Below are 65,257 nucleotides of genomic sequence, written 5' to 3'. Positions count from 1 at the left end.
TTGAGCTTTCGCTATGCAGGTGTTTTATCTTCATCTCAAAACTTGAACTCGTTTTGGATAGATTTATTTATGGTGACAAAGAGAGTATGGACTTTCTTTCACTTTTAAATGGCCGACCCTTCCCTTAGACGGAAGTGTGTTTAGGCTTTTAGTAATTATCTTATCACGTTATAGATTTTCCTCTATATATTTTATATCTCTCCACCTTTATTAGGCCTCTTCGATTAACTTTCCATTTTTTATAAACATATATAAATAAATTTTAATGCTTTGTTTATATAGACCTTTCCTGAGAGTAGGCGGTCCTAACTTGGAAACCGAAGTTAATCAACATTGAGCCCTTTATATCGTCTTTAGCTTTTAAAGGATTTAAAACTTTTTAAATGTAATATTTTATGAAAGAATTTCTTTGATAGTCTTCGTACTGTTTTCAAAGATGAACTAACGTTTAGTTTTTTATGCTACGCAGTTGTTGACGTTCAGGACGTTCAACATGCGCTCTATCGTTACGATAGAGAGAGAGTGTATCACGGTTTCACTTTGCAGTAAGAGTAAATCGATTCTGACGTTTTGTTCATTCTTTCTTAGCTTAAATGTTTTAAATTCTATTTTAAAGGAACTTTTTATTTGAAAAACCTTTCAGTTTTTTCCTTTAGTCAAATAACATGTTTTTTTGACGATATATAATTGGGCTCTTCTCTTAGGTGCGAAATCAAGAGAGAAAGAGAGAGAGAGATAGAGACGGAGGGAGAGAGAGGAGAGAAAACGTTCCGTTCAAGCGGGTAACGTTGTTCTCTTGTTACTCTCGTCCCTAGTCTCTGTACGGGGAGGAAGGATAAAACGTTTTTAGGTTTTTATTCTCGTCCCCAGGCTATGTGCGGTGAGAGATTGAAAACGTAGTTATATGAACTAGTGTTTAGTCTCTTTCCCAGCCACTGATTTTTCTTTTTATCTTAAAATATGTTTTCTGTTTTTTGCTGGTATTATGAGCTTGCATTATACGACTAATTTCGCAATTACTACCTTTTAATGAAGGGTAGAATTGCGTGTTTCAGGTAGAAATAAGTGCAAAACAGAAAATCGAAGTGATAAAGTGATATGCGCAAAGTGTTACAGTGTTGCGTCCGAGGCGCAAAGTGTTACAGTGTTGCGTCCGAGGGTTCGTCTGTTCGTGCCTGTCGTTCACCTAGTCCGGGACCTCTTGCAAGCTCCCAAGCCCAGGGGAGAAGTAATGTCAAAAGACTTATGGGTTCGAGAGGCCTTGACCAACGAACAGACGTTTTCCCTCTATGGTATCGGGTGTATCTTACCAAGATCTCCCCTACCATAAGACGAGAGAGACGTTGTTTCTCCTCGCCATCCGTAGGCTTTTCGCATAAGAAACCTGTCACAAGGTTTCGAAGCCCTTAAGCGAAAGTCAGTCCTTTCAGGACAGGTCCAGCGTCCTGTTTACAGCCATTAGGACAGCTCTGACCCTATGCAGTCATCGGATAACTGCTCGCCGCCTAACAAAAGCGTAACACAGACTCCGAAAGTCTTTTTTTTGTAGGCAAAGTGTTGCGGTCACAGACGTTACCCTCGTCTATTACCACAACCATTTCCGTTGATCCTTAAGGGGTTGTATGGCAAAACATGCAGTATATGCTTGCCTCCCTTATGGAAGACTATTCTGCCGATTAGTCCGTTGAGTCTAGCCGTTTATCTCATCGATATCCTGGCTTTCAGCCAACCTAACGTTCCTTTGTGCTTACTGTTGACGTTGGCGTAGCTTAGTCACGTCAGTCAGGTTGTTTAGAACCACACTCGATGCGGTCTCGTGTGGTTTTTCAGCCGCATTTGGACGTTAGGCCACTGGCTGATACTCCTGTTGACGTTCTAGACGTTCACTAACAATCGGAGTTGACTTGTTTTGACGCTGTGCGTCAACCTCCGCATTCTAGAGTTGTTTTGACTGCTCAGTCTAGGCAGTCAAAGCAGTCTCGAGTGGACGCTGTACGTCCTCACGCACCTGCTGTGGTTGACAGTTCAGTTGTTGACAGTTCACAGACTGTCAAGCAGTTACATGACGTTGCGTTCTGGTCCGCTACTAATGCACCAGTGAGAGACTCAGCTTTTATCGGACAAGGTTCCTGTAGATGAGGAAGTTGCTGTTCTCCCTCCTACTGATATTCCCTTGAGGACTCTGTCAGATGGAGAGGAGCCTTAAGCTGCTTAGCCTTCTATGGACTTTAATTAAATCATGATGATTTTTTTAAGGATCTTCGTCCGGATCTTGTAACTGCTGCTCCTCGTTCGCCTAAACGTCAGAGCTTACACTAGGCCTAGCTACTTCGAAGCCGTTGTTTTTAAGCTAGTGCTCTCTCGCTCTCCTAGAGAGCGTTACGTTGGCTAGGCGACTGGTTTTTCACCAGGAGGAGTTTGGGGGATACAGCCTTTGCTTTCCCTTCTTTTAAACTGGTTTATAGAGCGAGAGTCTGATATGACACGAGAGAAGTTCTCGGCTTGGGAGTTCATGCCTCTGCCCAGATAGACTTCTCAATTCTGGTAGACTCTCCCTGGCGCCTAGCCAGGAGACGCTCCAAGTTGTTTACAGGTCAACTTCTCAGCTGTTGTCGAGCCTTTGAAGTTTTGCTGTACTATTATGTCACGCATAACAAGGCTTTCAGGGTTGGTAAACGGTTCCGCCTCAGTCGCTAACCCCGTCTGTTGCCACACCTGCTCCCGTAGACCCTAAATGGGCTTTGCTGCAAGACATGCAGTCCAAGCTTGCGTCCTTGATAGAGGACTTAAATGCGGAGAAGAACCTTCTGGCCAACAACCTTCCAACCGGTCGGTTGTGCGCCCTGTTGACGCTGAGGTAACCTACTCGCGTCTGCCAGTTGAGGTGGTTCCTCCACCGATGCGACCCAGTGTGGGTTGCCAGCCGCACGTTGACGTTAAGCGACGCTCGGAGGTGGTTGTTGACGTTCAGGACGTTCAACAACCAGCAGAGGTGACTTGTTGTGACGCAGTGCGTCAACATCAGCAACTCGGTAGGGTGTTGACTGCACAACCCAGACGGTCTAGACAGTTTCGGGTTGACGCTGTGCTTTCTCGCGCACCCATGGTTGTTGACAGTTCACAGACTGTGCAGCAGTTCCATGACATTGCGTCCGGCTCCGTCACGCATCCACCAGTGCGACCGGATTCAGCGAGTCAGACGTTGCCCACTCCGTTGCCGTTTCCTCATCAGTTTCGGATGAGGAACCCTCTGATGAGGACGTTGCTGAACAAGACGATCAGCCCCCAGCCCTGCTATCCATCCAGAAGATGCTGAAGAAGGAACGCTGCTCAGTCAGGCTGTGGATGAGTCTGGTAGGGACGCTGTCATCCGTGGATCAATTTGTGTCACTAGGAAGACTACACCTCCGTCCTCTTCTATACCATCTAGCTTTTCACTGGAAAAAGGACAAGACCCTAGAAGCGGTCTCGATCCCGGTTTCCGAAAAGATAAAGTCTTGTCTGACTTGGTGAAAGGACTATATCAACCTAAGAGAGGGTCTTCCCCTGACTGTTCAGACTCCCAACCACGTTCTCTTCTCGGACGCATCGGACGTAGGCTGGGGTGCGACATTAGACGGTCGGGAATGCTCGGGAATAGGAACTCGAGTCAAAGGACAATGCATTTCAACTGCAAGGAGCTACTGGCAGTACGTCTGGCCTGGAAAAGCTTCAGGTCTCTCCTTCAAGGCAAAGTGGTGGAGGTGAACTCGGACAACACCACGGCTTTGGCGTACATCTCCAAGCAAGGAGGGACCTACTCTCTGACGTTGTACGAGATCGCAAGGGACCTCCTCACCTGGTCAAAAGGTCTAGACATATCACTAGTAACGAGGTTCATCCAAGGCAACTTGAATGTCATGGCAGATTGTCTCAGTCGGAAGGGACAAATAATTCCAACAGAATGGACCCTCCACAAGGATGTATGCAAGAGACTTTGGGCCACCTGGGGCCAGCCAACCATAGATCTCTTCGCAACCTCGATGACCAAGAGGCTCCCAATATTTTGCTCACCAATCCCGGACCCAGCAGCAGTTCATATAGATGCCTTTCTCCTAGATTGGTCACATCTAGATCTATATGCATTCCCTCCGTTCAAGATTGTCAACAAGGTACTGCAGAAGTTCGCCTCTCACGAAGGGACAAGGTTGACGCTAGTTGCTTCCCTCTGGCCCGCGAGAGAATGGTTCACCGAGGTACTTCGATGGCTAGTAGACGTTCCCAGAACACTTCCCCTAAGGGTGGACCTTCTACGTCAGCCACACGTAAAGAAGGTACACCAAGGCCTCCACGCTCTTCGTCTGACTGCCTTCAGACTATCGAAAGACTCTCGAGAGCTAGAGGCTTTTCGAAGGAGGCAGCCAGAGCGATTGCTAGAGCAAGGAGAACATCCACCCTTAGAGTCTACCAATCGAAGTGGGAAATCTTCCGAAACTGGTGCAAGTCAGTATCCGTATCCTCGACCAGTACCTCTGTAACTCAAATAGCTGACTTCCTCTTATATCTGAGGAAAGAACGATCTCTTTCAGCTCCCACTATCAAGGGTTACAGAAGCATGTTGGCATCAGTCTTCCGTCACAGAGGCTTAGATCTTTCCAACAATAAAGATCTACAGGACCTCCTTAAGTCTTTTGAGACCACGAAGGAGCGTCGTTTGGTTACACCTGGTTGGAATTTAGACGTGGTACTAAGATTCCTTATGTCAGACAGGTTCGAACCGCTACAATCAGCCTCCCTGAAAGATCTCACCTTAAAGACTCTTTTCCTGGTATGCTTAGCCACAGCTAAAAGAGTCAGTGAGATTCATAAAACATCGGATTCTCATCCGAAACGGCTACATGTTCTACAACTTGGTTTTCTAGCCAAAAACGAGCTGCCTTCTCGGCCTTGGCCAATATCGTTCGATATTCCAAACTTATCGTATGGTTGGAAATGAACTAGAAAGAGTCTTATGCCCTGTAAGAGCTCTTAAGTTCTATTTAAAACGAACTAAACCTTTACGAGGCCCGTCTGAAGCTTTATGGTGTTCAGTTAAGAAACCATCTTTGCCTATGTCAAAGAATGCTTTATCCTATTTTATCAGACTGTTAATACGAGAAGCTCATTCCCATCTGAATGAGGAAGACCAAGCTTTGCTGAAGGTAAGGACACACGAAGTTAGAGCTGTCGCAACTTCCGTGGCCTTTAAACAAAATAGATCTCTGCAAAGTATATTCGACGCAACCTATTGGGAAAGCAAATCAGTGTTCGCGTCTTTTTATCTCAAGAATGTCCAGTCTCTTTACGAGAACTGCTACACTCTGGGACCATTCGTAGCAACGAGTGCAGTAGTGGGTGAGGGCTCAACCACTACAATTCCCTAATTCCATAACCTTTTCAATCTTTCTCTTGAAATGTTTTATTATTGTTTTTGGGTTGTCCGGAAGGCTAAGAAGCCTTTCGCATCCTACTTGATTTGGCGGGTGGTCAAAGTCATTTCTTGAGAAGCGCCTAGATTAGAGGTTTTGATGAGGTCCTGTTGTATGGGTTGCAACCCTTGATACTTCAGCTCCTAGGGATCGCTCAGCATCCTAAGAGGATCGCGAGGCTCCGTAAGGAAGACGTACTTAAAAAGGCAGAGTAATTGTTCAAGTCGACTTCCTTACCAGGTACTTATTTATTTTAAGTTTGTTATTTTGATGACTGCTAAAATGAAATAAAAAATCCTTAGCTCATAATAATGTAAACATTTATTGCTGGTCTCTACCCACCCCCCTGGGTGTGAATCAGCTTATATAATCACCGGCTAAGTTAAATATTGAAAAATGTTATTTTTATAATAAAATAAATTTTTGAATATACTTACCCGGTGATTATATATTAAAGGACCCTCCCTTCCTCCCCAATAGAGACGCAGTGGACCGAGGAGAAAATTGAGTTCTTTGTTTACATTGAGTACTGAGTACCTGCACGACAGATGGCGCTGTTGAAGTACACCCCCTACCTGCATAGCGATCGCTGGCGGATTTTTAACGTAGAGTTTTCTGTCGAGCAACAGAGTTGCAGCTTATATAATCACCGGGTAAGTATATTCAAAAATTTATTATATTATAAAAATAACATTTTTCCAGTTTCATATGGGGGACATATATATTGAAGCGTGAAACCATAATTTGTACTGCATTTAGTGTTCCGACTTACAGTATGTCGAAATTTGACTAGCACCGCAATGTAGGAACGGATCTCCATTGTAAACCGAGGAATTACCGTTGTACTAGATAATTTTTAGAAATCTCTATAAGATTTCAAGTTATACAATATTTATTTTTTATAAAACATGTTATTTTCATTAGTAAAATAAATTTTTGAATATACTTACCCGGTGATCATATAGCTGTCAGCTCTGCTGCCCGACAGAAAAACCTAAGGACAAAATACGCCAGCGATCGCTATACAGGTGGGGGTGTACATCAACTGCGCCATCTGTCGAGCAGGTACTCAAGTACTCCATGTCAACACAGAACCAATTTTCTCCTCGGCCCACTGGGTCTCTATTGGGGAGGATGGGAGGGTCCTTTAATCTATGATCACCGGGTAAGTATATTCAAAAATTTATTTTACTAATGAAAATAACATTTTTCAATATTAAACTTAGCCGGTGATCATATAGCTGATTCACACCCAGGGGGGTGGGTAGAGACCAGCCTTACATGTTGACATTATTATGAGCTAAGTATTTTGTATTTCATTTTAGCAGTTATTCAAAATAACAAACATAAAATAAATAAGTACCTGGTAAGGAAGTCGACTTGAACAATTACTCTGCCTCTTTAAGTACGTCTTCCTTACTGAGCCTCGCGATCCTCATAGGATGCTGAGCGACTCCTAGGAGCTGAAGTATGAGGGGTTGCAACCCATACTAAAGGACCTCATCAAAACCTCTAATCTAGGCGCTTCTCAAGAAATGACTTTGACCACCCGCCAAATCAAGTAGGATGCGAAAGGCTTCTTAGCCTTCCGGACAACCCAAAAACAATAATAAGACATTTCAAGAGAAAGATTAAAAAAGGTTATGGAATTAGGGAATTGTAGTGGTTGAGCCCTCACCCACTACTGCACTCGTTGCTACGAATGGTCCCAGAGTGTAGCAGTTCTCGTAAAGAGACTGGACATTCTTAAGATAAAAAGACGCGAACACTGATTTGCTTTCCCAATAGGTTGCGTCGAATATACTTTGCAGAGATCTATCTTGTTTAAAGGCCAAGGAAGTTGCGACAGCTCTAACTTCGTGTGTCCTTACCTTCAGCAAAGCTTGGTCTTCCTCATTCAGATGGGAATGAGCTTCTCGTATTAACAGTCTGATAAAAAAGGATAAAGCATTCTTTGACATAGGCAAAGATGGATTCTTAACTGAACACCATAAAGCTTCAGACGGGCCTCGTAAAGGTTTTTAAATAGAACTTAAGAGCTCTTACAGGACATAAGACTCTTTCTAGTTCATTTCCAACCATACGATAAGTTTGGAATATCGAACGATATTGGTCAAGGCCGAGAAGGCAGCTCGTGTTTGGCTAGAAAACCAAGTTGTAGAACATGTAGCCGTTTCGGATGAGAATCCGATGTTCTTGCTGAAGGCATGAATCTCACTGACTCTTTTAGCTGTGGCTAAGCATATCAGGAAAAGAGTCTTAAAGGTGAGATCTTTCAGGGAGGCTGATTGTAGCGGTTCGAACCTGTCTGACATAAGGAATCTTAGTACCACGTCTAAATTCCAACCAGGTGTAACCAAACGACGCTCCTTCGTGGTCTCAAAAGACTTAAGGAGGTCCTGTAGATCTTTATTGTTGGAAAGATCTAAGCCTCTGTGACGGAAGACTGATGCCAACATGCTTCTGTAACTCTTGATAGTGGGAGCTGAAAGAGATCGTTCTTTCCTCAGATATAAGAGAAAGTCAGCTATTTGAGTTACAGAGGTACTGGTCGAGGATACGGATACTGACTTGCACCAGTTTCGGAAGATTTCCCACTTCGATTGGTAGACTCTAAGGGTGGATGTTCTCCTTGCTCTAGCAATCGCTCTGGTTGCCTCCTTCGAAAAGCCTCTAGCTCTCGAGAGTCTTTCGATAGTCTGAAGGCAGTCAGACGAAGAGCGTGGAGGCCTAGGTGTACCTTCTTTACGCATGGCTGACGTAGAAGGTCCACCCTTAGGGGAAGTGTTCTGGGAACGTCTACTAGCCATCGAAGTACCTCGGTGAGCCATTCTCTCGCGGGCCAGAGGGAAGCAACTAGCGTCAACCTTGTCCCTTCGTGAGAGGCGAACTTCTGCAGTACCTTGTTGACAATCTTGAACGGAGGGAATGCATATAGATCTAGATGTGACCAATCTAGTAGAAAGGCATCTATATGAACTGCTGCTGGGTCCGGGATTGGTGAGCAAAATATTGGGAGCCTCTTGGTCATCGAGGTTGCGAAGAGATCTATGGTTGGCTGGCCCCAGGTGGCTCAAAGTCTCTTGCATACATCCTTGTGGAGGGTCCATTCTGTTGGAATTATTTGTCCCTTCCGACTGAGACAATCTGCCATGACATTCAAGTTGCCTTGGATGAACCTCGTTACTAGTGAAATGTCTAGACCTTTTGACCAGGTGAGGAGGTCCCTTGCGATCTCGTACCATGTCAGAGAGTAGGTCCCTCCTTGCTTGGAGATGTACGCCAAAGCCGTGGTGTTGTCCGAGTTCACCTCCACCACTTTGCCTTGAAGGAGAGACCTGAAGCTTTTCCAGGTCAGACGTACTGCCAGTAGCTTCTTGCAGTTGAAATGCATTGTCCTTTGACTCGAGTTCCATAATCCCGAGCATTCCCTACCGTCTAATGTCCCACCCCAGCCTACGTCCAATGCGTCCGAGAAGAGAACGTGGTTGGGAGTCTGAACAGTCAGGGGAAGACCCTCTCTAAGGTTGATATAGTCCTTTCACCAAGTCAGACCAGACTTTATCTTTCCGGAAACCGGGATCGAGACCGCTTCTAGCGTCTTGTCCTTTTTCCAGTGAAAAGCTAGATGGTATAGAAGAGGACGGAGGTGTAGTCTTCCTAGTGACACAAATTGATCCACGGATGACAGTGTCCCTACCAGACTCATCCACAGCCTGACTGGGCACCATTCCTTCTTCAGCATCTTCTGGATGGATAGCAGGGCTGGGGGTTGATCGTCTAGTTCAGCAACGTCCTCATCAGAGGGTTCCTCATCCGAAACTGATGAGGAAACGGCAACGGAGTAGGCAACGTCTGACTCGCTGAATCCGGTCGCACTGGTGGATGCGTGACGGAGCCGGACGCAATATCATGGTACTGCTGCACAGTCTGTGAACTGTCAACAACCATGGGTGCGCGAGGAAGTACAGCGTCAACCCGAAACTGTCTAGACTGTCTGGGTTGTGCAGTCAACACCCTACCGGGTTGCTGAGGTTGACGCACTGCGTCACAACAAGTCACCTCTGCTGGTTGTTGAACGTCTTCCTAGTGACACACTGAACGTCAACAACCACCTCCGAGCGTCACTTAACGTCAACGTGCGACTGGCAACTCACACTGGGTCGCATCGGTGGAGGAACCACCTCAACTGGCAGACGCGAGTAGGATACCTCAGCGTCAACAGGGCGCACAACCAACCGGTTGGAAGGTTGTTGGCCAGAAGGTTCTTCTCCGTATTTAAGTCCTCTATCAAGGACACAAGCTTGGACTGCATGTCTTGCAGCAAAGCCCATTTAGGGTCTACGGGGGCAGGTGTGGCAACAGACGGGGTTAGCGACTGAGGCGGAACCATTTACCATCCCTGGAAGCCTTGTTATGTGTGACATAATAGTACAGCAAAACTTCAAAGGCTCGACAAAAGTTGAGAAGTTGACCTGTAAACAACTTGGAGCGTCTCCTGGCTAGGCGCCAGGGCGAGTCTACCAGAATTGAGAAGTCTACCTGGGCAGAGGCATGAACTCCCAAGCCGAGAACTTCTCTCGTGTCCTATCAGACTCTCGCTCTATAAGCCAGTTTAAAAGAAGGGAAATCAAAGGCTGTATCCCTAAAACTCCTCCTGGTGCAAAAACCAGTCGCCTAGCCAACGTAACGCTCTCTAGGAGAGCGAGAGAGCACTAGCTTAACAACAACGGCTTCGAAGTAGCTAGGCCTAGTGTAAGTTCTGACGTTAGGCGAACGAGGAGCAGCAGTTACAAGATCCGGACGAAGATCCTTAAAAAATCATCATGATTTAATTAAAGTCCATAGGAGGCTAAGCAGCTTAAGGCTCCTCTCCAAATGACAGAGTCCTCAAAGGAATATCAGTAGGAGGGAGAACAGCACTTTCTCATCTACAGGAACCTTGTCCGAGAAAAGCTAGGTTATCTCAGTGAGGGTCTCACTGGTGCATTAGCAGCAGACCAGAAGGCAACGTTATGTAACTGCTTGACAGTCTGTGAACTGTCAAAAACTGAACTGTCAACCACAACAGGTGCGTGAGGACATACAGCACTGGTGCATTAGTAGCAGACCAGAAGGCAACGTCATGTAACTGCTTGACAGTCTGTGAGCTGGCAACAACCATAGCTGTGTGGGGAAGCAAAGCCTCTACTCCTGACTGACTAGTCTGCTGCGGGCGAGTAGCGGTAACCACAGTGGGTTGCGGAGGTTGAAGCACAGCGTCAAAACAAAGCAACTTAACTCCACCCTCCTGTTGTTGTGGTAACTCGCGAACGTCAATGGAGGGTAGCGTGCGTCTGTGAACGTCAACGTGCGGCTGGCAGGGTACACTGCGCATGGGTGGTGGAACTCTCACAGGCGGAGTGCGGGAGCAGGTAGCGTCAGCGTCTACTGTACGCACAACCGTGGTTGGTTGTAGGCTAACGGGTGCAGCGTCAACCTTCTCCGCACGATACTCCTGCATAAAAGATGCTAACTGTGTCTGCATAGACTTTAGCAAAGACCACTTAGGGTCTACAGCAGCAGGTGCGGCAACAGACGGTGTTACTGCCTGTTGCGGTACCGCTTTGCCTCTCTTAGGAGGTATGCAGTCATCGGAAGACTGCAGCGAGTCCAAACTGACCCAGTGGCTACACCTGGGCCGTTGGACTTGCGCGGAAGGGACCGACTTGCGCTTAATAAGCTGCGAGACCTTGGTCCAAGGTTTCTTACGAGAAACCTCTTCCGCAGACGAGAAGTAAATGGGCTCTCTCGTCTTTGCGTGGGTGGGGCGATCTTGGGTAGATACGCCCGAAACCACGGAGGGAAAAAACGTCTGTTCGTTGATCAAGGCCTGACGAACCCATAAGTCGTTCGACATTACTTCTCCCCTGGGCTTGGGAGCTTGCAAGAGGTCCCGGACTAGGTGAACGACAGGCACGAACAGACGAACCCTCGGACGCAACACTGTAACACTTTGCGCATATCACTTTATCACTTCGATTTTCTGTTTTGCACTTATTTCACTGAAATCGAAACTTTTACTGATTTCTACCTGAAACACGCAATCCTACCCTTCATCAAAAGGTAGTAATTGCGAAAACAGTCGTATAATGCAACAGAAAACATATATAAAGATAAAGAATTCAGTGGCTGGGAAAGAGACTAAACACTAGTTCAAATAAACTACGTTTACAATCTCTCACCGCAAAGAATTCAGTGGCTGGGAAAGAGACTAAACACTAGTTCAAATAAACTACGTTTACAATCTCTCACCGCACACAGCCTGGGGACAAGAATAAAACCCTAGAAACGTTTTACCTTCTTCCCCGTACAGCGACTAGGGAGGAGAGCAACACGAGAACAACGTTACCCGCTTGAACGGAACGTTTTTCTCCTCTCTCCCCCTCCGTCTCTATCTCTCTCTCTCTTTCTCTCTTGATTCGCACCTGAGAGAAGAGCCCAATTATATATCGTCAAAACATGTTATTTGGCTAAAGGAAAAAACTGAAAGGTTTTCCAAATAAAAAGTTCCTTTAATTTAGAATTTAAACCATTTAAGCTAAGAAAGAATGAACGAAACGTCAGAATCGGTTTACTCTTACTGCAAAGTGAAACCGTGATACACTCTCTCTCTATCGTAACGATAGAGCGCATGTTGAACGTCCTGAACGTCAACAACTGCGTAGTCTAAAAAACTAAACGTTAGTTCATCTTTGAAAACAGTACGAGACTATCAAAGAAATTCTTTCATAAAACATTGAATTTAAAAAGTTTCTTTAAAGGCTAAATACGATATAACGGGCTCAACGTTGATTAACTTCGGTTCCAAGTTAGGACCGCCTACTATCAGGAAAGGTCGCATATAAACAAAACATTAAAATTTATTTTTATATGTTTATAATAAATGGAAAGTTAATCGAAGAGGCCTAATAAAGGCGGAGAGATATAAAATATATAGATCTATAACGTGTTAAGCAAAATTACTAAAAACCTAAACACACTTCGGTCTAAGGGAAGGGTCGGCCATTTAAAAGTGAAAGAGAGTCCATACTCTCTTTGTCACCATAATTAAATCTATCCAAAACGAGTTCAAGTTTTGAGATGAAGATAAAACCCCTGCATAGCGAAAGCTCAAAACTGGAATAGTGTACTTCACCAAATAGTTGCGAAAACAAATCCAGTTAGTAACAGCGTATTTAGTAGGTCTTGCCAGTGGCACGACAGAGAGAAAATTGGTTCTGTGTTGACATGGAGTACTTGAGTACCTGCTCGACAGATGGCGCAGTTGATGTACACCCCCACCTGTATAGCGATCGCTGGCGTATTTTGTCCTTAGGTTTTTCTGTCGGGCAGCAGAGCTGACAGCTATATGATCACCGGCTAAGTTTAATATTGAAAAATATGGTTTCCTACTTGAGCTCACTGAACGTCTACATCTCTCATAAGTTAAGATTTTAATTTTCCCCCCACTTCAATAGCCTCATCCCCAATAGCATATAGTTGTGCTTATATGGTGGCATGGGCCTAGCATTTCAGTCTACTTCTTGAATGCAAGCTAGTTGGTTGTCTATCGTAATGGCCCACAACTCCAGAATGTAATGTTTTGTTTACAAGTGTTGCTTAGCATTAGGTTGATCAAACAAGTCTTCTATTTTTGAAATGCAATTATGTAAATTGATCGAGTTGGTCGTTGCTAGAAGAAAGAGATTCTCATTCCCGTGTGTCATGTGCAGTATCATGAGTAACAGTGTGAATTAGATAGATGTTCTGACAGGGGAAGCTAATTCTGCTACTTTTGCATAATTCTGTATCTCTTGCCATTTCCACCGCCATTTGGCCCCAGTTGTGCCGGAGTGTTCATTGCGTTATTGGCTAAGTAATTCATCCACGTGTAACTCATAGCAAGGTGTTTAAAACCTCCATGCTTCTCGGCAATAAGACAAGAATTTCATACTGAGAGAAAGGTGTTAAAACCTCCCTATGCTTTTTGGACTTACTCCCACCAAAGGATAAATCTCCTACCAAGTACGAGGCTTTGTTTCTGTGAAGAAACAAATCACAAATTTTTAATGTACGGTATTTTGTATTTTTCCTAACTACAGTATACAAACCTGGTTTTTTCAAATTATACTCCCCGCCTCATCTACCCCACAAGCCCTATGGTCAAAGTGGTTACTCGGTGAACCCGCACGGGGGATGGGGCTTCTCTTAATACCCACCAGTAACTAACAGTAATAAATTTTAACAGCAGAGTTCCAGTTTTGCTGACACCATACACCAATTAAAGAACTGGTTCGTATAGTTAAGAAAAATACAATTTACTTTTTAAAAATTTTCAAACACAAATACTGTACTGATTTCCTTTGTTATTTAATTAAGGAGGTAAGACAAGTATTTTTACTTCACTGACCGCTCAAGTTTTAATAATCATCAACTAGACTTCAAACCTCCTCTTACTTAAATAATCATACACATCTATAGTCAATTCTTTTTAGTGAGGCAGATTTGTACCGACTCGTAGGGGTGCCCTTTTAGCTCAGAAAGTTTCCTGACCGCTGATTGGTTGGACAAGATAATTCTAACCAATCAGATAGCAGGAAACTTTTCCGAGCTAAAAGGGCACCGCTGCGAGTCGGTGCAAATGCGCCTCATTAAAAAAAATTGAGTATAGTTTATCCCTTCATCTTTTCTTCATGTGTCTTTGTTTCTACACCTTATTAATCAATTACATCAGAAATGGAACACCAATATTGGTATGATAAATCAAACAATGTTATTTGTTATTAAACTATAATGTTAAAAAAATAAACAATTCACCTTAAATGCAATAAAATAAGAGTATCCTTTAAACAAAACTCAAGCAATCATATTTTACAAAACATAAAGAAAAGTGTATTTATACAGTACCCTGTATATCTCTGTGATGCTACTTCATTATGAAATAAAAATAGTACTTATAATTTTAAGTTTTTTTTTTATAAAATATATATTGTATATATCTCAACTAAACTAGAAGCATTAAAATTCTCCCTATCATAATTATGTGTCATAATTTTCAATGTTATGACTCATAAAGAGCTTTGAATCACCTATTGTTTTCTAAATTTACCTGTCATGCACTACTTACACATCAAAAATTTTATTGACAACAAATCATATACTGTATCTTATTCATACACAAGTACAAGTGGAAATTTCTTAAAACTGTATTCCTAATTTTAAATAGAAAAATAACAGATTTACACTTATTGAAGATACAGTATTTCATCAGCATCTTAACTTCATTGATTTTTTTTATAACAAGCAGTCTTGTGTTATATATTCTATTTCACATCTTTGGCCATTCTAAAACTGCTGTGCCTTAAATGAAATCAATAATAATCCTAATCTTACCTCTGGTAATATTGTGAAAATAAACCTAGCACTGCATGAATGTAAGAGTCAATAGGGGACTGATGAATGCTTTCTCAAAACACTTTAAATGAACTTCAGTATTCGTAGGAAAACCTGCACTTTGTTTGCCTTTTTACAAAAGAACACCCTTTATATAGAACCATATATTGTGAACTTTTATCACAGTGACATTTGTTAACAGCTTTACAAGAGGTTGTAGATTTTGCATGTTTAACAAAGTATTTCCACTTCTCTAACAAGTTTTTTAGTCAGACTAACAGACATAATACAGTACACTTATTGAAAAAAGTAGGTTTGCATTTCATCCAGTAGTGCCTAACAACACCGTTACCCCATAAAACTTTATGAACTAATGACGAGCACGAACCAAACTATTTTACAAAGTATTTAATACTGAATGAAGTTTTAACCACCATTAAGTCAAATGCTAATTAAACAGGAAGAAGAAAGATTTATAAAATTTTCTTCATTACCAATTTATATTTTTTTTTTTAGATATTTCAACTAACAAGTTATATAACTTGGCCCGATGTCTAGATGTTATGAAAGAAAAATTCTTAATAATATACACAATTTTTAAAAGTGCCATATGGTATTACAATAAAGTATTTCTTGAAGTATATTTTCTTTTTACTATTTCGAAATATCAATTAAGTGAGATCAATAAATTCCACTTCATTTAACAATCCATCATGAAAGGAAGAATCATGGATATCCAGCAGAGACCAGTCAAGTGGTATATCAGGGAATTCCCACCGAAGTCTACTGGAATTATTTTTCCATAGAGGGTTTCTTGAACCTTCAGGTCGGAGGTCCTTCATCAGAACTAAACGAGTTGCTAACACAGCAAATGACTGTAAAAAGACATGATTCATTTTACCGTTACCAAACAAGAGTATCTCTTTATTAATAGAAATATCTACAAGAATCATGATTTCTAATTATGACAAAGAACAAAAATCTAAAAAAAAAAAATTATACTAAATGATTACCTCCTGATTTTTGGCAGACTTCCAACACCTAAGAAGAGGCAGGCACTGGCCACATGGAGTAAAGTACCCTTTACTAGTACATGGAGCATGTTGCACACATGTAGAATGTGGGTCTTCATCAAAGAGGGATTCTTTACAAGAAGAAACTTGACAGACTCTGTTGGTATGTCTGAAATTACATTCCCTTCATAAGTAATAGAATTTTGATAATGAAATTTAGCATTTCTTACTCGCCTAATATTAATAATGCTTGTCTTTTGAGGGTTGGATTAATACAGACGTTTATCTTAAAACTAAAATTTTCCCATTTTCTTTGCTTTCAATAAGTTTAGGTCTGTATAGTTGCTGCAGAGATTCCGGGCAAAATAAGCCCCACCCCTTGCTGACATCATAGCCAATCATGTTGTCTCCTGCGTTTGGTTTGAAATTTGTAAGGGGATGTATTGTGACCGCTGCTAACATGGGAGACAACGTGATTGGCTAAGATGACGTGGGGGGGGGGGGTTATTTTGGCTGGAATCCCCGCGACGACTAATGCAGTATAGTACAGCACTGAGACACTGGCAGTTAATGAGAATAACCTCGGTTTAGGTTCACTCCAGATCCTTTGTCTTTTTACTCTAAGTCGAAACTATTCCCTATCCTTTTAATATCACTAGTCAGTGGTTAAAAGGATGGGCAGGTAGAGTATATGAGCATCAGGCAAGTACAGTATAGAAATAACAGAATTTTATTAAAATAATAAATTTCTGTTTATTTCCATGAAAGTCCCCTGATGTTCATAATGCTGACTCCCACACTCTGATAGAGATGGGTCTGTTTAAGGAAGAGATAGGGAATGTAAAGTTCCAAGATAAAGAACTCGTCCAGTACCCGAGAATCCCCTCTTAGCCTAGTATCATTGTAATCACTCTGATGGGCATTAGGGCTGTGGGGTCATTTGTGTGTAAGGATAATGTAAACGATTAAACAAGGTGTTATAATTTAAGCCTCCAGATTGTGTTCCCAAATACAAACCTACAATTAAACTATGCACTTTTTATATATGGTATTATGAAACATCATGTATTATTTCTATGAATTTCCCTGGTGTTCATATTGCTGCTTCTCCAGAAGCCTGGTTTAATCGCCACTCGCCCGTAAATTTTTTTAATACAGTATCTTAAATTTTTCCATTTTTTTCTGCTTTAACCAATATATGCCATAAACAAAGAAATAGAGCCTTCTAATGATAAATAGAAGGAAGCCCAGGTTGTTGCATTAGGAAATATATTTTGTAGTTTACTCCGTCAACCGGCAGCGATCGAACACACACTCGTATAGTTTACATACTACTTTTTAAGATGTCTTCCCCTAGTTTAGTTTACAATTATTACCTGGAATGCACATAGGAATTATTTCTGGGAAATCATGTCCTGCATTCCCTTGTATCAGTTTAGGGGCAACTATAAGACTAGACTAGATTGTGAGGCAGAAGACTGAACGGGTTTTCTTTATCCTTTATCCTGCCATTCGTTGAAGTAAGGGCTTATCACCAGTCTCATGTTACTTACATGGATGTTGTGGCATATTGTATGATTCCCTTAAATTCTGAGGTGCACAAAGTTTCAATGAATTTGGATCATTTTCATCATGTTTCAGATGACAATATTTGCCGTTCACTTGTAAGTTCGGCCACCAGCTCGTCTCACATAGCGTTTACCAGACGCTAGTAAATCCAAATCTAATACCGTATAAGTCTGTGATCCTTTTGTTACTCCCTTTTCAAAGGGTGAACAACTGAGAAATCAGCTGATGTTCACTCTGATTCTCCTGCAGGAAAAGGAAACTCAAAAAGTCAGATGATAAAAGTGAGGAAGTACCAACTTCTCAATCTTGGTGTAACCTTATTACTGACATATACCCTAACAAAGGGTTTGATGTAAGTTCAGAAGTATCTTATCCTACCAAACCAAAGAATTGGTTCCTTCCAAGGCAAATTATACACCTCAACTCTCCAAGAATTTTGTCTCTCTTTCAGACAAAGACTGGAGATTCAGGTTCACATTTAGTGCTTAGACCTTCTTTAACACTGATACATGCTAATTGATATAAGGCTTCTTAAAGGACAATTTAGTAAACAGCTTTCATCCAATCATTGTGCCTCATAAAAGAACATCTCTAAATTTATGTTATGCATTAAATGTTCATCACTTTCAATTAAAATGACTATGTGCTTTATAATTTTATCATACTTTTCAATAAGATTTAACTGAACTCAATCGTTCGCATGTATAAGATAAATCAGTTACCTAACTTTGTTTTAGAATATTCTGTAATGCTGTCTTTAAACTTCACTTGTTACACTAATAAATGAAAATAGCTAATGAATAATCAGCCCGATAATTGAACAGTAAACTGGCAACTTTCTGGTGAGGCTTGTCACAAACACGTTTATTGTTGGGTATTCTACAAAATCAGGGGCTTTGTTGCTCCTTGGGGATGTAAAGACCATTCTGACCAACTATCTGACCCTTACGATTCACCTTATACGCTGTGATATTCCTTTTGCCGAGAATGAACCAGGCTGAGTATAGTATACTATTGCGTTGTGAACTGCCTATTCATGCACCTACACAGCTATTTGGCAGAAAGGCTGTGAGACTGTGCTGCCTTCTTTGTTGACATATACTGCCATGGTTGCATTTTCGTTCATCAATGCAACCGAGTAAATAAATAGAAGAGACTAGAAGTGTTGAAGTGCTAGGTAAGCTAAACTTCAACTCCAGAACATTGATATGAAGGAACTTGTCCTCTTGAGACCATTATCCTTATGCCACATGGTCCAGGAGATGGGCCTCCCACTCTCTTCTCTTTAATACCTCTGTAAATAGGAGGAGATCTGGAGGACACTCTAAGAGAGACCCCCGAAACAGATTCTCCATGTCTAGCCACAAGAGCAGGTCAGTTTGGTGTCATGCTTGATCGGTGCTAGGGTCAGAGGAGAATCTGTGGTTTATGACCAGTGTCTCTTTAGACACATTTGCAAGGATCATAGATGGAGACCTCTATGAGTAAGTTTCTCCAAAGACATCAAGTGACCTAATAGCTGTTACCAATGTTTCCTGAATGGTTTACTCTCTTCCGACACATAAACTTTCCTTGTTATCGTATCTATGTCCATGCCCAGATTTATCATTTTTGGCTTGGGAGAAAACCTGGACTTTTCTAGATATGCCATAATCCCAAGATCAGGATAAGACAAGAGAAATCCATCCCAATGATGAAAAAGTTGGGAATCTGAATCTACCAGTATTAGCCAGTCGTTTAGGTACCGGATCAAAAGAATCCTGTTGGTATGAGCCCATGCTGACACCAACGTAAACACTTCAAGTGAATACCTCATATGCCACGGACAGCCCAAAGCAAAAAGCCTTTGCTCCCTAAGACAAAGTGTAGATACTTTCTTGAAGAACATTTTATGGGAATTTGAAAGTGTGCATGTGGTGATACTTGAGTCATAATAAATCAATATTAAAAGTGTCAAGGCAACGGTCTAAACCGAGACATCTTATGTAGTGTAGCGTTTGTTACTATATTTTTTTTTTATTATGCATTACAATCATACTAAGAGCTATACTGCTCTTGCTTCTATGGATGCCATGTTTTATTGGCTTAATGTGAGTTTGAATACAATGGCTCAACAAACTGCAATATTTGGGCAAAGTTAACAGAGATTAGGTATTATGCCCATCCTGCCTTAATTATGCCCTTTTCAAAACTTAAACCACCCTTTTGGCTACACTGCCCTTTTCTCAAGTTAAACCACCCTTTTGACTATATTGACCTTTTCCCAAGTTAAACCACCCTTTTAGATATACTGTATTGCCTTTTTCTCAAGTTAAACCACCCTTCTGACTATCCTGTATAAGGGCATGGTTTAGAGGGTTTACGGAACTGGTTTGCTCATAAAATATCCTAAAATTACCAAATTTGAACAGCAGTTTGTTAAATAAAATAGACCCAGTTTCTCATTCAACAAAAAATGAATGCAATGGCAAAGTACGACATTTATTATAAATCAACATTTGACCCCAAAACATTTTAGGTTAACCTTTATACTGCCAATCAAGGATCTGTAATCATTGCATTACTATGGTCTTCATAATGCCTTTGGTTAACTATATTGAGAAAACCAAAGGCACCTTTGGTTAAGTGCGTATACTGTATTTAGAAAACCATGGTTCACTCTAACAAATAAAATATATTAATTTGCTGATCCTGTATGGGGACATTTAATTTCATCATAAGATAGATTTTTATCCTGTTATGAATCACCTGAGCTTATTAACATTTTGACTATTAATTTCTCACGAAAGCTCTCTTCACAAAATAACTTTGATAAGATCTACTTTTCAGTGAAGAAAAAAATACAGCAGATAGAGATGCTAATACTGTACATTAAAAGTTGTAAGCAGACTTGAAGAGGCAATATAAGCCAAGTTTAAGAGGATAAAAAATAATGAAACCAATATAATCTTGTGAGCCACAAGGCTAAATCCTAAATATACCAGGTAAATATTATTGCCTTATTACTAGTACAGTAATAATATTAGTTTCCACTTTTACTATGAACATGAGATAAATCTCAAAGAAGCAGCTATCATTAATATTAAGAACTAATTTATAAACTATCTATAAAATGTTATTTCTGGGCTCGAACCTGTGCCGCCCAGTGAATAAGCTCCATTTAGCACTTATTCTTAGGTAATTTACTGCTAAATATACCACGACAAAGACCCCAATAGAGGAGAGCCGTTCAACCTCACTCGGCACCACCAACTCTGCATCCGCTCAGAACCCAACTCCTTTTAGCACGCCTGTGTTGTAACCCGCTTTTTTGTTGTGCTCTCGTATTTCGCTTATTTTCCACTGGATTATGGCTTCTTCGTCGGTTTCCCAGGAGACACCGTCTAAGTTAAGTACCAAGCTATGTTTTGCTGTGTTTTGAGCATTCTAGATCGTTTAATATTTAAATTATAGGAGTTTATTCTCTTCGTTCATATCGATCTTGCTTGATTCCGCTTACAGTTGGTACTCCTGTTTTGAGAGCTTTTAGTTTCACTCGCGGTGTTACTATGTGTATTATTTTTATTATTAATTAAATGTTATTTGTTATTGTGGATATTCATTATTTAGCGTTTAGAACCCTCGTGGTTCATTTTTAGGGCCGATATCAGTTACGTATCGTTATGGCTTGCCGACCTTCGTTACTAGGCGGCAATTTTATTTTATAAGTCATCAGGTGTGTCCTTTGTGATTTATTTATTATGTTGCATGCCTTGCCCTAAATTTTTTATGTGTATATTTATATAATTTTTCGACGCTATTACTATTATAATGAATATTTGTGGCAGGTAGGGGGGAGGCTTTATGCCTTCCGCAACAAATGGAGGTTCAGTCCCTGGGCTTTCAGTATCATCTCCAAGGGAGTGGGGTGGAGTTGGATTCAAGGGCCTCCTCCTCCGAACAAATTTCATCAACATTCCACTCCGGACCTAGTCGAATTCGTCCAGGATCTGTTACAAAGAACGCCATACAAGAAACGAAACACCTGAAGTTTCAGGGTCGGCTGTTCAGTGTCCCGAAGAAGGATTCGGACAAGAGAAGAGTGATTCTAGACCTATCCCTTCTCAACTTGTCCATTCAATGCGACAAGTTTCGAATGCTTACCGTCTCGCAGGTGCGGACCTTACTTCCCCGTGGGGCCGTCACCACCTCTATCGATTTTACAGACGCCTATTATCACGTCCCGATAGCGAGACACTTCCGTCCGTATCTAGGCTTCCGCCTAGGGGACAAAAATTACTCCTTCAAGGTGATGCCTTTCGGGCTCAACATCGCCCCAAGGATCTTCACAAAGTTAGCAGAAGTCGCTGTTCAGGAACTCAGAAATCAGGGGATTCAAGTAGTAGCCTATCTGGACGACTGGCTCATTTGGTCAGACACCTCCCAAAATTGCCTAAAAGCCACTCACAGAGTCATCCAATATCTTCAATCTCTAGGCTTCCAGATCAACTTCAAGAAGTCCCGTCTTCTTCCGAAATCAAAGTTCCATTGGCTCGGCCTGCAATGGGACCTTATATCTCATACTCTGTGTCTTCCCAAACCCAAGAGGTTAGAGATTGCGAGGAACACCAAACGCTTTCTCAAAGACAAAGTAAGTTCCAGACGACTCCAAGAGAGGATTCTGGGGTCCCTTCAATTTGCCTCAGTGACGGATCTACTTCTGAAGGCAAAATTGAAAGATATCAACCGTGTCTGGCGTTCGAGGGCGAACCGGAAGCTCCGGGACAGGAAAGTCCGCCTTCCTCCCATTCTACGGGAGAGACTTCTTCCTTGGACAAGAGCCAACAATCTGTCAAAGTCAGTTCCCCTTCGGTTTCTGCCTCCGAAGCTAATCATTCACACGGACGCATCCCTATCAGGTTGGGGCGGCTATTCTCAGCTCAGGAAAGTTCAAGGTCTTTGGTCTCCCTTATTCCGCCAATTTCACATCAATGTGCTGGAGGCCATGGCAGTTCTTCTAACCCTGAAACGTCTCGCTCTACCCAAGAGACAACACCTTCGTCTGGTCCTCGACAGCGAAGTGGTGGTCCGCTGCCTCAACAGAGGCGGGTCAAAATCAGGGCCCCTGAACCATGTTCTAGTAGCCATATTCTCCCTAGCAGCCTCGAACCGTTGGCATCTTTCAGCTGTCTACCTGGCGGGAGTCCGGAACGTAGTGGCAGACGCCTTGTCCCGGACCTCCCCTCTAGAATCGGAATGGTCACTCGATCTAAAGTCATTCCGGTGGATTCTCTCTCGGGTTCCCGGTCTCCAAGTGGACCTCTTCGCCACGGAGTCCAACCACAAATTGAGAGTATATGTGGCTCCCAATCTAGACCCTCAGGCTTACGCCACAGACGCCATGTCACAGAATTGGGACATCTGGGAAAGGATTTATCTCTTTCCCCCGGTGAATCTTTTACTGAAAGTCCTAGACAAACTGAGATCCTTCAAGGGACAAGTAGCCTTGGTCGCACCCAATTGGCCCAAGAGCAACTGGTATCCTCTCCTGCGAGAGTTGAGACTATATCCTCACCCGATACCCAATCCGGTTCTGTCTCAGATAGTACAAACACGCGTTGTGTACGCTTTCTCAAACATTCAGAGCGCCCTAACTTTATGGACTTCATGAAGTTTGCGGCCATGCATGGTGCCAATATCGATCCTCAAAACACCTTGTTTCTAGAATCAGATAAACGGGATTCCACCATCCGCCAATATGATTCTGCAGTTAAAAAGTTGGCAAAATTTTTGATGGACTCAGACGTGCACTGTATGAACTTGAACCTTACAGTCACTTTCTTTAGAACTTTATTAGAATCAGGTCTGGCAGCCAATACTATCACCACTATTAAATCTGCTTTGAAAAAGATCTTCCTAGTAGGTTTTAACATAGACTTAACCGACTCTTTGTTAGCTTCAATTCCGAAAGCTTGTGCCAGACTGAAACCGGTTACTCGTCCTACCCCGGTGACCTGGTTCCTTAATGATGTACTCAAATTGGCTTCTGATACCATTAACAGTTCTTGTGATTACATTCCCCTTCTCAGGAAAACACTTTTCCTGGTGAGCTTGGCTTCCGGGGCAAGAATTTCTGAACTGGCAGCCTTGTCGAGAGACCCGGGTCATATTGAGTTCCTTCCTTCGGGAGAGGTCCTTCTTTCGCCTAACAAATTCTTTTTGGCTAAGAACGAAGACCCTCAGAACAGATGGTCCTCCTGGAAAATTGTTCCCCTCACGCAAGATCCGTCTCTGTGCCCTGTTGCTACTCTTAGGTCTTATTTATCCCGGACCTCCTCTAACTCCTCGGGGCCTCTATTCGTTAGAGAACAAGGTGGTACCATTACCATTAAAGGGATCAGGCAACAAATTTTGTATTTTATTAAACAAGCTAGCCCTGACTCTTTTCCTCTTGCACATGATATCAGAGCGGTTGCTACTTCGGTGAACTTTTTTCACCACATGAATTTTACGGACCTTTCCAGGTATACAGGGTGGAAATCACCGTCAGTGTTCAAGAAACACTACCTTAAACATTTGGAAGCCCTAAAATTTTCTACAGTAGCTGCAGGGAGCGTAGTTACTCCCAGGTAACTCACATGTTAATTCCTTGTCACTTTATCTCTCCCCCTTACCTGCCTCATTTATACCCTATTTGTATTCGTTGGTTTCGCACCTGAATACTATTATTATATTTGTAAATCTTTAACTCCTGAGTATCTGTATATATTATCACTCACGGCATTATTATACCTTACCTTATTTGTCAGTTGTTCTACCAAGTGGATTTATGTTCCTTTTAAGACACCCTTATAATTGTTTTTTGGCACTCATCTCTGATTAAAGCATCTTGTATTTTCCTTACGCTTATGTTTTTCCTTTATTTTGCAAGTTTGGTGACATTTCTCTTGTATAGATTCACTGGGCGGCACAGGTTCGAGCCCAGAAAAGGGATTTTGACGTAGGAAAAATCTATTTCTGGGCGAGGGACCTGTGCCGCCCAGTGAACCCTCCCAGCTCCTCTCCCTTGGAGTCCCAAAACTTTGGGTGCTAAGGAGTTGGGTTCTGAGCGGATGCAGAGTTGGTGGTGCTGAGTGAGGTTGAACGGCTCTCCTCTATTGGGGTCTTTGTCGTGGATGAATCTAAATAGTGCGGGACCTCTGGATTATACGCCCAATTTTATACTGACACCAATAGGTAAGCGAGCTAGTTAACCTAGCACTCCTTTACATTTTTTCTCTGGTATATTTAGCAGTAAATTACCTAAGAATAAGTGCTAAATGGAGCTTATTCACTGGGCGGCACAGGTCCCTCGCCCAGAAATAGATTTTTCCTACGTCAAAATCCCTTTTTATAATAAAATAAATTTTTGAATATACTTACCCGGTGATTATATAAGCTGCAACTCTGTTGCTCGACAGAAAACTCTACGTTAAAAATCCGCCAGCGATCGCTATGCAGGTAGGGGGTGTACTTCAACAGCGCCATCTGTCGTGCAGGTACTCAGTACTCAATGTAAACAAAGAACTCAATTTTCTCCTCGGTCCACTGGGTCTCTATTGGGGAGGAAGGGAGGGTCCTTTAATATATAATCACCGGGTAAGTATATTCAAAAATTGATTTTATTATAAAAATAACATTTTTCAATATTAAACGTAGCCGGTGATTATATAAGCTGAATCACACCCACGGGGGTGGGTAGAGACCAGCAATAATTGTTTACATTATTATGAGCTAAGGATTTTTAATTTCATTTTAGCAGTTATTCAAAATAACAAACATAAAATAAATAAGTACCTGGTAAGGAAGTCGACTTGAACAATTACTCTGCCTTTTTAAGTACGTCTTCCTTACGGAGCCTCGCGATCCTCTTAGGATGCTGAGCGACCCCTAGGAGCTGAAGAATCAAGGGTTGCAACCCATACAACAGGACCTCATCAAAACCTCTAATCTAGGCGCTTCTCAAGAAATGACTTTGACCACCGGCAAATCAAGTAGGATGCGAAAGGCTTCTTAGCCTTCCGGACAACCCAAAAACAATAATAAAACATTTCAAGAGAAAGATTAAAAAGGTTATGGAATTAGGGAATTGTAGTGGTTGAGCCCTCACCCACTACTGCACTCGTTGCTACGAATGGTCCCAGAGTGTAGCAGTTCTCGTAAAGAGACTGGACATTCTTAAGATAAAAAGACGCGAACACTGACTTGCTTTTCCAATAGGTTGCGTCGATTATACTTTGCAGAGATCTATTTTGTTTAAAGGCCACGGAAGTTGCGACAGCTCTAACTTCGTGTGTCCTTACCTTCAGCAAAGCTTGGTCTTCCTCATTCAGATGGGAATGAGCTTCTCGTATTAACAGTCTGATAAAATAGGATAAAGCATTCTTTGACATAGGCAAAGATGGTTTCTTAACTGAACACCATAAAGCTTCAGACGGGCCTCGTAAAGGTTTACAGTAGTTCGTTTTAAATAGAACTTAAGAGCTCTTACAGGGCATAAGACTCTTTCTAGTTCATTTCCAACCATACGATAAGTTTGGAATATCGAACGATATTGGCCAAGGCCGAGAAGGCAGCTCGTTTTTGGCTAGAAAACCAAGTTGTAGAACATGTAGCCGTTTCGGATGAGAATCCGATGTTCTTGCTGAAGGCATGAATCTCACTGACTCTTTTAGCTGTGGCTAAGCATACCAGGAAAAGAGTCTTTAAGGTGAGATCTTTCAGGGAGGCTGATTGTAGCGGTTCGAACCTGTCTGACATAAGGAATCTTAGTACCACGTCTAAATTCCAACCAGGTGTAACCAAACGACGCTCCTTCGTGGTCTCAAAAGACTTAAGGAGGTCCTGTAGATCTTTATTGTTGGAAAGATCTAAGCCTCTGTGACGGAAGACTGATGCCAACATGCTTCTGTAACCCTTGATAGTGGGAGCTGAAAGAGATCGTTCTTTCCTCAGATATAAGAGGAAGTCAGCTATTTGAGTTACAGAGGTACTGGTCGAGGATACGGATACTGACTTGCACCAGTTTCGGAAGATTTCCCACTTCGATTGGTAGACTCTAAGGGTGGATGTTCTCCTTGCTCTAGCAATCGCTCTGGCTGCCTCATTCGAAAAGCTTCTAGCTCTCGAGAGTCTTTCGATAGTCTGAAGGCAGTCAGACGAAGAGCGTGGAGGCCTTGGTGTACCTTCTTTACGTGTGGCTGACGTAGAAGGGCCACCCTTAGGGGAAGTGTTCTGGGAACGTCTACTAGCCATCGAAGTACCTCGGTGAACTATTCTCTCGCGGGCCAGAGGGAAGCAACTAGCGTCAACCTTGTCCCTTCGTGAGAGGCGAACATCTGCAGTACCTTGTTGACAATCTTGAACGGAGGGAATGCATATAGATCTAGATGTGACCAATCTAGGAGAAAGGCATCTATATGAACTGCTGCTGGGTCCGGGATTGGTGAGCAAAATATTGGGAGCCTCTTGGTCATCGAGGTTGCGAAGAGATCTATGGTTGGCTGGCCTCAGGTGGCCCAAAGTCTCTTGCATACATCCTTGTGGAGGGTCCATTCTGTTGGAATTATTTGTCCCTTCCGACTGAGACAATCTGCCATGACATTCAAGTTGCCTTGGATGAACCTCGTTACTAGTGATATGTCTAGACCTTTTGACCAGGTGAGGAGGTCCCTTGCGATCTCGTACAACGTCAGAGAGTAGGTCCCTCCTTTCTTGGAGATGTACGCCAAAGCCGTGGTGTTGTCCGAGTTCACCTCCACCACTTTGCCTTGAAGGAGAGACCTGAAGCTTTTCCAGGCCAGACGTACTGCCAGTAGCTCCTTGCAGTTGAAATGCATTGTCCTTTGACTCGAGTACCATATTCCCGAGCATTCCCGACCGTCTAATGTCGCACCCCAGCCTACGTCCGATGCGTCCGAGAAGAGAACGTGGTTGGGAGTCTGAACAGTCAGGGGAAGACCCTCTCTTAGGTTGATATAGTCCTTTCACCAAGTCAGACAAGACTTTATCTTTTCGGAAACCGGGATCGAGACCGCTTCTAGCGTCTTGTCCTTTTTCCAGTGAAAAGCTAGATGGTATAGAAGAGGACGGAGGTGTAGTCTTCTTAGTGACACAAATTGATACACGGATGACAGCGTCCCTACCAGACTCATCCACAGCCTGACTGAGCAGCGTTCCTTCTTCAGCATCTTCTGGATGGATAGCAGGGCTGGGGGCTGATCGTCTTGTTCAGCAACGTCCTCATCAGAGGGTTCCTCATCCGAAACTGATGAGGAAACGGCAACGGAGTGGGCAACGTCTGACTCGCTGAATCCGGTCGCACTGGTGGATGCGTGACGGAGCCGGACGCAATATCATGGAACTGCTGCACAGTCTGTGAACTGTCAACAACCATGGGTGCGCGAGGAAGCACAGCGTCAACCCGAAACTGTCTAGACCGTCTGGGTTGTGCAGTCAACACCCTACCGGGTTGCTGAGGTTGACGCACTGCGTCACAACAAGTCACCTCTGCTGGTTGTTGAACGTCCTGAACGTCAACAACCACCTCCGAGCGTCGCTTAACGTCACCGTGCGGCTGGCAACCCACACTGGGTCGCATCGGTGGAGGAACCACCTCAACTGGCAGACGCGAGTAGGTTACCTCAGCGTCAACAGGGCGCACAACCGACCGGTTGGAAGGTTGTTGGCCAGAAGGTTCTTCTCCGCATTTAAGTCCTCTATCAAGGACACAAGCTTGGACTGCATGTCTTGCAGCAAAGCCCATTTAGGATCTACGGGAGCAGGTGTGGCAACAGACGGGGTTAGCGACTGAGGCGGAACCGTTTACCATCCCTGAAAGCCTTGTTATGCGTGACCTAATAGTACAGCAAAACTTCAAAGGCTCGACAACAGCTGAGAAGTTGACCTGTAAACAACTTGGAGCGTCTCCTGGCTAGGCGCCAGGGAGAGTCTACCAGAATTGAGAAGTCTATCTGGGCAGAGGCATGAACTCCCAAGCCGAGAACTTCTCTCGTGTCATATCAGACTCTCGCTCTATAAACCAGTTTAAAAGAAGGGAAAGCAAAGGCTGTATCCCCCAAACTCCTCCTGGTGAAAAACCAGTCGCCTAGCCAACGTAACGCTCTCTAGGAGAGCGAGAGAGCACTAGCTTAAAAACAACGGCTTCGAAGTAGCTAGGCCTAGTGTAAGTTCTGACGTTTAGGCGAACGAGGAGCAGCAGTTACAAGATCCGGACGAAGATCCTTAAAAAAAATCATCATGATTTAATTAAAGTCCATAGGAGGCTAAGCAGCTTAAGGCTCCTCTCCATCTGACAGAGTCCTCAAGGGAATATCAGTAGGAGGGAGAACAGCCACTTCCTCATCTACAGGAACCTTGTCCGATAAAAGCTGAGTCTCTCACTGGTGCATTAGTAGCGGACCAAAACGCAACGTCATGTAACTGCTTGACAGTCTGTGAACTGTCAACAACTGAACTGTCAACCACAACAGGTGCGTGAGGACGTACAGCGTCCACTCGAGACTGCTTTGACTGCCTAGACTGAGCAGTCAAAACAACTCTAGAATGCGAAGGTTGACGCACAGCGTCAAAACAAGTCAACTCCGATTGTTAGTGAACGTCTAGAACGTCAACAGGAGTATCAGCCAGTGGCCTAACGTCCAAATGCGGCTGAAAAACCACACGAGACCGCATCAAGTGTGGTTCTAAACAACCTGACTGACGTGACTAGGCTACGCCAACGTCAACAGTAAGCACAAAGGAACGTTAGGTTGGCTGAAAGCCAGGATATCGATGAGATAAACGGCTAGACTCAACGGACTAATCGGCAGAATAGTCTTCCATAAGGGAGGCAAGCATATACTGCATGTTTTGCCATATAACCCCTTAAGGATCAACGGAAAAGGTTGTGGTAATAGACGAGGGTAACGTCTGTGACCGCAACACTTTGCCTACAAAAAAAGACTTTCGGAGTCTGTGTTACGCTTTTGTTAGGCGGCGAGCAGTTATCCTATGACTGCATAGGGTCAGAGCTGTCCTAATGGCTGTAACCAGGACCCTGGACCTGTCCTGAAAGGACTGACTTTCGCTTAAGGGCTTCGAAACCTTGTGACAGGTTTCTTATGCGAAAAGCCTACGGATGGCGAGGAGAAACAACGTCTCTCTCGTCTTATGGTAGGGGAGATCTTGGTAAGATACACCCGATACCATGGAGGGAAAACGTCTGTTCGTTGGTCAAGGCCTCTCGAACCCATAAGTCGTTCGACATTACTTCTCCCCTGGGCTTGGGAGCTTGCAAGAGGTCCCGGACTAGGTGAACGACAGGCACGAACAGACGAACCCTCGGACGCAACACTGTAACACTTTGCGCCTCGGACGCAACACTGTAACACTTTGCGCATATCACTTTATCACTTCGATTTTCTGTTTTGCACTTATTTCTACCTGAAACACGCAATTCTACCCTTCATTTAAGGGTAGTAATTGCGAAATAAGTCGTATAATGCAAGTTCATAATACAGTGATACCTCGGTAGTCGAACGACTCTATACTCGAACAATTCGGAGTTCGACCAAAATTTTCGAGAAATTTTTGCTGCGGTGCTCGACCAAAAATTCGGTACTCGACCAGCCGAACACGTGACGACCGCATGGGCTTTGTGATGATCGCGCCATCTCGGCCACTCTCGCTTGTTCGGGAAGCATCAGTTCTCTCGAGAGCGTCACTCAGACAACGCGCGATCAGCATTCGTTGTGATTTAGTGATTTTCAGTGCTTTTAATTGCTTTTTTAGCTTTCATAATGAGTCCCAAGAAAGTAATGAGTGTTAAGGGGAAGGAGAAGAGGAAAACAGTGCGAACAACGATCGAGTTGAAGAAGGAAATTATAGCGAAATATGAGAATGGTGTACGAGTGTCCGATTTAGCGGTAGAATACGGAATGGCGAAGTCGACCATTTCTACGTTTTTAAAGCATAAAGAAATGATTAAGAAGGCGAATGTTGCAACGGGAGTTACGGCGGTAACTAAGCAAAGGCCACAAGTGATTGAGGAGATGGAAAAGTTGCTTTTAATATTTATTAAAGAAAAACAGTTGGCCGGGGAAAGTGTTAGTGAAGCGTTCATTTGTGAAAAAGCGTTGCATATCTATGAAGAATTAGTGAAGAAAAGTCCGAGTACCAGTGAAAGTGATTCATTTACATTTAAAGCGAGCAGGGGTTGGTTTGAAAAGTTTCGTAATAGAACAGGTATTCGTAATAGAACAGGTATTCATCATTTTCGAAGAATACTGCAGAGGAGGAAGAAACAATTAACAATAGACCAGTTTTTCACAAAAGAAAAGAAAGCTGCTACATCAAAGCCTGTTTCTCCTCCAAAGAAGAGACAAAGAAGAGAAGAAACCCCTGAAATAGATCTGCCCACCCTTTCATTGGAGAGAGAAACAACTCCTGAAGGAGAACTACCCCGCCACATCATGGAAGGGGACTCTCCTTCCAAGCAGTAACCTCCCCCTTCCATCCTCTCCACATCCATCCCTGTATGCCATCGAACCGCTGCTCAAAGGTATGTTCACTACAGTACAGAAAATGGTTTAAAATTGTTTTATTTTAGTACAGTAAATGGTTTAAAATTGTTTTATAGGATTTTCTGACCAATTTCATACACATTTAGATAATTATTGTTGTTTAGGTACACGTTTTATTAATATTTTGGGCCTGTTCGAGTGCTTGGGAACGGAATAGAATATATACCATTATTTCTTATGGGGAAAAAAAATTCGGTACTCGAACAAATCGGAGGTCGAACACGGATCTCGAACGGATTATGGTCGAGTACCGAGGTATCACTGTACCAGCAAAAAACAGAAAACATATTTTAAGATAAAAAGAAAAATCAGTGGCTGGGAAAGAGACTAAACACTAGTTCATATAACTACGTTTTCAATCTCTCACCGCACATAGCCTGGGGACGAGAATAAAAACCTAAAAACGTTTTATCCTTCCTCCCCGTACAGAGACTAGGGACGAGAGTAACACGAGAACAACGTTACCCGCTTGAACGGAAAGTTTTCTCTCCTCTCTCTCCCTCCGTCTCAATCTCTCTCTCTCTCTTTCTCTCTTGATTTCGCACCTAAGAGAAGAGCCCAATTATATTACGTCAAAAAAACATGTTATTTGACTAAAGGAAAAAACTGAAAGGTTTTTCAAATAAAAAGTTCCTTTAAATTAGAATTTAAAACATTTAAGCTAAGAAAGAATGAACAAAACGTCAGAATCGATTTACTCTTACTGCAAAGTGAAACCGTGATACACTCTCTCTCTATCGTAACGATAGAGCGCATGTTGAACGTCCTGAACGTCAACAACTGCGTAGCATAAAAAACTAAACGTTAGTTCATCTTTGAAAACAGTACGAAGACTATCAAAGAAATTCTTTCATAAAATATTACATTTAAAAAGTTTTAAATTCTTTAAAAGCTAATTACGATATAAAGGGCTCAACGTTGATTAACTTCGGTTCCAAGTTAGGACCGCCTACTATCAGGAAAGGTCGCATATAAACAAAACATTAAAATCTATTTTTATATGTTTATAATAAATGGAAAGTTAATCGAAGAGGCCTAATAAAGGCGGAGAGATATAAAATATATAGATCTATAACGTGATAAGATAATTACTAAAAACCTAAACACACTTCCGTCTAAGGGAAGGGTCGGCCATTTAAAAGTGAAAGAAAGTCCATACTCTCTTTGTCACCATAATTAAATCTATCCAAAACGAGTTCAAGTTTTGAGATGAAGATAAAACACCTGCATAGCGAAAGCTCAAAACTAGAATAGTGTACTTCACCAAATAGCTGTGAAAACAAATCCAGTTAGCAACAGCGAATTAGTAGGTCTTGCCGGTAGCCCGACAGAGAGAAAATTGAGTTCTTTGTTTACATTGAGTACTGAGTACCTGCACGACAGATGGCGCTGTTGAAGTACACCCCCTACCTGCATAGCGATCGCTGGCGGATTTTTAACGTAGAGTTTCCTGTCGAGCAACAGAGTTGCAGCTTATATAATCACCGGCTAAGTTTAATATTGAAAAAAAAGGTTTGATATACTGTACTACAGTATACAGTATATTATTTTGTGCATACATACACAAGGGAACAGACAAAGAGAATAGAGAAAAGTGTGACTGTAGATGCTACGATTTAGCCTATGGCCAGAGTGTGATGGGAAAATCATATGACAAACAAAATGTGGCAGAGGTCTGAAGCCTCCAGAAAATGGAAAATAGGCAGAGATGGTATGAATTAGATGATAAAAATTTATTTACAAAGGGAGTAGTTACGAGCCAGACAAAGATCCAGAGAAAGGCCTGGGAAACCAAGGTAAAAGATAATAGGTGAAGACCTAGAACTAATAGGAACTTGGGCAAAAAGTGTATGAGACAAAGTAGATTGGAGAGAACTCCTATCACATCTGGACCTATGAAAGGAAAAGCCGATATAAACATAAACGTTCACGGTCATACTTTAAAAATATTGTAGAATGCAATCGTTAACAACTTCCTAATAAAAGTAAGGACAAGACCAGAAGAGTTTAGACAGATTATGACATTATTATAGTAATCAAGGGAAAAGTGAATGCATTGTAGTGGGGAAAACTTAATATTGTTCAAGTATTCTATGGAAATATTGTCGAAGGTGCTGCAAAAAAAGGACATGAAAATCAACAATAATAATTTTAAATCTATGTTTGAGAAATTAAAAACAAAGGCAGTCTTTAAGAGGCAATTGCAGGAGAAATGCTATTTAAAGAGGAATGACTGTATCTAAGCTCTGTGGGACTTAAGGTCTCTGACAGAGTAACAGGATAAGAATTACCCTAAGATTGGCATTACCAAAGCAGAGGATATGGCAAGATTCAGTGATATTATTAAACCTCACCCCAACGACTGCAGTTCGGAAAGTGGCACAGACTCCTTTACCGTGTAGCACGATAATTGAAGAAGCTACAAAGAAGTGAAGAAAGGAAAGCATTTAGAAATTACTTCAGGCAGGTGACCTAGCATGAACAAGAGAATCAAACTGAGAGGGGATAAAGAATTTTAAAAGATGGAATATTGGAGTGGAAGGGAAAGAAAAGGATTGCCAAATCAATGTAAGTCAATCAAAGCAGGAAAAGTAGTTTGCAAAGCAGCTAAGAGGATGCTGCTGGAGAGGTTCAAGCTCAAATTATAAACAGTACTGAGATTAAATTTAAAAGATAGTGACACAGAGATCCTCAGAATTGCAAAGTATTTATTATATTTTCACTGTTCAAATGTATAAGAAAAAATTATTATGAAGATAGAATGGAGCAGCATGTTGTGATAGATGAGCAAGTTTTGTAAGTGGCTGAGCATTTTTTTATTTTTTTTTTAACTATGAGACAAAAAAAAAGACTTTGAAGCTGGTATTGAGTGTAACAGCCTGGATGAGATGAAAGGATATTCCTTGATCATTGCTGAGTTGAAACATTAGCAATAAAGGCAGCTGTAAAACTGCTGTTTGCATAATGTGAAGACTATAACGTACATCAATTACAGAATAACTTACCTTGCCATGAAAGTAACAAGCCTGTTATAGAAAAACTTCCCACGATGTTCAGCATAAAACTTTTCTGTCTGGTCTCTAAGTAATCTGACTTCCCTATGCCTTACTACAAGAAAGTCTTCTTCAATTATTCTCTGCTGTATGGCCTGTAAAAACAAAATTTGAGTAACCAATAATTCCCAAGAAATTGGTATTGTAAAAGTAGATTTTGACTCCCGTTGAAGCTATTGCTCCATGGTACAGTTTTTCACACCATATTTTCTAAAAAAAATCGAAGCAAATATACTTAGAAGTTGTAAAACATATGAAAAGAAAATTGATAAGAAATAAATATTCATAATAGTTCACAGTAGTGGGTACTATGCAAAGATAGAACTCAAAGTAGCCTAAAGAAAGTGATGATTTTACTGTATAGCACATTGTATTCTTGTGATAGATTTTTATTCCAGAAAATTATTATATGAAGGAAACGGTTTCAATAATGTAATAAAACAACATGATGGCCTCTCCTGAATCTTTTTGAAGTACTGTATCACTTTCCAGTTATAAACCTTTTATGAAAGCATCAGTTATTTTTGCAATTTGATTGATTAATTGAAAAATATAATACTACATATATTACAGTTGATGTTCCATAATCTGCACTGAGAAAAAGCAAATGGCAAATAAAACAGAAAAATGTTATTTTCATTAGTAAAATAAATTTTTGAATATACTTACCCGATAATCATGTAGCTGTCAACTCTGTTGCCCGACAGAATTCTACGGAAGGGATACGCCAGCGATCGCTATACAAGAGGGGGGTGTACTCACAAGCGCCACCTGTGGCCAGGTACTGCAGTACTTCTTGTTGACACCACTTCAATTTTTCCTCGGTCCACTGGTTCTATGGGGAGGAAGGGTGGGTCAATTAAATCATGATTATCGGGTAAGTATATTCAAAAATTTATTTTACTAATGAAAATGTTATTTTTATTAATAAAATAAATTTTTGAATATACTTACCCGATAATCATGTAGCTGTCAACTCCGTTGCCCGACAGAATTCTATGGAGGGATACGCCAGCTATCACAATACTAGAAGGGGGTGTACTTACCAGCGCCACCTGTGGCCAGGTACTCAATCATTTGTTGTTGACACCTCCTCAATTATTCCTCGGTCCACTGGTTCTCTCTGGGGAGGAAAGGGAGGGTCGATTAAATCATGATTATCGGGTAAGTATATTCAAAAATTTATTTTATTAATAAAAATAACATTTTTCAATATTAAACTTACCCGATAATCATGTAGCTGATTCACACCCAGGGAGGTGGGTGAAAACCAGTGTACAAGATTAAAGGATAGCTAAGTATCCCATATTTCATATAACAGTTATCTCAAATAACAATGAAATAATAAGTACCTGGTAAGGAAGTCGAATAGAACCGTTACTCTGCCTCTTTATTTAAAGTTCGTCTTCCTTACTGAGCGCAGCGTTCCTCTTGGAGGCTGAATCAACCCAAAGGTGCCAAAGTACACGAGGTTGCAACCCCTACTAAAGGACCTCTACCAAACCTTTAACCCGGGCGCTTCTCAAGAATGAATAGACCACCCGCCAAATCCAAGGATGCGGAAGGCTTCTTAGCCTACCGTAACAACCATAAAAAACAACAATAAAAGTATTCAAGAGAAAGGTTAAAAAAGGTTATGGGATTAAGGGAATGTAGTGGCTGAGCCCTCACCTACTACTGCACTCGCTGCTACGAATGGTCCCAGGGTGTAGCAGTTCTCGTAAAGAGACTGGACATCTTTCAGATAAAATGATGCAAACACTGACTTGCTCCTCCAATAGGTTGCATCCATTATGCTCTGCAGAGAACGGTTTTTATTAAAGGCCAACGAAGTAGCTACAGCTCTTACTTCGTGGGTCCTTACCTTCAGCAATGCAAGGTCTTCCTCCTTTAAGTGAGAATGTGCTTCTCTGATCAGAAGCCTTATATAGTACGAAAGCCCATTCTTGGACATGGGTCTCGAGGGTTTCTTGATGGCACACCATAAGGCTTCTGACTGTCCTCGAATAGGTTTAGACCTCTTCAGATAATATTTGAGAGCTCTGACAGGGCAAAGAACTCTCTCTAGTTCGTTACCTACCATGTTGGAGAGGCTAGGTATTTCGAACGATCTAGGCCAAGGACGTGAAGGAAGCTCGTTCTTTGCTAGGAATCCAAGCTGAAAAGAACATGTTGCAGATTCGGTTGTGAAACCAATGTTCTTGCTGAAGGCATGAACCTCACTGACTCTCTTAGCTGTTGCAAGGCAAACGAGAAAAGCAGTCTTGAGGGTAAGATCCTTGAAGGAAGCTGACTGGAGAGGTTCGAACCTAGATGTCATAAGGAACCTTAAGACTACGTCTAGATTCCAGCCTGGAGTGGAAAGACGACGTTCTTTAGACGTCTCAAAAGACTTGAGAATGTCTTGAAGGTCCTTGTTGGAAGACAGGTCCAAACCCCTGTGGCGGAGAACTGAGGCCAACATGCTCCTATATCCTTTAATCGTAGGTGTTGAAAGGGATCTCTCATTCCTAAGATGTAGAAGGAAGTCAGCTATTTGGATCACAGAGGTATTGGTAGAGGATATTGAATTGGCTCTACACCAGCTTCGGAAGACCTCCCACTTAGACTGGTAGACTCTACGAGTGGAAACTCTTCTAGCTCTGGCAATCGCACTGGCTGCCTCCTTCGAAAAGCCTCTAGCTCTAGCGAATCTTTCGACAGTCTGAAGGCAGTCAGCCGAAGAGCGTGGAGGTTTGGATGCAACCTGTCTACGTGTGGTTGACGTAGAAGGTCCACTCTTAGAGGTAGAGTCCTGGGGAAGTCGACTAGCCATTGAAGTACCTCTGTGTACCATTCTCTTGCAGGCCAAAGGGGAGCAACCAGCGTCAGCCGTGTCCCTTCGTGCGAGACGAATTTCTGCAGAACTTTGTTTATTATCTTGAACGGAGGGAATGCGTACAGGTCGAGATGGGACCAGTTCAGAAGAAAAGCATCCACATGAACCGCTGCAGGGTCTGGAACAGGGGAACAATAAAGCGGAAGTCTCTTGGTTATGGAGGTGGCAAACAGATCTATGGTAGGTTGACCCCACAAGGTCCAAAGTCTGTTGCACACACTCTTGTGGAGGGTCCATTCCGTGGGAATGACCTGATTCCTTCTGCTGAGGCGATCCGCTGAAACATTCATATCGCCCTAGATGAACCTCGTGACCAGAGTGAGGTTTAGACCTCTTGACCAAATGAGGAGGTCCCTTGCGATCTCGTAAAGGCTCCTCGAATGGGTCCCTCCTTGCTTGGAGATGTAAGCCAAGGCTGTGGTGTTGTCTGAATTCACCTCCACCACTTTGCCTAGCAGGAGGGACTTGAAGTTCAACAGGGCTAGATGAACTGCTAACAGTTCCTTGCAGTTGATGTGGAGTAATCCTTGTTCCTTGTTCCATACTCCTGAGCATTCCCGTCCGTCCAAGGTCGCACCCCAGCCCGAGTCCGATGCATCTGAGAAGAGATGAAGATTGGGGGTCTGGATGGCCAATGATAGACCCTCCTTGAGAAGGAGATTGTGCTTCCACCACAGGAGAGTGGTCTTCATCTCTTGGTTGATAGGGATAGAGACTGCTTCTAGAGTCGAGCCCTTGTCCCAATGAGCAGCAAGATGGAATTGAAGAGGGCGGAGGTGGAGTCTTCCTAGCTCGACAAACAGGGCCAGTGATGAGAGGGTCCCTGTGAGACTCATCCACTGTCTCACTGAGCAATTGCTCCTCTTCAGCATGCTCATGATGCACTCTAGGGCTTGGTTTATCCTGGGGGCCGATGGAAAAGCCCGAAAATCCTGACTCTGAATCTCCATTCCCAGGTACACAATGGATTGGGAGGGAATGAGTTGAGATTTCTCTATATTGACTAATAGACCTAGGTCTCTGATTAAGTCTAAAGTCCAATTGAGGTTCTCCAGACAACGACGACTCGTGGAGGCTCTCAACAGCCAGTCGTCTAGGTAGAGGGAGGCTCTGATGTTCGATAAGTGTAGGAATTTCGCTACATTCCTCATCAGATGAGTAAAGACCATAGGAGCTGTGCTTAGGCCAAAACACAGGGCTTGGAACTGATAGACAACCTTTCCGAAAACGAATCTCAGGAAAGGTTGGGAGTCTGGATGAATGGGAACGTGAAAGTATGCATCTTTCAAGTCCAACGAGACCATCCAGTCCTCCTGTCTGACCGCTGCTAAGACCGACTTGGTCGTCTCCATCGTGAACGTCTGCTTGGTGACATACTCGTTGAGAGAGCTGACGTCCAGCACCGGTCTCCAACCTCCTGTCTTCTTGGCCACAAGAAAGAGACGGTTGTAGAAGCCCGGGGATTGATGGTCCCGGACTATAACCACTGCCTTCTTCTGCACAAGTAGCGACACCTCCTGTTGCAATGCTAGCCTCTTGTCCTCTTCTTTGTAGTTGGGAGAGAGGTTGATGGGCGATGTGGTCAGAGGTGGTTTGAGGCAGAATGGAATCCTGTAACCGTACCTCAGCCAACTGACAGACTGTGCGTCTGCACCTCTCTTCTCCCAGGCTCGCCAGAAGATCTTGAGTCTGGCTCCTACTGTTGTGTGGAGAATCTGAGAGTCAGTTCTTTCCCTTAGATGTCCTGGATCCTTTCCTAGACTTGCTCCTGTGAGAGTCTGGACGGGAGCTTCCTCGGCTGGGGGCTCTACCACGAAAGGGCGGTATGAACCTCGTAGCCGGGGTATCAGCCACTGGGGAGCGATAAGTCTTGGGGACTGAGGTGGCAACCTTAGACTTACGAGCCGATGAGGCTACAAGATCGTGCGTGTCCTTTTGTATCAGGGCAGCAGACAAGTCCTTAACTAGCTCCTCGGGAAAGAGGAACTTTGAGAGTGGAGCAAAAAGGAGTTGTGACCGTTGGCAAGGTGTAATGCTGGCGGAAAGGAAGGTACACAGTTGTTCCCTTTTCTTCAACACCCCTGATACAAATAACGACGCTAGCTCACCCGATCCATCTCTGATGGCCTTATCCATGCAGGACATGATTAGCATGGCAGAATCTTTGTCCGCAGGAGAGGTTTTCTTGCTGAGGGCTCCCAGGCACCAGTCGAGAAAGTTAAACATTTCAAATGCTCTGAACAACCCTTTCAGAAAATGATCCAGGTCTGAGAAGGTCCAACAAACCTTCGAGCGTCTCATAGCAGTTCTCCGAGGCGAGTCCACCAGACTTGAGAAGTCAGCCTGGGCAGAGGCAGGTACTCCTAAGCCTGGTGCTTCCCCTGTGGCATACCAAACGCAACCTTTCGAAGCGAGCTTCGTTGGAGGGAACATGAAGGAAGTCTTGCCAAGGTGTTGTTTAGACTGCAGCCACTCCCCTAAGATCCTTAAAGCCCTCTTGGAGGATCTAGCTAGGACAAGCTTAGTATAGTTGGACTTAGCTTGTTGTACGCCCAGCGAAAACTCAGATGGTGGAGAGCGGGGAATAGCAGAGACGAAGTGGTCTGGGTAAATCTCCCTGAGTAGAGCCAAGACCTTACGAAAATCAATCGACAATGGAGAAAGCTTAGATTCGTCCACGTCTGATGAGGGATCAAGGTGTGCCTCCTCATCATCCGACACCTCATCAGCAGAGGGTAGCGAAGCGATCGGACCAGAATGCTGAACCGCAGAGTCAGAACGGGTAGGAACAATAACAGTGGTTTCCTCTTCCAGTAACTGTTGAGGGAAAACCTGAGGCTCAGACTGCAAAGGCTGAACAACAGACGAAGCAGAAGGCAGGCGCATGGGTGAAGGAGGTTGACTCCTAGCAAGAGAGGTTGAACCCAAGGATTGCACAAGCTGAGCGGAGGACGGAGGCGGAGTAGTCCGTTCCTGTTCCTGTGAGATGAGCGGAGCATGATGAGGTTGAGGCTGCGCAGAACAAGGTAAAGTTCTCGCAAGCTGAGGCTCCTGAGGCGCAAGTCCAGGGTGTAGAGGAGCTTGCCTTGAGGAGGGTTGAGCTCGCTGCAGCGATGGCTGAGCAGACAGACTCACGGAGGGGAGGGGTTGTTGTACCCCAACCGAGAGTTGCACCACTGGTGGAGCAGCAAGGGGAGGCGGAGGAAGAGTGGAATAACTCTCCTGATCCCAAAGCAAGGGTTGCCTTAAAGAAGGCTGAGGCTGAACACCACTGGGAACAGCGAACTCCGAAAGTGGCTCAACATCGTACGCCTGGCAGATGGTGCTGCGACCAGGCGGAGCAAGTGCAGGCGGGGCGATCACAGGCGGAGCGAGAACAGGCGGAGGGAGTGTAGGCGGAGGAGGAGGTGCAACACTCTCAGCCCGACACTCACGCATCAAGTCCGAAAGCTGAGCTTGCATGGACTGAAGCAGGGTCCACTTGGGATCGGTAGAAACGATAACAGACTGAGGTAAAGTCACAGTCGGGCTCTGTTTTGGCAGAACCTTACTCCTCTTGGGCGGAGTACAGTCGACAGATGACTGAGGCGAGTCAGAGCTGAGCCAATGACTGCAACCTGGCTGAGCACTCGCGGACTGGACTCTACGTTTAAGCGGTCTCGAGACCTGAGACCAACGTTTCTTCCCTGCTAGTTGATCAGCGGACGAGAATAAGACGGGCTCAATCGTCTGCAGGTGGGAGTGACGGTCTAAGGAAGACACGCCCGCAACCACCGAGGATAGTTCTGTGCGCCTAACAAGGCCTGTCGAACCCTTAAGCCCTTCGACATTGCTTCTCCCCTGGGCATGGGAGCTTGCAAGAGGTCCCGGACTGGGAGGACGACTGGCTCGCACAGAAAAATCCTCACGCACCACACTGGCACCACTAGCACTTGGCACTGCACCGACACTAGCACTCGTCACAGCACTGGCACTAATTCCACCCACTGCACTCTTGACCTTCAGTTCTTTAACTTCGGCCATCAGAGACTTATGGTCACTTACCACTGATTCTACTTTATCGCCTAAAGCCTGAATAGCACGCAAAACAACTGACATATCAGGCGGAGGGCTCACAGTAGGTTCGGGGGTAGCCACTACAGGGGTAGGAAAAGGTAGGGGATCATGAGGTGAGGAAAACATAGAAGAGTGAGAAGAACTTCTCCTAACTCTACCTCTCTCTAACTTAGATGAATATTTTAAAAGACGGACAAATTCCAATTCCGAAAGTCCGGCGCATTCCTCACACCGATTTTCTAATAGACAGGGCCTGTCCCTACAGTCAGAACAAGCGGTGTGAGGATCTACCGAGGCCTTCGGAATACGCCTATTGCAAGACCTACATCGTCTATGGGAGGGGGCTTGCGAAACGTCAGACATCTTGTTTCAAAGAGTTAGCCAAAGGGTGATCCAAAAACAAGCAAAATTCGTTAACCGTTATATCAGTATTATATAAAAGCTATCTAGCTAATATAAGAAGGATTCCAGTAAAGCGACAGCCGTTAATCTGAGAGAATACTTCACCAAATATCCGTGAATAAACTCGAAGACCATAAGCGTATCCCAGAACGTCTAGCCGGAAGCACGACAGAGGAATAATTGAGGAGGTGTCAACAACAAATGATTGAGTACCTGGCCACAGGTGGCGCTGGTAAGTACACCCCCTTCTAGTATTGTGATAGCTGGCGTATCCCTCCATAGAATTCTGTCGGGCAACGGAGTTGACAGCTACATGATTATCGGGTAAGTTTAATATTGAAAAATAACATTTTTCAATATTAAACTTACCCGATAATCATGTAGCTGATTCACACCCAGGGAGGTGGGTGAAAACCAGTGTACATGTATATCAAGAAGCTAAGTATCCCGTATTTCATATTATCAGTTATTCAAAATAACAATGAAATTACAAGTACCTGGTAAGGAAGTCGACTTGAGCCATTACTCTGCCTTAAATAAGTTCGTCTTCCTTACTGAGCGCAGCGTTCCTCTTAGGAGGCTGAACAACTCTAAGGTGCTGAAGTATCAAGGGCTGCAACCCATACTAAAGGACCTCATCACAACCTTTAACCTCGGCGCTTCTCAAGAAAGAATTGACCACCCGCCAAATCAACAAGGATGTGGAAGGCTTCTTAGCCGACCGTACAACCCATAAAAAGTATTCAAGAGAAAGGTTAAAAGGTTATGGGATTATGGGAATGTAGTGGCTGAGCCCTCGCCTACTACTGCATTCGTTGCTACGAATGGTCCCAGGGTGTAGCAGTACTCGTAAAGAGACTGGACATCTTTGAGATAGAATGATGCGAACACTGACTTGCTTCTCCAATAGGTTGCATCCATAACACTCTGCAGAGAATGGCTCTGTTTGAAGGCCACTGAAGTAGCCACAGCTCCCACTTCATGTGTCCTTACCTTCAGCAAAGCAAGGTCTTCTTCCTTCAGATGAGAATGTGCTTCCCTAATCAGAAGCCTGAATAGTAAGAAACTGAGTTCTTAGAACTTGGAAAAGAAGGTTTCTTGATAGCACACCATAAGGCTTCTGATTGTCCTCGTAAAGGTTAAGACCTTTTTAGATAGTACCTAAGAGCTCTAACTGGGCAAAGTACTCTCTCCAGTTCATTCCCCACCAAGTTGGACAGGCTTGGGATCTCGAACGACTTAGGCCAAGGACGTGAAGGAAGCTCGTTTAGTAAAAACCGAGCTGCAAGGAACATGTAGCCGTTTCAGATGTGAAAACAATGATCCTGCTGAAGGCGTGGATCTCACTTACTCTTTTAGCTGTTGTCAAGCACACGAGGAAAAGAGTTTTTAATGTGAGGTCCTAAAAAGAGGCTGATTGGAGAGGTTCAAATCTTGATGACATAAGGAACCTTAGGACCACGTCTAGATTCCAGCCTGGAGTGGACAACCGACGTTCCTTTGAGGTCTCAAAAGACCTAGGGAGGTCCTGTAGATCTTTGTTGGTGGAAAGATCCAAGCCTCTGTGGCGGAAAACCGCTGCCAACATACTTCTGTAACCCTTGAACGTAGGAGCTGAAAGGGATCTTACTTTCCTTAGATATAACAGGAAGTCAGCAATCTGGGTTACAGTGGTACTGGTTGAGGAAACTGCATTGGTCTTGTACCAGCTACGGAAGACTTCCCCTTGAGACTGATAGATTCTGAGAGTGGATGTTCTCCTTGCTTTGGCAATCGCTCTGGCTGCCTCCTTCGAAAAGCCCCTAGCTCTTGAGAGTCTTTCGAAAGTCTGAAGGCAGTCAGACGAAGAGCGTGGAGGTTTGGGTGTACCTTCTTTACGTGAGGTAGACGTAGAAGGTTCACTCCTAGAGGAAGAGCTGGGAATGTCGACCAGCCATTGCAGTACCTCTAAGAACCATTCTCTCGCGGGCCAGAGCGGAGCCAACCAACGTCAGCCGTGTCCCTTTGCGAGAGGAGAACTTCTGAAGTACCCTGTTGACAATCTTGAACGGCGGGAATGCATACAGGTCGAGATGGAACCAATCCAGCAGAAAAGCATCCACGTGAACTGCTGCTGGGTCTGGAATCGGAGAACAATACAACAGGAGTCTCTAGATTATCGAGGTAGCGAACAGATCTATGGTTGGCTGACCCCACAGGGCCCAAAGTCTGCTGCAAACATTCTTGTGAAGGGTCCACTCTGTGGGGATGACCTGACCCTTCCGGCTGAGGTGATCTGCCATGACATTCATACCGCCCTGAATGAACCTCGTTACCAGCGTGAGCTTTCGATCTTTAGACCAGATGAGGAGGTCCCTTGCGATCTAGAACAACTTCACGAAAGAGTCCCTCCCTGCTTGAAGATGTAAGCCAGGGCTGTGGTGTTGTCAGAGTCCACCTCCACCACTTTGTTAAGCTGGAGGGACTTGAAGTTTATCAAGGCCAGAAGAACCGCCAACAACTCCTTGCAATTGATGTGAAGTGTCCTTTGCTCCTGATTCCATGTTCCCGAGCATTCCTGTCCGTCCAAAGTCGCACCCCAGCCCGTGTCTGATGTGTCCGAGAGGAGACGGCGGTCGGGTTTCTGAACAGCCAAAGGTAGACTTCCTTGAGAAGAAAGCTGTTCTTACACCACGCGAGAGAAGACCTCCTCTCTTCGGAAACAGGAACTGAGACCGTCTCTAGCGTCATGTCCTTTATCCAGTGAGCAGCTAGATGATACTGAAGGGGGGGAGGTGGAGTCTCCCTAACACGATGAACAGGGCCAGCGATGAAAGTGTCCCTGTTAGACTCATCCACTACCTGACTGAGCATCGGTTCCTTCTCAGCATGCTCTGGATGCATTCTAGGGCTTGGAAGATCCTTGGGGCCGACGGAAAAGCCCGAAAAGCTCGACTCTGAAGATCCATACCCAGGGAGACAATGGTCTGGGATGGGATGAGCTGAGACTCCTCAAAATTGACCAGGAGGCCCAGTTCCTTGGTCAGATCCATAGTCCATCTGAGAATCTCCAGACAGCGACGACTTGTGGGAGCTCTTAAAAGCCAGTCGTCTGACGGAGCCGGACACAAGATCATGGTACTGCTGCACAGTCTGTGAACTGTCAACCATGGGGAAGCGAGGAAGTACAGTGACAACCCGAAGCTGTCTAGACTGTCTGGGTCGTACAGACAACTCCTTATCGGGTTGCTGAGGTTGCCGCACTGCGTCACAACAAGTCACTTCTGCTGGTTGTTGAACGTCTTCCCAGTGACACACTGACTCCGTAAACAAAAAATCCTTTAACAAGGACTAAGCTTGGACTGCATGTCTTGCAACACAGCTCAAGGTCTATGGGAGCAGGTGTGGTAACAGACGGGGTTAGTGACTGAAGTGGAACCATTACCTTCCCTGGAAGCATGTTATGCTTAAATAAAAGTCCATAGGAGGCTACGCAGCTAAAGGCTCCTCTCCAAATGACAGAGTCCTCAAGGGAATATCAGAAGGAGGGAGAAAAGCACTTTCTCATCTACAGGGACCATATCCGAGAAAAGCTAAGTTCTCTCAGTGAGGGTTTCAATGGTGCAAAAGCAGCAGACTAGAAGGCAACGTTATGAAACTGCTTGACAGTCTAGTGAGTTGGCAACAACCAAAGATGTGTGACTGAGAAGCATGCGGTAAGGTATGCAGAGCATGTTGTATGCAGAGCATGCTGTATGCAGAGCATGCTGTATGTAGAGCATGTTGTATGCAGAGCATGCTGAATGCAGAGCATGCTGTATGCAGAGCATGTTGTATGCAGAGCATGCTGAATGCAGAGCATGCTGTATGCAGAGCATGCTGTATGCAGAGCATGTTGTATGCAGAGCATGTTGTATGCAGAGCATGCTGTATGCAGAGCATGTTGTATGCAGAGCATGCTGTATGCAGAGCATGCTGTATGCAGAGCATGCTGTATGTAGAGCATGCTGTAAGGTAAGCAGAGCGTGTTGCATGGCGTGTAACATTTCTCAGAAATTCCATGACCAGTGCTAGAGTGAGTAATATCGCATTACCGTCCATTGAAAGTGCACGTGCCGAGGGAATTGATTTAGACTGTTTTGTTGATGAATTTGATAGCCGGCATGATAATCGTAGAATTAAGCTACATTAAATGTACTATAATCTACTTCACCTCAGGAAAGGGAAACTCGCCCTGTTGGCAACACTGCATTACTTCATGCATGCTTGCATGGGGTTTTAATATCAACATAATATTTACCTTACATTCATAACTCATGATTCATTTTTGTTTTGAAGATATTTTTGCCATATTTTGCGATATTGTTAAAAATATATTGCAAGGAATACATATATATTTTATATAAGTAATACAAATAACCTCCATTATCATAATGTTTGTGTAGGCATACATGTATATGATTACAAATGCAAGTTATGAAAGTAATGAGGTGTTATTATTGTCATTTGTTATTTCCAAGTTGAATGGGAAGAGGCTCAAGTTGAGGAGAAAGTGGCAGATGCATGCGTTGAGGTGGCTGACTCATAGCATGAGGTTGCTGCCTCAAGAGTTGCGCTTGCTGTAAGGGTTGCGGATGCGCAGTAGCAGGTTCCTGAGGAACGAGTTAAGGTTCCTGAGGTGTGAGCTGCGAGAGTTGAGGTAGCGGCTGCGCAGAACGCAGTTCTTGTCTCGCGAGTTGAGGTTCCTGAGGTGCTAGCCTAAGCTGCAGCGAGTGCTGAGGTGGCTGCCTCATTGATGGAAGAGGTTGTCGTACCTCAAGAGATTGTTGCCTCGCTGGTGGAACCGCAAGCGGAAGCGGAGGAAGTAAGGCATAAGATTCCTGCTCCCATTGCTGAGGTTGCCTTAAGGAAGGCGGAGGTTGCTGCACACCGCTGGTAACTGGCAACTCAGTACGCGGTAAGGTATCCTGAGGAACCTCAACATCGTACGCCTGGCAGACTGGACTGCGGTGAGGCGGAGCGATCGCAGGAGGAGGTGTAACCTTCTCAGCCTGACACTCACGCATTAAGACCGCAAGCTGTGACTGCATGGACTGCAGCAAAGTCATCTTGGGGTCGGCAGATGCTAAGGTCTGCTGAGGCAAAGCCTTAACAGAAGATGAGGTCTGTTGCGGCATCACCTTACCTCTCTTAGGAGGTGTGCAGTCACCTGATGACTGCGGAGAGTCAGAGCTAACCCAATGACTGCATCCGGGTTGTTGAACTCTAGAGGTCTGGACTTTACGTTTAAGAGGTCTTGAGACCTGAGTCCAGCGTTATCTCCCCGAAATTTCTTCTGCAGACGAGTAAAATAAGGGCTCAATCGTCTGCGGGTGGGAGTGACGGTCTCTGTAAGACACGCCCGCAACCACCGAGGATACTTCTGTGCGCCGATCAAGGCCTGCCGAACCCTTTTGCCCTTCGACATTGCTTCTCCCCTGGGCTTGGGAGCTTGCAAGAGGTCCCGGACTGGGAGGACGACTGGCACGCAAGAAGTACCCTCACGCACAACACTGACACACTTTGCGCTAATCACTTATCACTTTGAATTTCTGTTTGCACTTATTTCACTGAACTCGAAACTTTAAGTGGTTTGTACCTGAAACACGCAATTCTATCCTTCTTTAAAAGTTAGTAATTGCGAAAACAGAATTACAATGTAACAGAAAAATCTAATGAAAGATAAATAATTCAGTGGCTGGAAAGAGACTAAACACTAGATCAAATAAACTACGTTTAAAATCTCTCACCGCATAAAGCTTGAGAACAAGAATAAACTCTAGAAACGTTTACCTTCTTCCCCTAAAGAGACTAGGGAGAAGAGCAAAAACGATAACAACGTTACTCGCTTGAACGAAACGTTTATCCAGCTCTCTCTCCCTCCGTCTCTATCTCTCTCTCTCTCTCTCTCTAGACTTAGAACCTGAGAGAAGAGCCCAATCATATATACTCGTTAAAACATATTGTTAAAGGAAAAAAACTGAAAGATTTCCCAAATAAAAAGTTCCTTTATTAGAATTAAAACCATTAAGCTAAGAAAGAATGAACAAAACGTTATAAACGGTTTACTCTTACTGCAACGTGACACCGTGAAAATTCTCTCTCTATCGTAACGATAGAGCGCAAGTTGAACGTTCTGAACGTCAACAACTGCAGAGACAAAACAAAACGTTAGTTCAACTTTGAAACAGTACGAGACTATCAAAGAAATTCTTTCAAAAACATTAAAATAGCATAATATGTTAACAGGTAAAACCGAAATGACGGGCTCAATGTTAATTAACTTCGGTACAAGAAAAGACCGCCTACTATTAGGAAAGGTCGAATATAAACAAATATAAAAATTAATTTTAATAATTTTATAATAAAAGGAAGTTAATCGAAGAGGCCTATAAAAGGCGGAGAGATATAAAATAAATCTATAACTTTTGTTAAGCAAAATTAAGAAAGAGAGTCTATACTCTCTTAGACACCAACACTTCCGTCTAAGGGAAGGGTCGGCCATTTAAAGGTGAAAGAGAGTTCATACTCTCTTCGTCACCATAATCAAATTAATTCCAAAAGCTAGCTAAGCTAATAATAGAACTTCCTGAATAGCGAAAGCTGAAATCTTAGAGCAATACTTCACCAAAAACCGTGAACAAGACTCCAAAATTATAAGCGTATCCATGAACGTCTTGCCGGAAGCACGACAGAGGAAAAATTGAAGTGGTGTCAACAAGAAGTACTGCAGTACCTGGCCACAGGTGGCGCTTGTGAGTACACCCCCCTCTTGTATAGCGATCGCTGGCGTATCCCTTCCGTAGAATTCTGTTGGGCAACAGAGTTGACAGCTACATGATTATCGGGTAAGTTTAATATTGAAAAATAATAGGCTATAGCCTTAAAATAAAAAATCCATTAACCATGAAAATAGCTAACTTTCTTTTGGCTTAAACCAGAGTGAATGACAATAATATCTATTATATTATTTTCTAAGCATAATAATTGTATGCAGTAATCTTCTGCTAGATGAGGTAACTATTCACTGGAAGTTTGAAAGCAATACTAGAAAATACTTTCACAAGAGATCTACATAGGTCAAGTAAGTCATCTTAATGTATGCAAATCTACAGTATTTTGACATTTTTATCATAAAAAAAATAATATAATTTGAAAAAAAAAGCTTATGAACAATGGGACTTAGACAAATGTCAATAATTTAGAAAACAGTACTAACCTTTAAAACATAAGGAACTCTGGTAACATCTGGTTTAAAAAGTGCCAGTGTAAGTTGCAATGGACCTCTAACAGTCATTGTTCATTTTATATTCCTGAAAACACAATTAAAATATGTGACTTTTGCTAAAAGTAAATCCTATCAGTAGAAGTATCTGTGATATCTATAATTTTGTTGTAAAAAATACTATTTTTTAAAACTTTGCCAACTTACTCTTAACAAGAGGAGAGATCTATTTTGAATTATATAAAATAACACTCAGTTCAATTACTGTATTGTTAAAAAAAGATGGGCCCAGCTTGAAATTTTTCAAAACAGTTATTTGGACTACAGTACTCTATTTTGTACAATCATAACTTTAATCAATAAGTCTGAGACTGATAAATGGTGTGATGCATGTGCAGTTTTGAAAACCAAAAAATCCTTCTTGTTAAAGAACCAATTTTTCATAGAACTGGCCACCCTGTATAGTATTTTGTCAAAGCTCCATAACAGCAACACTGACTAGCCTAAAATAAATGTTTACTTGTACTATGATATCATGACACAGCCTAAACTGGAAACTGCTCAGTATTTAATGTAGTTATTTATGGCAATTTTGGTTTAGCTTCAAAAGCTTTGGAACTGTTAAATAATTTTTGAAATTGTTAGAAATAGGTTATCTCAAGCTACATCCTAAGATTTAACTATTGACTGAAATCATATACATTGCAAAGACTAACCCTGGTAAAATAATCTGTGCACTGTCAGAGATACAATGACAGTTGTGCAGGAAGAGGGGCAGTGATTATAAACAACACCAAGTAAGGTTAGGTTAAGGAATGTAGTTTTAATGTAATCCTGGTGAAATACCATTTATTAGATGTATTTGTATGTGCTAAAGACAATTTTGATCATAACTTTCATGGAATAATGTAAGGTTTTAAGACTAAAAAAATAGCTATTGCCAAAACACCTACCGATTTCCGGCAAAAACAGTGCATACGCCCACCAACTAATTCTGGTACAGGTGACTGGGTAGTCACAGTAAACCAGGTAATGACACCCAAAGATAGATGTTTGGTTGAGGTACCTACAGTTAAGCCCTATCTGTTTAATTCAATAAAATTGGATTGGGGTGTATGTATGAGTGGTCACCTGTTTGCATGGTGACGGCCGACTAAGAATATGACAGTGTAAGGGGGGTGGCAGGAGAACGTTAACCCCCCCATTTGGTAAGTAGGTAAGGGCACGGCTTGTAAGTTAGGTTAGGTGGGGAAGTTCAGGTTTGTTGATGTCCATTTTCTAAGCACGCGGGAGGAACTGGCCGCAGATATAAAAAGGCTACTTGGATTGAACGTCCTTTTCCCATGCATGAACTGGCCCATTTTCCACCAACTACATACAATTCATTTACAAGCTCAATACAAACGAAGGGGCCTTTGTATATCAGCAGCCAGTTCCTCACGCAGATTAAAATTGGACATCAACTACCCTAAACCTTCCCCCCCTAACCTAGCCTACAAGCTGTGTCCTTACCTATCGGTGGGGGGGGGGGTGACTACCGCCCTCTTGTGGCCACCCTTACACTGCCGTATTTTAAGATAGACATAATAATACAGATAGGTGGCCGCTATCATACATACACCCCCAAACTAAACTGGTGAAAATTTGTTTATGTACCATTCAAGCATAGTATTTTGCTATAATTAGCAGATTATTCATTTTCCTGACAAGAACGGAATATTAACGATCGAATTATATACGTCCAAAGTCTTGTCTGTAATTCAAAGAACCCTATGGGCATAGAGTAGAATGCATCACCTTAAGCACCATGTAGTCTTTAATAGAATGGGATTGAAAAGGTAATAGCACACAGATAAACTTCAACAGATAACAGCTAAACACTATAAAAAAACTCGTTATGTGTTACTATTGTATGTACCTTCCGGTTAAATAGTGACCACCGTGAAAAGTTCCTTGCCGCCTTTTTGTTGTTCGTAGCTTTGCAGACGAATTTTTCTGACTGCTCAGGATATTAGTAGTAATTGAAAGGAATGCCGTTGTGACGGCTCTCAGAAGTTTTCACGAGTAATGACAAGAGATTATATGGGAGAAATTATTATTATTATTATTATTACTTGCTAAGCTACAACCCTGGTTGGAAAAGCAGGATGCTTTAAGCCCAGGGGCTCCAACAGGGAAAGTAGCTCAGTGAGGAAGGGAAACAAGGAAAAATAAAATATTTTAAGAAGAGCAACAATATTAAAATAAATATCACTTTATAAACTATAAAAACTTTAACAAAACAAGAGGAAGAGAAATAAGATATAAGATAAAATAGTGTGCCTGAGTGTACCCTCAAGCAAGAGAACTCTAACCCAAGACGGTGGAAGACCATGGTACATAGGCTAACACTAATGAAGCAGAAATAATAATGAAGACAATGTTGAATATGATAAATTTAAAAGAAAATTATAGAAAAATAAACAAAAATTATAGATTTTGGACGTTGTGTAAAATCAAGGAAGTTAAAAACACCAACCAAAGAAGTTGACGGATATGTTAGACAGGCTATGAACATTAAAAATAAAAGTATGTATTATGTGCTGTCTGCGTAAGGCAATGAAGTTTCTGTAGATTGCAGCAATTTGCACTTGCACATGAGCAAGGTTTACGCGATCGAATGGTTCGTCGAACCCGGTTGACAACCTGCTTGTCAAACGGTTCGAAGAGGTGGAGTCAGCCACAAATGCATAAGGTTTGTGGACAATGAAGTCCTGCCCACAAAAGTCAGGTGTGAACAGACTTTCTTCGAACCGTTCGAACAGTGTATTCGACAACCAAATACCCCGTTCACACATTCGAACATCACTTCAAACACTTATCTGTCGAACCGAGTTCAACCGTGTTAACCCGCCTATATAGTAGTAAGCCATGAATGATAGTGTTGTGAAAGGATCAACGAGGAACACCAAGGCTTGTGATTGCACTTGTTTACTTGTTCAACTTGTTTTGAATACTACTTTTCTGCCCCCCCCCCCCCCCCCAAAAAAATGGTGCCCTGCAAGACTCACGATAAGTGACTGGCTTCTATCTGGAATATCATATAACGTAGCTAGCCTTAATTACCAAATCTACATTATCATAGCACTCGGAAAATAAGAAAGTTTTCAACTTGTGCTTAGAAGACTATATCATTACTTCTTGATATCAAGTGAAAGCTTGTTGTACAATCTGGCTTTATGAAATTTTCATCTTCTCAATATCGTGTGTGTGTGTGTATATATATATATATATATATATATATATATATATATATATATATATATATATATATATATATATATATATATATATATATATATATATATATATATATATATATATATATATAGGCCTTAATGAATATGTCCATCTGGTGGTCCCCCCCATATATTTGTCATTTATAGATTGTAATTTTTTACATGCCATTTTTTTTTATCATATTTGTTTCTATTATTGTTTCATTTTCTACAATAGCTACTATCCATATTAGACTCCCGTACCTTACCGTATTCTGTTTGTTCCAATCAAGGTTACAAGTTACCTTGACACTTGCACGATTTTCATATCGGCAGTGTTCGTTGGTACCTCATAACTGACGCGTCTTTCCACGAGGTATTGTGCACAATGCGGGGACAAAAACATCGTATGTCAATGCGGGTACAGCTCGACTAATAATGATGATAATGGAAATTAACAAGCATTCGTGTGCTCAACCCATGGCTTAGTTGGTGTAAGGATTTATCTTTTTCTATTCTTCGCACTCCCCAAGAGAGATTAGATGATCAAACTTTCAACTGGCTCCACATGGCACTGGGAGAGTTGGGAGACCTAGGCTTACGTGGCTGAGGACTATGAAGCGTGGAGTAGATGATGAATGGTGGAGTATTGATTTAAAAGCTCAAGATAGAGACGACTGGCGAAATCTGACGGATGCCCTTTGCGTCAATAGGCGTAGAGATGGTGATGATGATGATTCTTATTTATTCTTTCTCTGGTTTATTTAAGCTAACCCTCTCCATCCGTTTTCTATGGCTGTTTATTTCATTGAATATGCCTTTCTCTCGATTAAGTTTCCACATATAAGTTTGTGTCCATGTATTAAAGAATCTTGTAGCCGACATCCTTGTTGCATCTGGGTTCCTTTAGTTAATATCTGTCCTTGCTCTAACTTATACTTATCTTCTCTTCTACAATTTGAATCTGGTCTAGGCAACGATTTCTTTGAATCAAAGCATTTAAAGCTTCACCTTCATCGTTGTATACATTTTCCAATTTTCATCGTTATTAATTAGTTTAGGGTTTAAGTAAACGGTAGGTTGCTTTGCTATAATTTTGACTGTAGAATATGACGTTTTCGCTACAATATAAGCAGGTATTTGATGTTATAGCATTATTGCTGAAATACATAAGTTGAAGTATTAAAGTAACATTTCAGGTACAACTAAGAATATACGTGATATGGAATAAAGTACATTTCAAGTAGAGGCGTATTTGATTTCGGTATAGGCCTATACAATAATTACCCCGGAGTCCTAGACAACGCCAGTGACTTTTGCTTGCCCTTTTTTTTTTTTTTTTGCTATTTTGCTTTTGGCTTATCTAAAATTCTTATCATAGTCCAAATTCATGAATCTAATTCAATTGGATATATCGCTTGTGTGTTATATCTTTAGCGGGAAGTTTTTTTTTTTGTGTGTTAATTTAAAGCGACGAGGCATTGCAATAAATATATTTACGCGTTTTGATACGATTGAACCATTTTGCTATCTTTTTATCCAATTTTATATCATGAAAACTGGAATGGGATTAATTTAAATTAATTCAAATTATTATTTAAATACTTTGAATAGCGTAACCGTCGGTAACTCGATGAAGTCGGATGAACAACAGTGACGTCATCACGCTGAAATCTGCTGTGAATCCAGAAAATTAGACAACTGCATAACTTGTTAACCTGAGACTCGAGTATAAATAGCGTATTGTTAAACACAATTACAATATATGAACATACGTTAAATATTTGAAAAATGACAATAGTCGACTACAATAAATTGTCACTATATAAATCAAGCAAATTATAAGCCACCGTCTTTGTTTGAAAATGAAATATTCCGATCTTTTAATAACGCAGTGGGCTACTGACCAATTTACCTTTTCTGCATTTTATCTGTTTAATGAATTCCTTGTTTGGTATTTCAATACATGGAAGATACGTATTGTTCGTCATTAAACATCTTTGATTGTTCTATAAGTTGACAATGCTCTTTGGAAATACGGATTCAAATTATTGTAAGGGTACTAATTAGATCCAGCTCATATATATATATATATATATATGTGTGTGTGTGTGTGTGTGTGTGTGTGTGTGTAGGACTTTTATAACAGAATACATCACTGCTGTAGGCCTATAATTTGCAATATGTATCTATTATTGATTAGTCAATTGATTTTTGGTGTTTTAGAGAAACCATTAAGTAGCAGACCATTTAAACAGGAAAGTAGCCTATTTGGATTTTCGTAAATGGTTTAAATCCCACTTGAGATAAACCTTCTCTCTAGTGCTATGGAAAGTTGTCAACAATATTTATTTGGTACTGAAAGTACAATTTCATCACATTCGATGATTTTAAGGCAGTACAAACTGTTCTTTTAATTTGGGATAACTAGCCTGATTTTGTACTTGAATTACGCCGTATGCTGTTAAACACCCATTGTTGCTTAGTCTTGAATAGTAGGCCTAATTGCCCAATGCTAATATTACAAAGTAAAATACACTAAACATTAAAAGTGAGTAATATATATATATATATATATATATATATTATAAATTTATATATATATATACATATATATGTATATATAAATTTATATATATAGATATTTATATGTATATATATACACACACACACATATATATATATATATATATATGTACACACACACACACACATATATATATATATATATATATGAACATATATCACAAGCACACGTGATTTTAATTAATGTAAATATCACCCACGAAATGCATTTAATACCGAATTCTATCTTGGGAAATACATATCCACTTGGAATTCATTTTATGGTAACAGCTTCTGGCCGGGTGGTGATTCGAACCACCACCAGAAGCTGTTACCATAAAATGAATTCCAAGTGGATATGTATTTCCCAAGATAGAATTCGGTATTAAATGCATTTCGTGGGTGATATTTATATATATATATATATATATATGTATATATATATATATATATATATGTGTGTGTGTGTGTGTGTGTGTGCGTGTGTGATAGTTAAATTTATATCAATTAACAGTCTCACACATGCACAATAACATACGAAAGCATTTCAAACAATTATACTTGGGTTTCTTAAAAATTATATAATGTAAACCACACGTTCGAGAAAGATCCTACTAGTGCCCATATAAATGAATATAGTGTAATGGCGAAGGAATCTAGATACTTCAGCATTTGGACAATTTATTTGCTAAGCTTTCGGGAACATTTCCCATCATCGGAGCTAAAAAATTGAATATAAAACATAAATTAATAGATATAATTACGTTAAATCAATGAAATTCAGTTAAATTGGCAAAATTATAACAATTCGAAATACATTTTTTATGTATTTCGATGTATTGAGTACAATTCTTTCTACTAAATCTCAAGCTTTTTAGAAGCAAAAATGCCATACATTAGATGAATATATATTCGCAGAGAAGCTATACATTATATTCACCACTCTCCAAATTATTTTTATGATAAAATTAAAAGACCTTTAAGAATTATTTCATTTGGAATTAGAGTATTATTATTATTATTATTATTATTATTATTATTATTATTATTATTATTATTATTATTATTATTATTATCATTATTATTATTATTATTATTCTCAAAATTTATTTAACTATTGTATATTTCATTGTCAATAGAATTTAAGATATTCGATGTACTATATATATATATATATATATATATATATAATAGACAAATTCTTGTTAACTATGATTCCCTTTTAACCATCATTAACCACAACCCATAAGCTAACCCCTCACCCCCAACTACTTTTAATCTATGCAAGGAAAGAAAATATCGAAACTCTTCGAAAAAGTAGGCGAGGTGCTAAAATTATTATTCTAACCGCTTTGTTATCCAAATGTTGTCCAAAAAATTGTAAAATTTTGCATAGAACGTTCAATGTAGTTAATTTTTTTATAAGTAGAAAATAGTAAGAATTTAGAAAATGGAAGACTTTCTTTTCGGAATTATTGGAATCGCTGGAACTCCCCGCTCCCATAGGAAGATCATTTGTGGTCGTGACCTTCGCACGTGAACATCGTTCCCGAATCGTGGTCTTTGTTGAAGGTAAAGTGTGTCGAGGGATTATTTTGGTTGTTTTAGCGTGAATACTAAATTTGAATATTCGCTACTTCACGCGAGATTGTTATAATTGTTGGTTAGCCAAAATTTTAATTTAATTACACTTATGATTATAGAGTTAGAAATAGCCGGTTTATTGAGACATTTTTGGCAAGTGGATTCCAGTGACCTTTGGCTAGTTCCGTCATGCGATTGTGAAGTTAGCTAACGTTTAATGAATTATTTACCTTTTACGTATGTAGATTGGATACATGACTAAGACAAAGATATTTTCCATGTGAACCTTATTTGAACCTATAAACATTGTTAATTTTAGGAACTGCTTGCCAATTTGACTTCAATGATGATGGATAAGTATTTGCCAATAATTAGATAGTAACTTAGGTAGCTATTCATTGCAACACGATTTCTTAGTTTCCTCACATTTTAATTTTAAAAGGTATACATAATACTTTGTATAATTTTGTTCATATTTGTGAATTATCTAGCGCGAGGTATAAAGGTAACGCATGAATGGCAGAGGTAAGGTGTACTGCAGCGCCCTAGATATTGGCCATGGAGGGTCAGGAAATGGCCGCTGATAACTAAAGGGGTAAACTTTTGGCTTATAGTATCCTGTTTTCCTAACTAGGGTTATAGATTAGCTAATAATATTTACAAGGATAGTGAGGTTGTAGACGCTATTAAGTGTCTTAAGTGTGATTCTGAATTATCTTTAATTGAAAACCAACACATCTCTTGTAACTCTAATGTGAAGATTGCTAAGACACAAAAGGAGAAGGTGTCAATCATAAAGGAAGGAATTATTTATGATTTACTTTGTTACGTGGGTACGGCGTTTAACGCTAGGTCTGTGACCTTGGAAAAGGGATCGTGGGGCTTAACTCCCGGCTAGGTCGGGGCGGGGTTTAACCTCCGGCTAGGTCTGTGACCTTGGAAGGGGGTGGGGGGCTTAACCCGCAGCTAGTTTGTGACCTGGGAATGACAGTCCGGGCTTAACCCCTGGATAGTTTGTGACCTGGGAATGGCGATACGGGGCTTAACCCTCGGCTAGTTTGTGACCTGGGAATGGCGGTTCAGGGCTTAACCCCCGGCTAGTTTGTGACCTGGGAATGGCAGTCTGGGGCTTAACCCCTGGCTAGTTTGTGACCTGGGAATGGCGGTCCGGGCTTAACCCCCTGCTAATTTTTGACCTGGGAATGGCAGTCCGGGGCTCAACCCCCAGCTAGTTTTTGACCTGGGAATGGCGGTCCGGGGCTTAACCCCTGGCTAGTTTGTGACCTGGAAATGGCGGTCTGGGGCTTAACCCCTGGCTATTTTGTGACCTGGAAATGGCGGTCCGGGGCCTAGCCCCCGGCTAGTTTTTGACTTGGGAATGGCGGTCCGGGGCTTAACCCCCGGCTTGTTTGTGACCTGGGAATGGCGGTTCGGGGCTTAACCCCTGGCTTGTTTGTGACCCGGGAATGGCGACCCGGGGCTTCACCCTCGGCTAGTTTGTGACCTGGGAATGGCGGTCCGGGGCTTAACCCCCGGCTAGTTTGTGACCTGGGCATGGCGGTCCGGGGCTTTACCCTTGGCTAGTTTGTGACCTGGGAATGGTGATCCGGGGCTTTACCCTCGGCTAGTTTGTGACCTGGGAATGGCAGTCCGAGGCTTAACCCTCGGCTAGTTTGTGATCTGGGAATGGCAGTCCGGGCTTAACCCCTCGGCTAGTTTGTGACCTGGGGATGGCAGTCCGGGGCTTAACCCCCGGCTAGTTTGTGACCTGGGAATGGCGGTCCGGGCTTAACCCCCTGCTAGTTTGTGACTTGGGAATGGCGGTCCGGGGCTTAACCCTCGACTAGTTTGTGACCTGGGAATTGCAGTCCGGGGCTTAACCCCCGGCTAGTTTGACCTGGCAATGTCAGTCTGGGGCTTAACCCCCTGCTAGTTTGACCTGGGAATGGCAGTCTGGGGCATAACCCCCAGCTAGTTTGTGACCTGGGAATGGCGGGTCCGGGGCTTTACCCTCGGCTAGTTTGTGACCTGGGAATGGCAGTCCGGGGCTTAACCCCGGGCTAGTTTGTGACCTGGGAATGGCGGTCCGGGGCTTTACCCTCGGCTAGTTTGTGACCTGGGAATGGCAGTCCGGGGCTTAACCCTCGGCTAGTTTGTGACCTGGGAATGGCAGTCCGGGGCTTAACCCCCGGCTAGTTTTTGACCTGGGAATGGCAGTCTGGGGCTTAACCCCCGGCTAGTTTGTGACATGGGAATGGCGATCCGGGGGCTTTACCCTCGGCTAGTTTGTGACCTGGGAATGGCGGTCCGGGGCTTAACCCCCAGTTAGTTTGTGACCTGGGAATGGCGATCCGGGGCTTTACCCTCTGCTAGTTTGTGACCTGGGAATGGCAGTCCGGGGCTTAACCCCCAGCTAGTTTGTGACCTGGGAATGGCGATCCGGGGCTTTACCTTCGGCTAGTTTGTGACCTGGGAATGGCGGTCCGGGGCTTAACTCTCGGCTAGTTTGTGACCTGGGAATGGCAGTCAGAGGCTTAACCCTCGGCTAGTTTGTGACCAGGGATTGGCAGTCCGGGGCTTAACCCTGGCTAGTTTGTGACCTGGGAATGGCAGTCCGGGGCTTAACCCCCGGCTAGTTTGACCTGGGAATGGCAGTCTGGGGCTTAACCCCCGGCTAGTTTGTGACCTGGGAATGGCAGTCTGGGGCTTAACCCCCGGCTAGTTTTTGACCTGGGAATGGCGGTCCGGGGCTTAACCACCAGCTAGTTTGTGACCTGGGAATGGCGGTCCGGGGCTTTACCCTTGGCTAGTTTGTGACCTGGGAATGGCGGTCCGGGGCTTTACCCTTGGCTAGTTTGTGACTTGGGAATGGCGGTCCGGGGCTTTACCCTTGGCTAGTTTGTGACCTGGGAATGGCGATCCGGGGCTTTACCCTCGGCTTGTTTGTGACCTGGGAATGGCGGTCCGGGGCTTAACCCCTGGCTAGTTTGTGACCTGGGAATGGCGGTCCGGGGCTTTACCCTTGGCTAGTTTGTGACCTGGGAATGGCGGTCCGGGGCTTTACCCTTGGCTAGTTTGTGACCTGGGAATGGCGGTCCGGGGCTTTACCTTTGGCTAGTTTGTGACCTGGGAATGGCAGTCCAGGGCTTAACCCCCAGCTAGTTTGTGACCCGGGAATGGCGATCCGGGGCTTAACCCCCAGCTAGTTTGTGACCCGGGAATGGCGAACCGGGGCTTCACCCTCGGCTAGTTTGTGACCTGGGAATGGCGGTCCGGGGCTTAACCCCCGGCTAGTTTGTGACCTGGGAATGGCGGTCCGGGGCTTTACCCTCGACTAGTTTGTGACCTGGGAATGGCTGTCCGGGTCTTTACCCTCGGCTAGTTTGTGACCTGGGAATGGCGGTTCGGGGCTTTACCCTCGGCTAGTTTGTGACCTGGGAATGGCGATCCAGGGCTTAACCCCCAGCTAGTTTGTGACCTGGGAATGACGGTCCGGGGCTTAACCCCCGGCTATTTTGTGACCTGGGAATGGCGATACGGGGCTTAGCCCCCTGCTAATTTTTGACCTGGGAATGGCAGTCCGGGGCTTAACCCCTGGCTAGTTTTTGACCTGGGAATGGCGGTCCGGAGCTTAACCCCTGGCTAGTTTGTGACCTGGGAATGGCAGTCCGGGGCTTAACCCCTGGCTAGTTTTTGAGCTAGGAATGGCGGTCCGGGGCTTAACCCCTGGCTAGTTTGTGACCTGGGAATGGCGGTCCGGGGCTTAACCCCTGGCTAGTTTGTGACCTGGGAATGGCATTCCGGGGCTTAACCCCTGGCTAGTTTGTGACCTGGGAATGGCGGTCCGGGCTTAACCCCCTGCTAATTTTTGACCTGGGAATGGCAGTCCAGGGCTTAACCCCCGGCTAGTTTGTGACCTGGGAATGGCGGTCCGGGGCTTAACCCCCGTCTAGTTTGTGACCTGGAAATGGCGGTCCGGGGCCTAACCCCCGTCTAGTTTGTGACCTGGAAATGGCGGTCCGGGGCCTAACCCCCGGCTAGTTTTTGACCTGGGAATGGCGGTCCGGGGCTTAACCCCCGGCTTGTTTGTGACCTGGGAATGGCGGTTCGGGGCTTAACCCCTGGCTAGTTTTTTACCTGGGAATGGCGGTCCGTGGCTTAACCCCCGGCTTGTTTGTGACCTGGGAATGGCAGTCTGGGGCTTAACCCCCGGCTAGTTTGTGACCTGGGAATGGCAGTCCGGGGCTTAACCCCTGGCTAGTTTTTGACCTGGGAATGGCGGTCCGGGGCTTAACCCCCGGCTAGTTTGTGACCTGGGAATGGCAGTCCGGGGCTTAACCCTCGGCTAGTTTGTGATCTGGGAATGGCAGTCCGGGCTTAACCCCCGGGTAGTTTGTGACCTGGGGATGGCAGTCCGGGGCTTAACCCCCGGCTAGTTTGTGACCTGGGAATGGCGGTCCGGGGCTTAACCCCCTGCTAGTTTGTGACTTGGGAATGGCGGTCCGGGGCTTAACCCCCGACTAGTTTGTGACCTGGGAATTGCAGTCCGGGGCTTAACCCACGGCTAGTTTGACCTGGCAATGTCAGTCTGGGGCTTAACCCCCTGCTAGTTTGACCTGGGAATGGCAATCTGGGGCATAACCCCCAGCTAGTTTGTGACCTGGGAATGGCGGTCCGGGGCTTTACCCTTGGCTAGTTTGTGACCTGGGAATGGCAGTCCGGGGCTTAACCCCCGGCTAGTTTGTGACCTGGGAATGGCGGTCCGGGGCTTTACCCTCGGCTAGTTTGTGACCTGGGAATGGCCGTCCGGGGCTTAACCCTCGGCTAGTTTGTGACCTGGTAATGGCAGTCCGGGGCTTAACCCCCGGCTAGTTTTTGACGTGAGAATGGCAGTCTGGGGCTTAACCCCCGGCTAGTTTGTGACATGGGAATTGCGGTCCGGGGCTTTACCCTCGGCTAGTTTGTGACCTGGGAATGGCGGTCCGGGGCTTAACCCCCAGCTAGTTTGTGACCAGGGAATGGCGATCCGGGGCTTTACCCTCTGCTAGTTTGTGACCTGGGAATGGCGATCCGGGGCTTTACCCTCGGCTAGTTTGTGACCTGGGAATGGCGGTCCGGGGCTTAACCCTCGGCTAGTTTGTGACCTGGGAATGGCGGTCAGAGGCTTAATCCTCGGCTAGTTTGTGACCTGGGATTGGCAGTCCTGGGCTTAACCCTCGGCTAGTTTGTGACCTGGGAATGGCAGTCCGGGGCTTAACTCCCGGCTAGTTTGACCTGGGAATGGCAGTCTGGGGCTTTACCCTTGGCTAGTTTGTGACCTGGGAATGGCAGTCAGGGGCTTAACCCCCGGCTAGTTTGTGACCTGGGAATGGCGGTCCGGGGCTTAACCACCAGCTAGTTTGTGACCTGGGAATGGCGATCCGGGGCTTTACCCTCGGCTAATTTGTGACCTGGGAATGGCAATCCGGGGCTTTACCCTCGGCTAGTTTGTGACCTGGGAATGGCAGTCCAGGGCTAAACCCCCGACTAGTTTGTGACCTGGGAATGGCGGTCCGGGGCTTTACCCTTGGCTAGTTTGTGACCTGGGAATGGCGGGTCCGGGGCTTTACCCTTGGCTAGTTTGTGACCTGGGAATGGCAGTCCGGGGGCTTTACCCTTGGCTAGTTTGTGACCTGGGAATGGTGATCCGGGGCTTTACCCTCGGCTAGTTTGTGACCTGGGAATGGCGGTTCGGGGCTTTACCCTCGGGGTAGTTTGTGACCTGGGAATGGCGATCCGGGGCTTTACCCTCGGCTTGTTTGTGACCTGAGAATGGCGGTCCGGGGCTTAACCCCTGGCTAGTTTGTGACCTGGGAATGGCGGTCCGGGGGCTTTACCCTTGGCTAGTTTGTGACCTGGGAATGGCGGTCCGGGGCTTTACCCTTGGCTAGTTTGTGACCTGGGAATGGCGGTCCGGGGCTTTACCCTTGGCTAGTTTGTGACCTGGGAATGGCAGTCCGGGGCTTAATCCCCAGCTAGTTTGTGACCCGGGAATGGTGGTCCGGGGCTTAACCCCCAGCTAGTTTGTGACCCGGGAATGGCGACCCGGGGCTTCACCCTCGGCTAGTTTGTGACCTGGGAATGGCGGTCCGGGGCTTAACCCCCGGCTAGTTTGTGACCTGGGAATGGCGGTCCGGGGCTTTACCCTTGGCTAGTTTGTGACCTGGGAATGGTGATCCGGGGCTTTACCCTCGGCTAGTTTGTGACCTGGGAATGGCGGTTCGGGGCTTTACCCTCGGCTAGTTTGTGACCTGGGAATGGCGATCCAGGGCTTAACCCCCAGCTAGTTTGTGACCTGGGAATGGCGGTCCGGGGCTTAACCCCCGGCTAGTTTGTGACCTGGGAATGGCGATACGGGGCTTAGCTCCCGGCTAGTTTGTGACCTGGGAATGGCAGTCTGGGGCTTAACCCCCGGTTAGTTGTGACCTGGGAATGGCAGTCCGGGGGATTGCCCCTGACTAGGTTTGTGGCCTGGGAACTACTAGTGGGTGTGTGGCCTTTTACGAATTTTGAAAGTGTTAAATATTTTCTTTCCTGTTTTCCCCCACCGAAAGTCCCAGGTGCCCACCTGTGTACGTTTGTAAGAGGGGGGGTGGAGGGTAACGGGAGAACGGTTTATTTGCATTGGAAATAAAGGTCAAAGGTTTTATGTAGGGGTGGTGGGAATGCTTAGAGGGGGAAAAATATCCTAGGTCTGAAATTTCCACCTGGGGAATAACAGCCCAGGCTGCTTTTTCGCTGGGGGAAATCTATCCTCGGCTAATTTTCCCGGGGGGGGGGGGGGGGGGGAGAAATTTGTCATGGGGGGATTTCCTGCTGCGCCGGGCTATGTTCCTCTGTCCTTGACGGTAATCATTTGAGCGGGCCACACTTTACATAGATCATCTTTTGGTTTAGTTTGCACACGCTACTTATTGGCAGGTTTCCCAGCAAGTGACTTATTCTTTTGAAGGTATGAAGATTTTCTTGCTTGCATAGTAAATTTTACATGAATGTATTGTAAGAATTTAAGTTAAACGTTATTTTCACAGCAGAATTCATAAAATTAATAAAATGTGAAGGGTAAATATTATTATTATTATTACTAGCAAAGTTACTACCCTAGTTAGAAAAGCAAGATGCTATAAGCCCAAGGGCTTCAACAGGGAAAAATAGCTAAGTGAGGAAATGAAATAAGGAAATAAAAGAAACGGTGTAAGAAAGAAAACTATGTATATTTTTCCTACTCGTTATATTGTTTTATTCATTTCTGACTTTGAATATTGGTGCAAATCACCTGTAAGTGAGTTTTCCAAACCACATCCCTCTTAAAAAAAAAATAGTGGGAGATCCCAGTGGGAAACCTGGGTTTTAGGTGGGGAAACACCAATAACGAGTGATTTGCAGCCCTAATAATAGTCAGAAATGCTTAATAAACATAAAGTAGCCTTTTGGAAAAGTATATGGATCATATGGATGGCGTGAAATTATTTTATGTCCTCTATGCCTATTGACGCAAAGGGCCTGGTTAGATTTCGCCAGTCGTCTCTATCTTGAGCTTTTAAAAGGATAGCCTCCACATTACAAGGGTGATTTTTGCCAATTATTTTTTCTTTGCTAAAAGTCTTCCTTTTGCCTATCAGAAGGCCGTGATATGTGTAGAATTCATCTCCAGCCTCTATAATGCCCCCCTGGTCATCAACGCCCCCCCTTATGTTAATAGTAAAAATACGAAATATCATTAGTAATTGTCTAATTTTTATAGTTTTACCCCTTAAAAACTGTTCAAAGTCGTTTTCTAATATCAGTGACATCAAAGAAAATGGGCTCAGGGGTGACTATGATTTTATATCCAATATTTCTGTCATCAGACAAAAATCGTAATTTCTCGTTTTTTTCTTTTTCGGGAGAGGGGTGTATTTCTTTGCTTGTCATGCTCTTATGCCTGAAGTAATATAATATTTAGATGTTTTAGGCCATCAAGTGACATAATACCTACAAAAACATAGAAGGTTTTTTCCCTAAATCGAGATTTTAATTTTTGGTGAATATTTATTTCTAGGTATCCCTCCATCACCAGCCGGGCTTTCACTAAAGTTATTGCTCGTTTTTTTTCTTGCTGTGTGCTTATTTACTGTTCAATTTTGATAAAACTTTGTTGTGCTTGTTCCAGGTGGATAAACAAACATAATAACAGAGCGAATTTCAATTCAAGACAGTAGTTTCTCACTGGTCACCAAATAACTTTAAGTCGCTAGCTCCGATTTTCACATTTTTATTCATAAAATCCTTTATTTTCCCGGTAGGATGATAAAACTGACAGAGGATATGCCTTATTATAGTGCTAATAATGCCTGAAAATTTCATTAGCGTGTCTTGATTAGTGTATTTTTGGGAAATATTTTTTACGATTGGCACCCATTCAAGGTGGTCCAAGGTGGAGCCTACCCTTTTCAATACTTCTCCATTCATCATAATTACTAATATTTTTTCTATCTTTTATTATGATATACACATTTACAATCTTAGTTTATAACATATATACATAAGGGTATGTTTTACATATTTTTTTGCCTATAGTGTATTCACAATTGAAATTTTTACTATTTATCTAAATGTTTTTAGATAAAAAATGTATCTAGTCGTTAATACTTTTTTAATAGAAATTTCAAATCCTATTTTAAAATAAACTTATTTATCATTCTGCTTTTAATATATTTCAAAATAATTGCGGGTCAGTACATGAAAATCCTACGTATTTTCCCATCCATATGAATCCCTGCAATAAAATCTGCTATTAAAACCATTGCCGTCTTTTCATCCTTCTTTAGATCTGCTTCAAATTTTCTTTAAAATCCTTCTCTTGCAAATAAACACTATCTCACTACTGCCATGTTATGGCAAGCCGTAGCCTACTTGTGCTACACACGGTGTCAGTCTCAAAGTATCATAATTACTTATTTATATCATGTTCCTCAAATGGTTTTTGCCCTGAAGGATATTTTTTACTTTTGGAGTATCAACGTACTGTAATCAGATATCGAAATAAATGGTTTTTGCGCTCATTTCGGAATTATGGAAATGACTCGTGTATAGCATCATCCAGGAATTAGGTTTAAAAAGCCTAATTAGGATTAAAAAGTCGAACTACTTACTT

At 43.2% G+C, this 65,257-nt stretch overlaps 1 protein-coding gene across 2 annotated transcripts; it reads right to left on the bottom strand.

Moving 5' to 3' along the window:
• Nucleotides 1-14,132: 14,132 nt before the first annotated feature.
• LOC137637983 (uncharacterized) lies at nucleotides 14,133-50,715 on the bottom strand. 2 transcript variants are annotated; one of them, XM_068370084.1, is made up of 5 exons: nucleotides 49,630-49,744; nucleotides 48,671-48,764; nucleotides 34,050-34,192; nucleotides 15,875-16,043; nucleotides 14,133-15,736 (listed from the first exon to the last, which is right to left on the bottom strand). In XM_068370084.1, the coding sequence occupies exons 2-5, from the start codon at nucleotides 48,746-48,748 to the stop codon at nucleotides 15,533-15,535; spliced, it is 594 nt and encodes a 197-aa protein (XP_068226185.1). In that variant the 5' UTR covers nucleotides 48,749-48,764; nucleotides 49,630-49,744; the 3' UTR covers nucleotides 14,133-15,532. The 2 variants fall into 2 exon arrangements, with proteins under 2 accessions (XP_068226185.1, XP_068226184.1); XM_068370083.1 differs by lacking the exon at nucleotides 49,630-49,744 and adding an exon at nucleotides 50,595-50,715 and having other exon boundaries at nucleotides 14,137-15,736.
• Nucleotides 50,716-65,257: the final 14,542 nt, after the last annotated feature.

Source organism: Palaemon carinicauda, chromosome 3, assembly GCF_036898095.1.
Source record: "Palaemon carinicauda isolate YSFRI2023 chromosome 3, ASM3689809v2, whole genome shotgun sequence".
Taxonomy (NCBI): domain Eukaryota; kingdom Metazoa; phylum Arthropoda; class Malacostraca; order Decapoda; family Palaemonidae; genus Palaemon; species Palaemon carinicauda.
This window is presented reverse-complemented; position numbering and strand designations above follow the sequence as displayed.

What these genes read in the sequence shown, in the direction of transcription:
- LOC137637983 (XM_068370083.1), bottom strand. Translation starts at nt 48,748, where the DNA reads ATGACTGTTAGAGGTCCATTGCAACTTACACTGGCACTTTTTAAACCA. An exon ending in GAGTTCCTTATGTTTTAAAG is followed by an intron (nt 34,193 to 48,670) that starts GTTAGTACTGTT and finishes TTGTTTTTACAG; the next exon opens with GCCATACAGCAGAGAATAAT. An exon ending in AGTCTGCCAAAAATCAGGAG is followed by an intron (nt 15,737 to 15,874) that starts GTAATCATTTAG and finishes GTCTTTTTACAG; the next exon opens with TCATTTGCTGTGTTAGCAAC.